Source organism: Zingiber officinale, unplaced genomic scaffold (genome assembly GCF_018446385.1).
Source record: "Zingiber officinale cultivar Zhangliang unplaced genomic scaffold, Zo_v1.1 ctg222, whole genome shotgun sequence".
Taxonomy (NCBI): domain Eukaryota; kingdom Viridiplantae; phylum Streptophyta; class Magnoliopsida; order Zingiberales; family Zingiberaceae; genus Zingiber; species Zingiber officinale.
The window spans coordinates 481,791-553,879 of NW_024589898.1; the positions used below are offsets into that span (position 1 = coordinate 481,791).

Here is a 72,089-nt window from a genome sequence, read left to right on the forward strand (position 1 = left end):
AAACAATAAATGCATTATGCATATGATGCCAATGACATGGTAACCCCTGACGCCAGTCAGCCATCTCACACACAATGGTGAGTCCGAGTGGGTAGGGCTGTGACAACTGTGCACTCTGACATCACTGCCCCTGATGAGTGACCGAGTGGATGGGATGCTGTCGGAGTATACACATACTCCTACCCCGAAATAATAAATGGGGGAGCGCAATGATCTCATCTCCCGGTACACGATGACGGGGAGGACTCTCTGCCGGCTACCACGCTGAGTCACACTACCCATGAGCGGACCAACGGAGCCAAACAAAGTCCAACTGCCTGCCGGCTACAACGCTGCTACACTAAACCAACGGAGCCAAACAGAGCGGAACTGTCTGCCGGCTACCACGCTGAGTCACCAGACCAACGGAGCCAAGCAGCAGAACTGCCACACACCTGTCTGATATACCACTAACCAATGAGTGGTGGTGTGTACAGATACATGTAACTGGCGATGTGCTCAACAATAATGGAGCAGACAATCGCACAGCATGCAATCATGCAAGATGATGCATGACACTTGATCCTGTCGGAATCGTTGAACCAAAGGACGCTGGGCACGTGGCACGCTCCTAGTCGATGAAGTGAATCTCCGGCTGGTCGAGCGAAGCTCCGGCGATCCTGCACAAGAGTCTAGCCGGGAAGGGGTTCCCGGCGACGACCCTCCGACGCTCAAGTCAGGTAAGTGGTGGAAAAAGGGGCTGCCAAGCTTGTATCATACGTACCTTTGGCGAAGCAATAGCCTCTTTATATAGGACGGAGAAGGAACTAATGCACGCCCACCGAGGTGCATATGTGTCAGCAACCCATACCCCGGTATGCACTTATCAGAGAGCTTACCTGACACCATACTGCTACAGTCCGAGCATGTTCTTCGATGGGATAGCAGGACCCCCCGTTGTCAAACTAGAAGTACGGCATAGCCATACGACTTGACGGCTGTCAGAAGATGTCCCCGTCTTTTACCCACCGTCTGACCGGGACGCCCGGCCTGCCGGGCGGGCGAAGAACGTCGTCCGGATGGCCTTAATTCTTTGCGACGGTCGAGCGGCACATCCTTCCGCTTGGTCATTATGCACTGCTTCATTTGAGCGTCGGAACCCTGGTCCCTACCAGGGTGCATTTTACTATCAGATTTCCCTTTCTTCCGAGTCCGGCTCGCCCTTTCCTACAACCATCGACCTTTGACCTCCCTCGCTGACTCCTTTTGGGTTCCGGATTTTACCGGATCACTTATCTTCCTCTCGAGTCTAGTCAAGGAGGCAAAGTCCGATCGATCGATCGCCGATCCGCCTAACAATGGTCATTGCATTAGCCGCCACCTGCATAAGGATGCTTATCCGCGCGCGATATCTCGTCCGCTCGCGATACTTTGTTCATGCCTTGTATTTTCTTGGAATCGACGTCCGCTGTTCTTCCACACTACCCGTCACGTGCTCTGCGCAAGGGGAGCTCATTAAATGTGGCTAGTGACCGGCGACACGTGGCGATCGTATTTGCTGTGAGTATGGCGGTTGCGCCACTCCGATGGATACACCGCTTGAAACGGACGATCGATGACAACCTCGATAGCGACGACCTGGATCGGACGGTGGACTCCCGGGCGGCGATATAAGGCCATTGACTCCGTTTCCGCCGCATTTCGTCTTCTTCGTTTCCAGACTCCTGTCGTTCCTCCTTTCGCCGGCGACCTTGTGCTCAGGCTTTCCGGCGATCACACGGCTTCTTCCGATCATCTCCCTCGCTTGTAAGACCCTTCTTCTCGCTCCAACCACATTCTTCTTTCTGTTAATCATCCTTTTCAGTCGGGTTTCCTCCATTGCTTGAACCCTCCTCTTCTATCCCGCATTCTGGCCTTTCGATCATGACCAGTACCTCGCAGTCAACCGGCGATACTCCGGGTCTTTGGTACTCGAACATGGAAAGTCGGTTCGACGAGGAAGACGCCTTGCGCCTCACTCGAGCATATGACCTACCGATCGACCACCAAATAGTGTTAGCCACACCTTCCGACCGGCCTCACGATCCTCCGCCCGGCACTGTTGTTTTCTTCCGGGACCAATTCCTGGCCGGACTACGTTTTCCACCTCACAAGTTTTTCTTAGAAGTTTGCAATTATTTCCGCATTCCGCTCGGCCAGGTAGTTCCCAACTCTATTAGGTTGCTGAGCGGAGTGGTAGTTTTGTTCAAACTGAACGGCATTCCCTTAACCCCAAAAATCTTCCACTACTTCTACTATCCCAAGCAAGCCGAGTGGGGTACCTTTGTTTTCCAGTCTAGGATAGGCTTCGTCCTTTTCGATAATATGCCGAGCTCCAACAAACATTGGAAGGAGCATTTTTTCTACATACGCTTTCCCGAGCGGCTCACTTTCCGCACCAAGTGGCAGACGGCTATGCCCGCGCAACCGGAGCTCGGCAAGTTTAGAGGCGACGCGGACTATCTCCATGCAGCCGAACAGCTAGTCGGTCAGCGCTATCATATTGACAAGATGCTCCTCCCGGGAGTAATGCATATATTCGGCTTGTCTTCTACTCCAGCCGATCTGCCTTGTAGCATGAGTAAGCTCCCTTATCTTCCCTTTATTTTGTTCTAACTGATTTATTTTCCGCTGCATCTAAGGTCATGTGGCGCGCCGAGCTACCGAGAAAGTCAAATTGAAGGCCGCCGGATTGAGGCGGTGACGAGCAAGGAGGCACCGAACGGGCCTTGCTTCACCGATCCCACGGCGAAGAAGGTGAGGGACGCCAACGGTCCCCGGCCTCTGACGCCCGCCTCATGATGAGGCCGCGGGCAATATAGAACCCACGACCAAGTGAAGTGGAGGGTCGCTCGCCGATGATGTGCCGCCACGCACTGGAAACGGAGGCGATCGAACCGCACCGCCTACACCGGATGAGCCACAACCGAGCAGTGGTGCGCCGGTCTCCCCCGCTTCCCGAGTACCCCACCCCTCGAGATTCTCCGAGGGCCAGCTTGCCGCCGTCCAGCCCTTCAAGGACTCGACGACGATCAGCGCGTAGGCGAGCTACCTCCTCTTCGCCGGTGGGCCGCTCGAGCGGGCCGAGCGCTGAATTTACTTAAACCGCTTTGCGCCTCCCTTCGAAGCATACATGGTCGCTGATCGGCCGGTGTTTCCTGAGCAGATGATCACCGACGGCCCTCTCGCACAAGCTGGATAGATGCTCGAGTCGGATAGCTGTTGACTCCGGCACTACGACAAAGAACCTTCAATCGACCACCGGGTATATACCTCCTCTTCTCTCTCCTATTTGAAGTTTTTTTTTTAACCTGCTCACGCTTGCTAGCGAATCGGGAGCAGATCGCCATCACGATCGGTTGGCCGAACGAGGAGGAATCACAACAAAAGCGGGGATACCAGCAACAACGCCGCCTAGAGAAAGCCAAAATCAAGCCGAACGGAAACGAGCTACCGATTTGGCGAGCAAGGTCGTTCGGCTTGAAACGATGATTAAACAACGAGACAAGGAGATCAAGACGGTGACCACTCGGAAGCAACAGCCATCAACGATATGGACCACATGAAGGTGGAGATCCGGGCGGAGCAACGCATCACCCTGCTGGCCACCGAGAAGGAGAGCCGCCGCTGATCTCCAAAGATTCGATGGAGACTTGAAAGATCTCAAGTCGCTAGCGACGCCGCCCATGCCGCTACCAAAGAATATCAAGAGGGGAGTCGGCCCTCGGACGGCGTGAGGAAGGCGCCTCCGCCTAAGACTTCGGGAGAAGTTTATCGACAAGATATCCTCACGTTCGAGGAGGCAATCAAGGCGGCGGCTATCCAAGACCAAAGGTCACCGCCGATCCGTCCATCCTCCGAGGATCTAGCGGTGTGATGGACACCATCCCGACGCTTTTTTGATTTTGACGTGAGGAGAGCTTTTATAAACTTCTTTGTATTCCCACTGCTCGCCCTACTTATCGCAGTAGTGACCTTTTTGGCTTGCATAATAGATAATTTTCTGTTCCTCTCATCTTTTATGTTGGCCAAGCATTTTTTTTTCATCGCGACTAAGTGTTCTTTAAAACTCTCCCGCTCGGTACCTTGCTATACCGCGAATTGTCTTCAATGTATTTCATAATGCAACTGAGTAGCCGTTCGGCGACGTTGCTCGTTCCGTTGCTCGCATTTTTAATTCGATTAACCATCTTTGCTTCGCGCCTCACCTCGGGTTTTTGCTGGATTTTCACAAGGCCTTCCGCTCAGCATTTAGACGCCCTTGCCTCTCGATATTTAACGCCGGAGCTCGACGGCGCGGATATTTATAGCCGGTGGCGCGCTCTCGATCTTTAACGACGGCTCGCCTCTCGATTATTTATAGGTCGGCGTCTCTCGATATTTAACGCCGGAGCTCGACGCGCGGATATTTATAGCCGGTCGGCGACTCGATCTTTAACGACGGGCTCGTCGATTCATCCGCCCGGATTATTTATAGACGCCGGCTCGTCTCGATATTTAACGCCGGAGCTCGACGCTCTTCGGATTTATAGCCGGTCGGCTCTCGATCTTTAACGACGGGCTCGTCGATTCATCCGCTCGGATTATTTATAGACGCCTGCCCGTCTCTCGATATTTAACGGAGCTCGACGGCACGGATATTTATAGCCGGCGGCTCTTGATCTTTAACGACGGGCCTCCGATTCGTCCGCCGGATTATTTATACGCCGCTCGCCTCTCAATATTTAACGTCGGAGTCACCGCGGATATTTATAGCCGGCCGCGTCTCGATCTTTAACGACGGGCTCGTCGATTCTCCGCGATTATTTATAGACGCCACTGCCTCTCGATATTTAACGCCGGAGCTCGACGGCCGGATATTTATAGCCGGACGGCGCGACTCTCGATCTTTAACGACGGGGCTCGTCGATTCGTCCGCTCGGATTATTTATAGACGCCTGCCCCTCGATATTTAACGCCGGAGGTCGACGGCGCGGATATTTATAGCCGGCGGCTCGATCTTTAACGACGGGCTCGTCGATTCGTCGCCTTATCGCTGATCTCGATATTTGAGTCGTTCGGCCGTCATAATATTTATCTGCTCGATCTTTAACGACGGCTCACGATTCGTCCCGCCGGATTATTTATAGACGCCTCGTCTCGATATTTAACGTCGGAGCTCGACGGCGCGGATATTTATAGCCGGTCGGCGCGGCTCTCGATCTTTAACGACGGGGCTCGTCGATTCATCCGCTCGGATTATTTATAGACGCCGGCTCGTCTCTCGATATTTAACATCGGAGCTCGACGGCACGGATATTTATAGCCGGTTGGCGCGGCTCTACGGTTTAACGTCTGGGCTAGACGGGCTTCCAGCCTAACTCCTTACCAGGTCGAGCGACCTTGGCCTTCACAACTTATCTCGTGCTTGAACAGGTTTTATGCCCGGCTGAACGACACGGTTCATTTTGCTTGCGCATCTAAATGCATGCCCCTCCCGGCTGATCGGTTCAAGGGGCCTTCGCTATTCGGGCGCACGACTCGGATAATCCATATGCCCCTCTCACCCAGCGTGGAGAACGTACTCCTGGCCGAACGGCTCAGGGTCTGCTTCGTCGAGCATTTTGGCTCGGATAATTTACCTCCGTCCGAACGGGACGGGGCCTTCGATTCTTGTTGACAATGCCTTATATCTGTTCTCTTGATTCTTCATTTCCGCATTTCCAGTATTCAGTCGAAAAAAAAGAAGTACACAGGGTGATTTACAGTGATACACCTTTCACCCCGCCCGGTAAGGCTGGAGATGGTTCGCGCTCCACGGTCTATCTAGCTGCCGACCGTCCTCGTCTTCCAAATAATACGCGCCCGAGCGGAGCTTTTCGATGATTTTGAAGGGACCTGCCCACGGAGCTTCAAGCTTGCCGACGTCGCCGACCGGCTTGACTTTCTTCCAGACAAGATCGCCGACCTGGAATGATCTGGGAATGACGCGCCGGTTGTAGTTTTGCTTCATCCGCTGACGGTATGCCATCAGCCGAACGGACGCCTTTGCCCTCTCCTCTTCTACCAAATCCAGCTCCATGTTCCTCCTTTCGGCGTTGTCATCATCGTAGCTCTGGATCCGGGCGGACTCGACGCCGACTTCAACCGGAATGACGGCCTCACCTCCGTATACCAAATGGAACGGTGTGACTCCTGTCCCTTCTTTTGGCGTCGTTCGGATGGCCCACAAGACGCTCGGTACTTCATCCGGCCAACTCCCTCCCAAATGGTCGAGCCGAGCGCGCAGAATACGAAGAATTTCCCGGTTGGCGACTTCAGCTTGACCGTTGCTCTGAGGATAGGCCACGGACGTGAAATGTTGCTCAATGCCGTAGCTTTTGCACCAATCCTCTAACATCTTCCCTGTGAACTGCCGCCCGTTGTCGGACACTAGTCGGCGAGGGATGCCGAACCGACAAATGATGTGTTGCCAGATGAATTTTTTAACCATTTGTTCAGTGATCTTTGCCAGCGGCTCGGCCTCCACCCACTTGGAGAAATAGTCTACCGCCACTAGTAAGAATTTCCTCTGCCCGGCCGCCATCGGAAATGGACCCACAATATCCATTCCCCATTGATCGAACGGACATGAGACGATTGATGCCTTCATCTCCTCTGGCCGATGGGAGAAGTTGTGATACTTCCGCACGGCGGTAGCAACGTCCTCATGCAGAGTTGGTAAAAGTATCCGGCCAAGAGGATCTTCTTGGCCAATGAGCGCCGCCGGATGACCCCCGCATGATCCTTGATGTACTTCGGAGGATGTGCTGAGTCCTCCGAGCTACACATTTCACAAAGCGCGAGAAAGTAGAGCTGATCTCCGATGAGTGTAAACCGACCGGCTCTTCTTTTGAGGAGCCGGGCTGCATATTCATCGGATGGTGTGGTGCCCGAACGGAGGAATTCTATAATAGGCGTCCTCTAGTCACTTGGAAACGCGAGGCCTTGCATCCGGTCGACATGCGCCACCAGCAGTATTTTTTCAATTGGTTGCTGAATGGCGACCGGCGTTATTGAGCTTGCGAGTTTGGCTAACTCATCGGCCGCCTGGTTCTCCGTTCGGGGAATCTTCTGGATAAGCACCTCTCGGAAAGTAGCTTTGAGTTTTTCAAAGGCCTCAGCGTAGAGTTTAAGCCGAACGCAGTTGATTTCAAAGGTGTCGGAAAGTTGCTGAGCGGCCAACTGTGAATCCGAATAAAGTGTCACCCGACCGGCTCCCACATGCCGTGCGCAATCCGGCTATAAGGGCCTCATACCGCTTCATTGTTAGTAGCTTTGTAATCTAGCCGGACGGATAGGTGCATCTTTTCTTCCTGAGGTGAGAGTAGTAAGATTCCGATCCCACTTCCAGCCGAGTGGAGGATCCATCCACATATATTCTCCACATAGCTTCCGCCTCCTTTGCACTTTGGTCACAAAATCAGCCAAGGATTGGGCTTTGATCGCCGAGCGGGCTGATATTGGATGTCAAATTCACTTAATTCGTCGTCCACTTGATAAGCCGTCCGGACGCTCCTCGATTCAACAATACTCTTCCGAGTGGACTGCTCGTCCGGACAATGATGGTGTGAGCCAAGAACAACGGCGGCGCCGTGAAAAGCGCTGCAAAGGCCAACTCGAGCCGGTGTAATGAGATTCAGCATCTTTAAAATGTGGCTTAGAAAATACACCGCTCTTCACCGCTTGCCCTCACAAGTGCCGAGCCTACAACATGCTCAATGGATGACAAATAAATATAAAGTGACTCACCCCGATCGGCTTAGCTAGCACCGCAGAGAATTAAGATATGTCTTCAATTCTCCGAACGCTCGGTCACATTCTTCGTCTCGAACTTAGTAGCCTTATGCAGGATCTTGAAGAATGGAAGGCTCCTGGTCGGTTTGAGATGAATCGACAAAGCAGTTATCCGACCGGTCAACCTCTGCACTTCTCTTGTATTTCTTGGGGGCGGCATGTCTTGCAGAGCTTTCACCTTGCTAGGATTTGCTTCGATTCCCCGTTCGGTCACTATGTACCCCAAGAAACGCCCTCCTTTTGCTCCGAACAGGCACTTCTGGGGATTTAGCTTGACTCCATATTTGCGCAGCGTTCGGAAGGTTTCTTCCATGTCCTTGAAAAGATCGGCCGCTCGGACGGATTTGATAAGAATGTCGTCCACATAGACTTCCAGATTACGCCCAATCTGCTCCTTGAACACTTTGTTCATCAAGCGTTGATAGGTGGCCCCGGCATTCTTCAATCCGAACGGCATCACATTATAGCAATATGTGCCGTCGGCCGTTACGAAGCTTACTTTTTCTTGATCTTCCCGGGCGAGCGGCACTTGATGATATCCTTGATAGGCGTCAAGCATGCAAATTAATTCGCAGCCGGCCGTAGAGTCCACCAACTGATCTATCCTGGGCAGGGGATAAAAATCTTTGGGGCATGCTTTGTTTAAGTCCCGAAAGTCGATGCAGACTCTCCACTTGCCGCCCGGCTTGGAGACTAATACTACGTTAGCCAGCCAGCTCGGGAACTGCACTTCGCGTATGTGGCCGGCCTCCAGAAGTTTTTCTACTTCCGCCCGGATGATGGCGTTCTGCTCGGCACTGAAATCCCTTTTCCTCTATTTGACAGGCCGAGCGTCCGATCGGATGTGAAGTTCGGGCTGAGCCACGCTCGAGGAGATGCCAAGCAGCTTATGTGTCGACCAGGCGAACACATCTTGATTCTATTTGAGGCAGGCGATCAGCTCTTCCTTCTTCTCCTCCTCTAGGTCAGCGGCAATGAAGGTCGTGGCTTCCGACCAGCTCGGGTGGATCTGGACCTCTTCCTTTTCTTCATATATCAGAGTGGGAGGCTTTTCAGTGATGGCATTCACCTCGATTCGTGGCGCCTTCCGAGCGGCTTCTGCCTTCGCCTTGAGCTGCTATCTCCTCGTACTTCTCCCACTTTTGTCCTCCACCGGGAACTTTATCTTCTGGCAGTAAGTGGATACTATCGCATGAAACGCGTTAAGGGTCGGTCGGCCCAAAATGACGTTGTAAGCCGATGGTGCGTCCACAACTATGAAGTTGGTGGTTCGAGTCCTCCTCAACAGCTCTTCTTCCAATAAGATGGCCAGTCTTGTTTGGCCGATCGACAAGACTTCATTGCCTGTGAATCCGTAGAGTGGGTCGCCATGGGCAGCAGTTCATTGCGATCGATCTGTAGTTGATCAAACGCCTTCTTAAAGATGATGTTCACCGAACTCCCTGTGTCGACGAAGGTTTAGTGAAAGGTGGAAATGGCGATCACAGCTCGGATGATCAAAGCATCATCGTGAGGGATTTCGATCCCTTCCAAATCGCTGGGGCCAAAACTAATTTGGGGTCCCTCGTCCTTCTTCCTACAACATCCGATGGCATGGATCTCTAACCACCGAACGTATGCCTTCCGGGCCCGATTGGAATCTCTGTCGGTCGGCCCTTCGGCAATCATGTCTATCTCTCCACGGGAAGCGTTGTTTCTATTTTCCTCTTCCAGGGTGGACAGTCTATTCCTCTCAGACAAGATCCTGGAGGGATCGGTTTCCTCCCTCCGCTGATGATGATGTCACTCGAGTTCTATTCTCTCTTCTCGTCACTCAGTCTAGCGGCGGCGATCCCTTCGATCAGGAGATGGAGAGCCACGGCGATATCCCCTGGGGGTCGGTCGGTTGGCGATCGATGTCAGTCCTCGATAGTCCCTCGTGTTGTGCATTGTCGACTGGTGAAACGAGCAAAATATAGGCGTCCATATCTTTCCCTTCGGCGCCTTGGGTCGGTCGGACGCCACATGCTGTACAACGTGCACCCTAGCTTCTTGGTTTAGTCGTGCCCCTTCAACTCTCAGCCCCTTGGGCGGCAGATGGCTGCTAGGTCGACGCTCGGTCGGCATAGGATGCTCGATCGGTGTATCCTTTCTTCTGGCCGCCTGGTCTTCTTCCACATTGATGTACTCGTTGACCTTTTTTAACATGTGGTCGAAGTTCCAGGGCGGCTTTTGTATAGGTGACACTTGTCTTCCGATAACGCCACCGACTGCTAGCGAAGTGGTGGAGGAAGGCCGCTCGAAGTCCTTAAAGCTAGCGATGGATCCGTCCGGCCCCGAAACCACCGCTGAGCCGATCCCAGAGAGTTGTAAGGAAAAGCGGCACTTTACTCCATCTGTATATTGATGGAGTGTAGCTAATCAAACTTACCCAGATGATCATCCGGGTCCGTTGTTCCGTTGTACTCGCCGATCGTCGGAGGCACGTAGTGCTTGGGTAGAGGGTCTCGTAGAATAGCCTCTGAGAATTGGCGATTGATCCGCTCGGGAGATGAGTCCGCCCGGGGAGCTTTCCCTTTTCTGTCATCCTACCTTGGCATTTCGTCTGAAGAAGAGCCTCTATCTCCGAAATGGCGCGGCTCTGGGTGCGAAATAAGGCCGGTGGAATGCGACGGTGGTCGGAGGTGCTTCCGCCCGACGCAGATGTTGCTTGTTGCTCCGGCCGTTCGGCCGCTGCTTTCTATTTTTGTTCCACAAGTTTGGCGGCCCTTATCTCGACTAGAGCTTCGAGTTCTTCCGTCGAAAGCGCCACCGTGTGTTGTCGTCCAGCCTCGTCCATCGTTCTTGTTCGGATGCAGGTGCGTTCCCACAGACGGCGCCAATTTGATCCTGTCCGAATCGTTGAACCAAAGGACGCTGGGCACGTGGCACGCTCCTAGTCGATGAAGTGAATCTCCGGCTGGTCGAGCGAAGCTCCGGCGATCCTGCACAAGAGTCTAGCCGGGAAGGGGTTCCCGGCGACGACCCTCCGACGCTCAAGTCAGGTAAGTGGTGGAAAAAGGGGCTGCCAAGCTTGTATCATACGTACCTTTGGCGAAGCAATAGCCTCTTTATATAGGACGGAGAAGGAACTAATGCACGCCCACCGAGGTGCATATGTGTCAGCAACCCATACCCCGGTATGCACTTATCAGAGAGCTTACCTGACACCATACTGCTACAGTCCGAGCATGTTCTTCGATGGGACAGCAGGACCCCCCGTTGTCAGACTAGAAGTACGGCATAGCCATACGACTTGACGGCTGTCAGAAGATGTCCCCGTCTTTTACCCACCGTCTGACCGGGACGCCCGGCCTGCCGGGCGGGCGAAGAACGTCGTCCGGACGGCCTTAATTCTTTGCGACGGCCGGGCGGCACATCCTTCCGCTCGGTCATTATGCACTGCTTCATTTGAGCATCGGAACCCTGGTCCCTACCAAGGTGCCTTTTACTATCAGATTTCCCTTTCTTCCGAGTCCGGTCGGCTCGTCCTTTTCCGGCGAACCACTGGACCCTTTGACCTCCCCTCAGCGTTGACTCCTTTTTATGGGGTTCCGGATTTTTACCGCCGGATCAACACTAAACATGGCAATATCACGAATAGCATAGCATGCTCCATACATAAATATGAAATGTGTACCATAAGATAATGAATCAAATGGAAGGTACACAAACAGATAGGGTATCAAATAAACCCTAGGTCCTGAACATAATGTATCATATGGTTGGGTCACTACCTAAAGCATGTATGATCAGGTAAATAATAATATGCAGTGCATAATAAGTAAACAAGCAAACATGTAACAGATCATGTAGTGACCAACCGAAACAAATGGATAACACAATCATTGCTATATGTTAAACACATTATTATGCATATCAAAAGATATAAGTCAAAGTACCCGCCTACAAATCGAAAAGATCAATCCGGTTCAACTCGGACGTCGAGATGCTCGTCTCGCGTCAAAATCCTTAGTCACCAATAAATAAATATTTTATTTAGCTACACTCCTATAAATAGCTAAATAAAAATCTCTTACCCTAAATTAGGGCAATACCCTAATCAACAATCACATAAACCTAACCCAGAATCCAACTCATAGCTAGGAATAAACTACACTGTTCGGATCAAGAACAGAATATCCAAAACCAACAATAACCAGATTCAAGAACAAAATCTACTCATCTTACCTCAACCTCTCAGTTGTTCTTGCTACTGAAATCAAAGAGAGTAGCTAGAAGGAGTGGCTGCCGGAACCAGGAACAGCCCACAACACCTAAATTTCTAACTCCACCGAGCATCACAACCCACTGGAATCAATCAAATCAAGGAAAGAATCAAATAAGAAGATGACTGGAAATCAAACAGATCTTCTACCTCCAAGATCACTGCTAGACGACTTCGTGCTCTCGCCGTCAGCCAGGGAAGATGATCGGATAATAATAGGAAAACCGGCAGAAGCAGAGGTGAGGCGGCACAGTGAAGCTAGCTAGGGCACAGCACAGAGGAACAACACGGTGACCGGCACTAGGGCTGAGGAGTGCAAAGCAGTGGCCGCCGGAGAGAGTGAGGACCGTGACCGTCGGCTTCAAGCTAGGGCACAGCGGCGACAAAGCTGTGGCGAAGACAGCGACTCTAGGGCTCGGATGCCGACGGATCGAGGGTCGACGCCGCGTCGGCCAGATGAGAGGAATCGGGGCTCTCGTCGCCGGCGGCAGAGGGGTGAGGGCGTGCGCGCGAGGTCGGGCGGCCTGGTTTCGGGCGGAGAGGAGTCGGGTGGAAATGTGAGGGCTCGGGAAGAAGAATTGGGTTTGGCATAGGGCAGAGGAGAAGAAGAAGAAGTGGATGGAAGGAAGAAAACTGCCGTGGCCGGCGGTTAGGGTTTTCGGAGGAGGGCGTCGAGTGCGCAAGAGCTTCGGCAGGGGAAGAGGGAAACGACGACAAAGAGAAACCGGAGGAAAAGAAAAGAAATAAAAGAAAAAGCAAACTTTTCCTCACTTAAATGGGTAGCCTAAACAGGCTTTTCCGGGCCCCATTTTTTTATCCCCGTCAACTCTTCCGTACGAGCTCCGAAAAATTCCCGAAAAATTTTCAAAAATTTTGAAAAATTTCCCTTGTTATTTCCTCTATTTTCCGATATTTTACAGATTGGGAAATCTCATGAAGTAACTCGGACGGGTCTTCATGGGAGGAACCGGAGACTTTAAACTGTCATAAAAGCATAGTCGATCGAGAAATCTCATGAAGTAACTCGGACGGGTCTTCATGGGGGGAACCAGAGACTTTAAACTATCATAAAAGCTTAGTTGATTGGGAAATATCATGAAGTAACTCGGACGGGTCTTCATGGGAGGAACCGGAGACTTTAAACTATCATAAAAGCTTAGTCGATCAGGAAATCTCATGAAGTAACTCGGACGGGTCTTCATGGGAGGAACCGGAGACTTTAAACTATTATAAAAGCATAGCCGATCGGGAAATCTCATGAAGTAATTTGGACGAGTCCTCATGGGAGGAACTAGAGACTTTAAACTATTATGAGTAAAATCATGCGAGATTGATACAGCACAATAATTTGTGGACCCGAACCACTCGGGATCACACGCTTGATCGAAATTCAAAGGCATCTGGATTTCTTTGTCACTCAGAATTACACTTCTGACCAGGATTCAAAATTTAGTGGGAATTCTTTCAAAATTATACTCCCGGTCAGAATTCATAGTCTTATGAGATTCTTATGATTTCCTTATATATTACTACTCGGGATCAGGCACTTGATCAGAAGTTACAATCATATGGAGTTCTTTATATATAATCATTCAAAATTATACTCCCGGTCAGAATTCATAGTCTTATGAGATTCTTATGATTTCCTTATATATTACTGCTCGGGATCATGCACTTGATCAGAAGTTACGATCATATGGAGTTCTTTATATATAATCATTCAAAATTATACTCCCGGTCAGAATTCATAGTCTTATGAGATTCTTATGATTTCCTTATATATTACTGCTCGGGATCAAGCACTTGATCAGAAGTTACGATCATATGGAGTTCTTTATATATAATCATTCAAAATTATACTCCCGGTCAGAATTCATAGTCTTATGAGATTCTTATGATTTACTTATATATTACTGCTCAGGATCACGTACCCGATCAGAAGTTACAATCATATGGAGTTCTTTATCTAAAATCGCTCGAGGTTATACTCCCCACCGGAGTGCATAAATCCTAGGGAATTTTTCACATAAAGTTGCTCGGGATTATACTCCCTTCTAGAATACGGATGGAATCTTATATATATATATATAGTCATGCCTGATTGAAGTACAAGGAGTTTATGGAAAGTCTTATTGTTCAAAATCATATGATCAATTAAGATACCACAAATGGAGGAGTTTATCAAAACAGTGCCTAACTTCGAGAAATAAGAAAGAATTCTTGAACAAGATAGTACTTATTCTCACAAACATCTCAAAGGAAGCAGTAGCAAGATAACAAAGGTCAGGAAAGAAGGTAAGTACAAATTTTTACAAAAATGCAAGTATTTAATTACAAGTCTTTTATGAATACATAATCATGCTTACTCAAAATTTCTTGCCAAGTTTTCGGACAATTCCTGATTAAGTCTGCGACGATTTATGAATAGAGAGGAGGGTTCTCAAGATAGATAACCACCTTCCCTTAATTGTTGAATAACCCCTATCACGGAATGATTTAAAGTCCCTATTATACGACGGACATATTCATCATTAAACTTCGAAGACCTCAGATAGGCTAAACGCTTGTCCTCCCATCGGTCTTCCTCATGCTCCTTATAACTCTAAAATTCGGCTTGTAGTTTAGTATTTTCATCTTTGAAAGTGTCTCTTTCCAATTTAAGTTGTTCTAGTTCTTTTTGGAGTGAGGATATTTCTGCATCCTGAGCCTTTCTTTGTTCTTGCTCTTGTAGAAGAGCAAATTCTTTTGATGATAAATCTTGAACCTGCTCGGAAAGAAAAATATTGTGAAGCCTCTCTACTTTCTCTAAGACAATGTTTTTATGAGAAACATCTGAAATAGATGTGTCCTTCAAAGTAGTTTACACCTGGAGGCTGGAGTTTAACCGATCCACTTGTAACTCCAAGGTTTTCCTCTCAAGCTCTTTGTTTTCTAATAATTGGTGTTGATGCTACAGTTCTTTCTTCAGAGCTTCCAATTGTTGATTCTGTAAGGCTATTTTTTTTTTTTAGCCCCCAGGGCGTAGCGCAGACGGTGGGCGCATGGTATCTCTGGCGTAATGGCCAGGGGTCGATTCTCAGGAACTGACGACCTGGGATTTACCCCGCCATGCGCCTATGGCCTGTGTACCTGCATGAACCTCCCTCCTTATCCGTGGGGCCGGCACTAGGGGGCCGCTAAGGTAGCGGATCTACCTTTTTGTAAGGCTATTTTTTTCTCGTAATTGAGGGAGATCATTGTGGGAAGGAGGAAGAATAGCTTTCAAAACTTCTATTTGGGCCCTTAATTTACTATTATCCCTTTCCAGAGCAATGAGAAGCTGGTCTAAATGAAGACTTGAGGTAAGGAACTAAACAAAATAATAATGCGGTTAGAGGAAGTGATAAGAAGTTAATAACATATAATTAAAAACACTTACAACAACAGCTTGACGACTGTGACTCCTCGTCGTGCGACAAATTGAATCATGTAAGGGTGGGTGACGCCTCGTCGTGCGCCTCCAACATTTTCTTACCGTCGAAAAACCAATCATAATCAAGGAAGTTTTAGAAAAAATGCGCAGTTTACCAAGTGTAATAAAGAAATATGGGAGAAGAATAAGAAAAAAAAACTCATGTCTAGTCAGTCGGTTGACACCTCCTTCGACTAGACTTGGAGGGAAGGCTAGTGATATGGGTTAGGTTTAGTAGGTCCCTGGTGAAAAGAATAAAGGAGATAATAGAATCTAGGGGAGTAAGCCAGTATCGATCGGGATAATACTTTAAGAAAGATAGACCAATATTGGTCGGGATAATACCTTAATAAAGATAGACCAATAATGATCGGGATAAAGATAGGTCAATATTGATCGGTATAAAGATAGGTCAATATTGGTCGGGATAAAGATAGGCCAATATTGGTCGGGATAATACCTTAAGCAAGGTAGACCAATATTGGTCGGGATAATACCTTAAGAAAGATAGGCCAATATTGGTCGGGATAAAGATAGGCCAATATTGGTCGGGATAATACCTTAATAAAGATAGGTCAATATTGGTCGGGATAAAGATAAGCCAATATTGGTCGGGATAATACCTTAAGCAAGGTAGGCCAATATTGGTTGGGATAATACCTTAAGAAAGATAGGCCAATATTGGTCAGGAAAATACCTTAATAAAGATAGGTCAATATTAGTCGGGATAAAGATATGCCAATATTGGTCGGGATAAAGATAGGCCAATATTGGTCAGGATAATACCTTAAGCAAGGTAGGTCAATATTGGTCGGGATAATACCTTAAGCAAGGTAGGTCAATATTGGTCGGGATAATACCTTAAGAAAGATAGGCCAATATCGGTCGGGTTTACACGTTTAAAATAGATAAACCAGGATTGTTTGGGTTAGCACATCTAGGCATAGACTAGTATTAGTTGAGTGTATATGATCGCCCGGGTATGAAAAGATGCAGGACTTTATAGAATTTATAGTATATTATCGTGCGATTAGGATCTATATTGAACAATAGCAATAACCAGCCCGGACATAACTTAGGTTCAATCCTATTCAATATAAATCATAACATAATATCGGGTTGTCTGTAACATAATAATAACAAAGTAGGCAAATATGGACGATAAATATATCTCTATATAGCTTATAAGACAGGGCGAGAAAAAATATCTTAAGAATATTCATAAATAGCTTAATGAAGATATCGGTAGTATGTGATTGTATAACAGGTTTGCTAATTTAGCGGGAAGAATGCTTCTAGACTTTTCTACAGGCACTAGACGATAAAAAATGTACATCTGGGGTACAAAGAAGATTCCTTAAAAGCTATTCTGTGCAAGTACATGGCTTACGTCATCTCATAACAAACTCTAACAAACCGGGGTCCACTTCATGACTACGGAGGTTATATGAAGTGGTATAAAAGGGGGAATCCTCTCCGTTGGCTAGGAAAGTTCACATCATTGCGCACATTCATAACCCTAATTTCTCAACTACTATTCATTTTTCTTCTTCCTTCTTCCACACCAAGAGATATCACTAACTTGAGCGTCGGAGGGCCTAGCCAGGGATTCCCACCCCGGTCTTAGGTCACTGACGGTAGTGTTGGTTGGTCTCTTGTGCGCAGGAGGTCTTGGAAGATCCGGATATGGTTTTCTCTTTGATTGGATCTCTCTCTCGTCATCGGGTCTTTGAGCAAGGAGGGCATTGGGTGATCCTATTCTTCCCGATCCGCTTTGGGTTTCTCGGATCGGCGTTCTCTAGGCTTTCTTCTCCATCAACAGTGGGTTTCTTCTTCCGGATCTCCGTCTTATCCAGCTTCTCAGACAGGATCAATCAATATACCCTTAACAGTAGAGTATTTTTTTCTTCCATGCATTATAGGCATCAAGATCATATTTATGCTATACCAGAGAACCATCTACAGGTTCTTCCATAAACTGATGAGCAATTTCTAGAACTTCTTATTCCTCAAGAATATATTATATCTCGAGGTACCAAATTTTATAGTTATCCCCATTAAGTTTCTCTCCCTTATTGAGTTCGGCTATGATATTTTTAGTTGTCATAATCTAATATAAATAATACATTATTTAGTAATTTAGTGTAATTTATATGCATACAATTGACGATTGACTCAATATTAATTTGAGTTGGTTTACAAAGTTAAGTGATAACTACGTTTCCACTCATCATTCGTATGATCCAATCAAATCAATATTGATCAATTCTGTTACACATATTCCAATAAATGAATTAATCATGAAATAAACTAATTATTAAATTAAATTTGTTTGCTCATAACATAAATTTTCATAAAATAACTCTATTCATATATAACGAAAGAAATTATTACATAACTTATAAATTAAATGGACTAATACTATTCTTACATAACGACAGTAACAATAATAGAACTCTAATAAACTAGATTGGTCAACACCATTCTCACTAGGATAAATACCAGTGTAGTGGTCAACTCAATTTCTTTTAACCTGGACTCATTTAGAGCAATATCAAATATACCAACTTCAAAATTTTCCATTTGGTCTAAAATTGAACCTTCTTCAGAATCCTTCTCGGATTCTTTAAGATCTTCATTTAGATCCTCCTCTGGTTCTTCAGGATCTTCCTCTAGTTCTTCATGATCCTCGTCTATATCCTCCTTAGATTTTTTAGGATCCTCCTTTGGATAGTCATGGTAGCTCCATACACAATTCTGCATATGAGATGCGCCCTTCAAAGCGCCCCCCTATAGTGTGTTACCACTTTAGGATACCCTGACATTGATTGAATCAAAGCTCAGATCCTATAATTATACAGAACTCTTCCTATTCAAGTTCCAGAATAACTGATTAAGCCATCCAATATGTCCTCTGACTCTAAAAATGGGGCATACTCGATCTCCTAAATCTCCTCCCGTAGCTCATTCCGTTGCACATCACGACGAGTCATTGTGCATATCATTCGTGGCATCTGGAATTGAAAAATAATAATGTTAGTACAAAACTGGCAAACTAGTAATAAAACTGATTTATTTCAATTCACACATATACATGGAAAAATATACAAAATCCATAAGCAAATAAGAAAAATTAATTTCCTTTATTTGAGGAGCTCCAATGGACTGACACACTGGATCAGTTGATTAGGAAATTAACCTTAAACTTAGTCCATTGTTCTGGATAGAACTAATCTAATTGGACAGGGATGTCTTATCTATGTTGTTCTTGTTTAAACCTAAGTCTATTTAATCAATTCTGATTTATTAGCCAATCTGACCCAATTTTGATTAAATCTAGCTTATTAGAATAAATCAGACCCATTTTGATTTAAGTTGATAATGCCATAAGAGATTATCATTATAAGTTCTAGTTCAATAAAAAAAAAAATCAACAAATGAGAGTCTTCTTATATTTTAGATTGAAACAAGTTAAAACTTATATGTGTTTCGTCACCCCTTTATTTATAACTATAAGTAAACTTAAAAAACTCTAGGTACATTATATATGAATTAAACTCATCTATAGTTCGAATTAGATCGACTAAATCGGAAGACTCACTCATGACCAAATCTATTTCAATTGCAAATTTGACCTTCATATTTTCAATTAACACATTAAATATTTCTTAACATCGTTTTAGCATTAAATATTTCCTAACATGATTTTAGTCTTAACTCTTATAATTAAACTTTTATTTATAATATGATAAAAGATGATTTATTCGTACCAACGTCTCCGTTAATCCATCTCTAAATTAATACAGAAAAGATATATCATGAATAACTACTAATCACTAAATATAAAAAATGCATACTCAAATACATCAAATTTTAACACTAAAACCTCACGTAAAAATATTTCATATCTTAATTATCATATCATCCCGAAAGGAGCCTTTTGCTATACACTGAATCGATAACATCTAGTGTCTTTTTTCTTACATAATCTCAACTTCATCCCATCATTAATTTATTGAACCATAACTTATTCTTTATTTTGACCAATCGTATAATAACACCAAAAGAAGGCACTTTCTCCTAATTTTTTACGCAAAATCGGCCATACTTTTGACCAGTTATAGTGATATAGATTTTGATCTGTCACATCATTTAAACTTAAACAAGTTTTAACAAATTGAATGGGAATCAACCAAACATATAGAATCGGATACTACATGGCAAACTATCATCCGGTGGGTCCCACAATTATATATAGAAAGATAAATATTTTATCCCCTGCATGAAAAACGTCAGGAACCAAAAGTAATTTTATCTAGATTTTTTTAAAAAAGGCATTTTTTTTACTTTTATTATTGTAAAAAAAAAAACAATCTTGCATTAAAAAAATATATCAAAAGTCACTTTATCTTATCTTTTAACTTTGAAAATATTTTGATATCCAATATTGTTAAAAAACATTAGAATTTAAGCTACTTTTAATAATAAAATATCAATTTTAATCTAATTTCCTTCTGTCGAATGCTCGCCAGTTCAGCAAGAAGTCCACCAGAGACAGAGATGGCGGACGAGCGGCAAGTTCATCTCCTGTTGGTCCCGTTCCCGGCGGCGGGTCATATGCTGCCTCTTCTAGACCTCGCCCGCCTCCTCTCAGAAAGCTTCCACCCCGCTGTCATCGTCACAGTCGCCGTCACACCCAAAAACGTCTCTCTCCTCGCCGCCCGCTGCCCCGCCGCCGCCCCCCTCGTCCTCCCCTTCCCCTCCGACCCAGCCATCCTTCCAGGCGTCGAGAACGCTCACGAAAATCTATCTACCGACATTCGCCTCCTTATGCGCGCCTTCGCCGGCCTCCATCTCCCCCTCCTCCGCTGGGGCCAGGACCATCACCCCACCGCACTCCTCTCCGACTACTTCTGCGGCTGGACCAACAGCCTCGCCGCCGAGCTCGGCGTTCCTCACCTCGTATTCTTCCCCTCCGGCGCGCTCTGCCTCTCTCTTGTCCACTCGCTCTGGCGCCGGATGCCAAAGAGGAACAACCCTAAGGATCCCGTCGAGCCCATACTCTTCCCCGATCTACCTGGTTCGCCGCTCTACCCGTGGCGCCACCTCACCACCATCTACCGCCGGTACGTCGAGGGCGACTCTCTGTCGGAGTTCGCTAAGGAAATGTTCCTCGCCAACGCCCGCAGCTGGGGCTGTGTCTTCAACACCTTCGCCGAGCTCGAGAGGACTTACCTCCAACACCTCCGGCGTGATCCAGGGCACGCCCGCGTCTGGGCTGTGGGACCCGTCGCCCTGCCTCCGGGGACCTCGGCCGGATTGGACGAGCGGCTGGCAGCTTGGCTTGGCAGATTCCCGGAGGGATCCGTCGTATACGTGGCCTTCGGGAGCGTGGTCAAGCTGTCGCCGGCGCAAGCGGAGGCGCTGGCTGCTGGGCTGGAGGGCAGCGGGGCTCGATTCGTGTGGGCGACCAGGGGGGCGGTGGCGATGCCGATGGGGTTCGAGGAGCGAGTGGCGGGGCGGGGCCTCGTGCTCACCGGGTGGGCGCCACAGGTGGCGATCCTGAACCACGCGGCGGTGGGGGCGTTCATCAGCCACTGCGGGTGGAACTCGGTACTGGAGGCTGTGGCGGCGGGGGTCTCGCTGCTGACGTGGCCGATGGCCGCCGACCAGTTCTTCAACGCGAGGCTGCTGGAGGAGGAGATAGGCACGGCGGTGAGGGCGTGCGAGGGCGGCGAGGAAGCCGTGCCAGAACCGGAGGAGCTGGCGCGCCTGGTGGCGGAGGCGGTGGGCGAAGCGGGGAGGGCGCGGAGGCAGAAGGCGCGGGAGTTAGGGAGAAAGGCGGCAGAAGCGGTGTCGGAAGGCGGCAGCTCGGCCAGAGATTTGGCCGACCTTGTGGACGAGCTGTCGAAGGTTGCAATAGATCAAACAGTTGGAGAGCAGAGAGTCTGAGAAGACAAATCTTCTGAAGAACCCTTTCCATTTAGCTCACAAGCTGTTTTACTCAGTCCTGTTGCATACTTTATCTACTTCTTCAACTGAACAATTGATGAAAGCACATCCCTCTTCGAGATTGAAAATTAACCTCTAAGGAAAAACTCATGCAATAGAATGACATGCACACCAGTCTGATGATCGAGTAAATCATACTGACAATAATTAATAAACAATTATTTAAAAGATGGATTTGTGTGTGTGTGTGTGTGTTTTGCTATGGGAGTGAACCACTCGCAACACATTACTTTCCTTCCATCTGAATCCCAATTCTACAGAGTGTCAACAGCATTATCTCTAACACAAGTTTCCTCCATAGTGCATAATGTTCAGGAGCAAAACATGAGCCTACTTTGTCCCACCCACATATAAAATATACAAGCCCAATTCCTCAGCCAGGGTAAGAAGCACTACATCGGCATCATCATCACAATTCCCACTAAGAAAAAGATATCAATTCTTTTCTAGTCTTTTCTTCACCAAAGGCACGTGCAATGGCGGACAACTTGCCAATGGAATCTAAATGTAGATGTTTGTGTTCATTTTTCAAATTTACCTCTCAAGTTACAGTTGCTTATCAATCATAGCCATTGGGTTTGAAGTACGTTAAAGCTGCAAGGAAAAACAAAATCCTTAAGAGCATCAAGCGGTTAGGGATATTCCTTCGATGATCTTCTATTCCTACATCATTCTTTAAATATTTTAGTGTTAAGTATTTTAAATCTCACAATAATTTACTGTTAAATATTTTAAATCTCACAATAAATATTCCATCAATCAAATATTTATGGATCTCACTCAGCAAATATTCATTCTAAAATATTTTTAATTTCATAATTAAATATTTCACCAACCAAATATTTATAGGTCCCACGACCATTTTATTATCTTACATTTAAGGAAGTTGAGGATTGAGAAAATTAGGACAAATTCGAGAACTTTTTTTATATTTGAAGAGTTAAATAAATCCCTAAAATAATGACCGAAAGTTTTATTCATTTCTTTCTAAATTTTCAGTATGCAATGAGTGCGGAATTAATAAAAATAGATGAAATGACAATGTACATATAGGGGGAAAACGAATGTTATTCAACGTTAAAAAAATGAACGTTAATTAACATTCAATTTTGATTTTTTTTTTCCGACGTTCAGTTTGATTTTTTTATCGCTAAAAAGGTCCAAAAATATTCATTATATTTTTAAAAATAAATAAAAGAAAAATATGGTAGCCCACCTTTTGATGGGCCCCACAAAAGAGAAATCACCAGGCATAATTTGTGTCTGATAATTTCTAATCACCCCAAAAATATCCCCTCCAACGGGAGATGTTTGAGGGGGGGCATATTTGGAAAAATATTCCCCATTGGAGACGCTCTTAAGATTGACTGATATAGAGGTAGGGACGGATCCACGTGATCAAACCCTTAATCCAGTTAACATAGGTGACATGATTTGAAACTGGATCAATATAGACTATATGATATGTTAATTATCGAACCCACTTGCCTCTCGACTTTATGAGAAATATGTGTTGGTGCAGCGAAGGCCGGTAAGAGGGGGATGAATTGCCTAAAAAATAAAAATTATACCCTCCTCGTGCTTTCAACTCAAAAATGCAATAGCAATAATAAAATAACTGAAATAAAGAAACAGAAATAAAACAGAGACTCAGCAGTTAACCTGATTACAACCAAGAAGGTTGTTAATCCAGAGCGAGGAAAAACGCACTAGCAAAAGTCTCCTTTACTGAAGGCGGAGAAGGTTTTTACATTCTAACAGCTCAGAACTATTGCTAGGAATGAATACAGAGTTGATTGAACAATTGATGAATATTTCCTACCTCCAGGGGCCTTTAAATAGCTCTTGGAAATCCTATCTCGAAGGTCCAAGGCGGCTCCGACAAGGTTCAAGGCGCCTCTAACCAAGTCAAGCAGATAAAACTCTATCCGTGCTCAAACGGTCATCTTTGACCAGTCGGAGGCGCCTCAAACAAGATTGAAGGTGCCTCTAATGTGGAGGTGCCTCCAATGTTTGATTGAAGCGCCTCCAAGGTGGAGGCGCCTCCAATACTGGCTTGAGGCGCCTCCAATGTTTGATTGAATCGCCTCCAAGGCGGAGGCACCTCCAATACTGGCTTGCTTTCTCCTTGCTTTTGACTTCCGAAGCTTCATGAGTTTGAGTGATTCCGGCCAACCGAAATAGGGCTCATCCAAACCCAATTCCCGGCCTTCTCCTCGAGCAGTTTTCCGTCTCGGCTTTACGCCCCTCAAACACCACGTACGTTCTTCTCGCCCACCGGTGAGAAGAATAACCTTAACTTTGAACCCTTTGTCATTATCAAAACTCGGGTTCGATTGTCTGATGCTTCCCGCACTAACATCTCCTTCCAACCTTGTCGAAGAAGAAGTTTTGATAGTATGCTTCCCTCGTCTTGAATTAACAACCTCTTCGGTTGCAAACCAAGTAAATTTATTAGCCTCGTTTATTCTTTTATGCAATTTATTTCTATTAATTAAGTGTTTGTCTAACTTAAGTTGAAAGAACGAAATGAGTATATTTATAATTTTAGGTCAATTCATCTCCCTCTTGTTGGTCACACCGGGACTAACAACCCCCTCATGTTTGGCTGCTTATTCCAACCAATAAGGCTTTGTATTCAACCTCATTATTAGAGGCTCGGAAGTTTAGCTGTATGAGCAACTACATGATGTCTTCTTGTGGGGAGATATGATAAGTGCTGGTGCAGGGTGCACCAAAATTAAACTTGAGTTTTGATGTTGTCAAAGGTTCAAGTTAAGTCTTATTGTGGTCTAACATGTTAACTGAGTGTGTAGGATATTTATTCGACTGGAAAATTCTTAGCAGATTGTGAAGCCAGGCAGAAGCCTAAGTAGGTCGAGAGGACTCGACACTTGGTAAGGAAGCTCGATAGGTTTAGAGGACTGAAGATCAAGAGGAAGTTCTGGTGAGCCGATCTGATGTTAAGCGGCAAAGTCCAAATAGGTCTGGAGGACTAATATTTGGCAGGTAGGTTGAGGTAAGCAACTGAAGAGGAGTAAAGTGAGGTCGTGTTCCAGAAAGAAACAAACCCTAGGTCCTTAATCCAATTGAAGAAATTGGGAAGGTTTCTAAGTTGAGATCAAGATAGTTCTACTGTTATTTACTATTCATGCATCTTATATTACTGCCCTAACTTTATTTTACAGAAATATTTTATTTAACACTATTTTACAGGAACCGACCAAATTAGTCGACTAAACAGGGATCAATAGATCGAATAAGGTTGATACAAAGCAGAGATCAACTCGAAAGTAAAGTTGGTAAGTTGACTGATCAATCAACCGAACTAGCAGATCGGTTGACTGAACCAAGTCAATGTTGCACAAATCAGATCAATCAGAATCAAAGTTGGAAGTTAGTCGGATCGATCGACTGAACCCAAGGATCGATCAACTAAACATTAAATACAATTAAAGGCTAATTGATGGAGAATCTTGGCGAACAGGAAAACTGCACTGATCGATCAACCGATCAAGGGGATCAGTCAACCGAATATTAATTGCTCATAAATGCGTGAAGATTAGATCTCTATGAAGAAGGAAGCAAGCATTTCAGTCGACCGATAGAGGGTTTGGTTGACCGAACGAATCAATCGTCCGAAGGGCTTTTTGGTCGACCGAACCTAGCTTATAAAAAGACCTCGAGATCTAAGCCTACGGATAACTACTAAGGTGAAAATTCTCCAATCTACTTTGCTCGTGCTTCTGTCATTTACCACCTCAACTTCATGTGCAAACTACTACATCGAGAAATGTCGACGAACTTCAACATCTATTTCTATTGTCAGTATATTTTAGTTATGCTTGCATTATTACTTTCTAAAAGATAGAAGTGTGTTACTATCTTTTCATCTGTATGAATTGCTTGTTTCTAAAAATTTCAAGAAGAAGAATTATAGTCAATTGCCTAACGGTGCGATCAAGGATTGCGAGTCTTGGAGTATGAGTCAACATAGGCTCCGAACCAAATAACCACTTGAGTCTTCTTTTATTTTTCGCTGCTTTACTTTGATATGTTTATTTCGATAAAAGAAAAAGTTTAATGAGTGATATTCACCCCTCCTCTATCACTTCTTTTCGATCCTTCTGTTGGTTAATACTAGGAAACCGTACCGGTTCCACTGTATAAAATTTTTTTGTACAAGTGTCGAACCTTTCCTTAAATAACCTATTGTGTTCTTTAGAAGTTAAATTAAGAATCGCAGACGGAACTTAACATCATTGATTCCAAATTTAACTTATCTGTTCTTAATGGTTTATATTTGAATCGCAAGCGGAACTTACCACTATTGATTCAAATCCACCTATGTTATTAATTTCATTAAATATTAATTTCCAAAATTGGCTTCCAGGACTGCATGGCGAGGCACATGACCTTCTTGGATATGAGAGCAACCACCACCGTTTAGTCAAAGCCTTTTAAGGAAAGCTAATATTTAATTTCTTTAAATAACTCTAGGTTAACCAAAAAGAACAATCGAATCACAAATTCGAAAAAGAAGAAACACAAACTCGAAAAACTTATTCAAAAAACTAGATCTAATTGCCTCTTGTATTTAAAATTCTTACAAAGAAAATAACTAGTATGACGCGGAAGAAAATTACTAGTTATACCTTCTCTTTGTAAGCTAATGACCTCGATATCTTCTGTCGTATTCCTCGCCTTGCCTTGGACGTCGTGTGGACGACGATCCTCCAAGATGAACACCACCCAAAAGCTTCTTCCTCTTCTTCTAAAATCCGGCCACCACCACCACCAAGGAGAAGAGAGCAAAAGGGAAAAGAGAAGGGAGAGGGGCCGGCCACCAAGACATCTCCAAGCAAAAGAATAAGAGTTGTGTCTCATGAAGCCCCCTCACCCCTTCTTTTATATTACTTGCCCAAGGCAAATAAGGAAAAACTTTTTACAAAAAATAAAATCATCCAAGAGTTTTTCCTTTTCCCTTTTATTTTTCCTTTTCTTTCCTCTTGATTGAATCAATCACCAATTTTAATTTTGTGATGATTTTAATTAATTTTAATATGGCCGGCCACTTGCTTGGGCACCAAGCAAGGTGGCCGGCCACCTCATCAAGGGAAAAAGAAAATATATTTTTTTAATAAAATTTTACAAGAAAATCTCTTATAAAAGTTTACAAGCTCTCTTTCCTAAAGTAGGAGTTAAAAAAGGAAAGTTCTAAAAATTAAAACCATGTTTTAAAATTTAAAACTTCTCTTACAAAATTTCCTTTTTTAACATGATGATAGAAAATTTTAATTTTAAAACTTATCTCCCTTTTTTTTCTTAAACCATGAGGATGGTTAAAAAAGGAAAGTTTTAAAACTTTTAAAACTCTCTATTAAAACATGTGGCCAAATTCAAATAAGGAAAGTTTTAAAAATTAAAATCTCTCTTTTAAAACTTATAGTTTTCTACAAAAAGAAGATTTTAAAAATTCAAAACACCCCTCTTATTTGAATTAATCTTGGCCGGCCCCTACATGCTTGGTCACCAAGCAATAGGGCCGACCCCTATAAAGAGGATGTGACCGACCCTTGCTTGGTCACCAAGCATTGGACCGGCCCACTTCTTGGACACCAAGAAGAGCCTTACATTTGGATGGACTTGAGGCAATAATGAGACTATGACTGGGACCTAGAGGAGAAATTGGTTTTGGCCTTCCGATGAGCTTGAGTATCCCATGTTTGCCCCGAACACACAACTCAAGTTCATCGATAATAACTCATTCCACTAGAGAGTTATTATCGCACTACCGCACCAATCCCAAATTACATTATGGGCTCCTTCTTATCATGAGTGTGTTAGTCTTCCTGTGTTTAAGATTATAAATGCCCACTAATTAAGTAAGTTACTGACAACTCACTTAATTAATATCTAGCTCCAAGAGTAGTACCACTCAACTTCATTGTCATGTCGGACTAAGTCCACCTGCAGGGTTTAACATGACAATTCTTATGAGCTCCTCTTGGGGACATTCTCTACCTAGATAACTAGGACACAGATTCCTTCTATAATCAACAACACACACTATAAGTAATATTATTTCCCAACTTATCGGGCATATTGATTTATCGAGCTAAACCTCACCCTTCGATAAGTCAAAGAAATAAATATTAAATATATGTGCTTGTTATTATATTAGGATTAAGAGCACACACTTTCATAATAACTAAGGTTTAGTTCTTTTACTAGGTCAGTACAAAAAGAATTTACCTAAATGGTCCTACTCAATACACTTAAAGTGTATCAGTGTAATTTATTAGTCAGTATAAACTAATACTTAATTACATTACGACTATTCTGATGGTTTGTTCCTTTCCATCTTAGTCGTGAGCAACTGTTTATAATTTATAGAGAACCAACAACATGATCTTCTGAGTGTGACACCACACTCCATGTTATCTACTATATAAATTAATTGAATAATTACATTTAACAAATAAATGCACATATTGACCAATGTGATTCTTTTATTTTAAAAATAAATGTTTACAAAAGCTAAGCTTTTAGTATACACTCCAACAATCTCCCAATTATACTAAAAGACTAAGCTGCCATATCTGTTGCCATACATCTGATTCTCATCCCCTCCACATGTCGATCAAAAGTTTTCGCCAAAAGGGCCTTAGTGAAAGGATCTGCCAGGTTATCTGCTGATGTAATCTTGGCGACGACAACTTCTCCTCGCTTGACGATGTCTCGTATCAGGTGGTACTTGCGCTCTATATGTTTAATTGCCTTATGGGCTCGTGGTTCCTTCGAGTTTGCAACTGCACCGCTATTATCACAATAAATTGTGATGATCTTGGGCAAACTAGGAATCACATCTAAGTCCATTAGAAAGTTTCTGAGCCACACAACTTCTTTGGCTGCCTCAGAAGCTGCCACATACTCAGCTTCCATGGTTGAGTCCGAGACGCATTTCTACTTAACACTCCTCCATGCAATGGCTCCACCTCCTAGAGTAAACACATAACCTGATGTAGACTTACTGTTGTCCCTATCTGATTGGAAGTCCAAATCTGTGTAACCCACAGGGAGCAAATCATCTGCCTGGTAAACTAGCATGTAGTCTCTAGTCATTCTCAGGTACTTTAATATATGCTTTACCGTAGTCCAATGTCCTTGTCTAGGGTTACTCTGATATCTGCTAACCATGCCCACAGCAAAACAGATATCAGGTCTCGTACATAGCATTGCATACATAAGGCTTCCTACAGCCGAAACATAAGGAACTGCCTTCATGTCCTCTATCTCCTATGATGTCTTCGGAGACATCTCTTTAGATAAGGCTACTCTATGCCTAAAAGGTAAGAAACCTTTCTTGGAGTTTTGCATGCTAAAACGAGCAAGGATCGTATCTATATATAAAGCTTGTGATAGGTACAACATTCTTTCACTACAACAAAAACCTTCTTAGACATCAGTGGAACAACAACGGTTTTAAGCAAAAACCGATGTCTTTGAGTATTTTACACTGGTTTTTCCAAAAACCGGTGTCTATGAGCGCAGATTTTCGCTCATAGACATCGATTTTTTAGGCGATGTCTATGAGCATCCGTTTTTTCGTTAATAGACACCGATTTTAACATCGGTTTTTAAAATCTGATGTCTATGATAATTTTCCCACCAATACTTAGCTAAAATTTCAACTCTTCCCTCTAACCTAACCCTATATGATGCCGTCCACGGGAGGCAGAGAGAGAGAGCTGTCTTCGGGCGACTCACCTTCTCCGCCTCTATCTTCTCCTCCCCTCCCATCGCCGACCCAATCTCGACCTCCTTTATTCTCCCAATTCGAAGCAGAGAGAAACAGAGATCGGAGATCTGTGCTTCTGATTCACCGCTCGATCCGCCAAGATGTAGATAGGTTCCGAGAAGGCGTCGTCCCTTGATCTCTTGTCGGTCGTCGTCGCCTCCCTCTCCAACGGATATGGGCTCGATTCCAGCACCGGGGATGCGTTCGTGGAGAACCGGCTGCTGATCGCCGTCCTGAGCATAGTCATCGTCGTGCTTGTCGGTTGCGTGGCAATCTTCTTCGTCCGGCGATCGAGCGGAAGGAAGCCCGCCGAGCCGCCGAAGCCGCTAGTGGTGAAGACCCAGATGGATACAGAGGAGGACCAAGGGAAGAAGAAGGTCACCGTCTTCTTCGGGACGCAGACCAGGACGGCTGAGGGGTTCGCGAAGGTTAGGGTTTTTATCCGAGTAGTTCATTTTTTGAATTTTTCTCCCATGATCTTAGATTTTCCCCCCTTCTAGGCGCTGGCTGAGGAGGCAAAAGCACGGTTCCCTAATGCCATATTTAAAGTCATGGATATCGTAAGATTATCTTCCTTTTGTTTAAGATCATTGGAAATACTACTGATTAATTGACTGATCTGTAGTTAGTTTCCTCAATTATAGGACGAATATGCTACTGAGGATGATGAGTACGAGGAGAACCTGAAAAAGGAGATCTTGGCTTTGTTCTTCTTGGCTACGTAAGTTGAAAGCCAGGAATTTTTTGTTTGTATAAACAATCAGCTTCCTCAAAGTTCGAGCTGATCCCTTTGTTTTCTTTAGGTATGGAGATGGTGAGCCTACTGATAATGCTGCCCGGTTCTACAAATGGTTTACAGAGGTTCTGGAAGCATGAACATTTAGTTAATCTATTCTACCAATAATCCTTTTGCCTTGATCGATTGCTGATTATTAGTTTTTTATAGGGGAAAGAGAGAGGAATCTGGTTGGAAAATCTTCAATTTGGTGTGTTTGGTTTGGGCAATCGGCAATATGAACATTTTAATAAGGTTTGGCATGATGAAATTGTCAGTATTCTTTTTGTGGGAATTGCTTGGCTGATATATTTGTGTATTGTGTCCTTGCAAAGGTTGCTGTGGTGGTCGATGAACTGCTTCATGAGCAAGGTATATACTCGATTTATTTAGTTTGTGATTTGACTAAGTCACATATGCTCCTTAAGCTGATTTTAAATCCTATCTTCAGTTGCAATCTCAAAGTTCATGCATTTCATTTTCCTAGAGAATTTAACTTGTTTTGTAGACTAATTGTTACTCTGAAAACTTGTAAAGTCAACATGGTCTGAGGAGTTACTAAGAAACAGTTGAGTAGTCATGTTATCTGTGAGTTTCATAAATACAACTGTAATGTAGTAATCATGTGCAAGTTTGTAGATGTGTTTAATGAATTTAAGCATCATTCTTACTTGCATATTCTTCTATCTTTTTTTCCTCTGCATAGGCGCCAAGCACATTGTCCAAGTGGGGTTGGGAGATGATGATCAGTGTACTGAGGATGACTTCTCTGCATGGTATGTAGTATCGGCAAACTTTTATGCATGCCATCCAAATTCCAATGTCGGCTACAGTTATTTTTCAGTTTTCTGTTCTTTTTTCTCTTTTGCCCATCACTATCTCATTACTCCTTTGTGGAATATGAAATATCAACTGTACTTTCAGGAGGGAGCTTCTTTGGCCGGAGTTGGATAAGTTGCTTCAGGATGAAAATGAGACAGGTGCATCTACTCCTTATACAGCTGCCATTCCTGAATACCGGGTTGTATTTGTCAAGCCTGAAGAAGTTCCATATCTGGACAAAAGTTTGAGTTTTGCAAATGGCCATGCTATTCATGACATACAACATCCATGCAGGTAGAGATGCTCTTTACAAAGACAATTTAAAAACAGTACTGGTTAGGATTTTCCAGTCCATGAAAAGCATATCTAACACAACTTTTGTATCTTCAAGGGCTAATGTGGCTGTGAGACGAGAGCTTCATACTTCAGCTTCGGACCGGTCCTGCATCCATTTGGAGTTTGACATAGATGGCACTGGCCTTACGTATGTGTATAAATTATATCATTCTGAAATCATGATTTCTTATTTATCTTTACAATGACAATCATTTTAAATTTCTTCTAGCAATGCTCCCCCATCAATGAATTTGGTTTTGAGTAAATAATAAAATATATTATGGAAGGAAATCTGTAATGCATGCAAAATGTGTTGAGGCCACTAATGTGCAAATGCTAGCTAATTCTAAAGTTCAATCACATAATTCTGAATCTGATACATGTCATTATTAAAGAACAGCTGTTAGCCTAATCAAAGGCCATATATCTGATACTATTGTAATTATAAATTTTAGAATGATGTTCTTGATTTTGCATACAACACTTCTACCAGACATCTAAACTCTGTTGGTCCCGGGGCTCGATAGTAGTGAAACTTATCCTTCCTGAACTTTACTTATTGCATGGAACTTTTTTTTTAAATTTGTGAACCGCTTGTTGAATTACCATGGGACAGCCTTCCACGAGTAATAATTTTGTGGACACATCTACCCTCTTGACACTCATTTAATCACAAATACTTATGTTTTCTTTAAGGAAATTTTGCATGGATAGTCTAGCAACCAGTCATGTTGAGTGAAATTCAGATTCTTTTTTTTTCATTGTTTATTACACATAATATTAAGCCCATTTTAGTGATTGTGTGGTTACGTCCTCTCATTTTATTTTCATCTTCACATTCATACTGCTTAAGATTAAGTTTTTCAATTTGTATGTTAATCATTATGGATCATTGTGATATTCTAAAAGTTGATATGTTCTGCATTCTTGCACTGGATTGCTTTTCCTTTTTTGCTCGCCTCTTGTTAACAAGTAGCCAAATTTTTGTGTCGTTTAGCATCTCATTAGTTTTTTTCCAAGTCTCAGGCAGCAGAGGAAGTTGATTTTTTTGGCAATGGGATTATAGATAAATTTACAAACAAAATTCTTTAATGGTATTAGATAAATTTACTGTGGTTGATATAGTAGGAATTCACACAAAGTAATTAGCATACAAGCATCCTAATTGTAGTTGCTAAATGCAAATACCCTACTATGTTTAGCTAGTTCATTTAACTGTATTTATCTTAGTTTGTTTAGGTCAGTTTAATGGGGTGTTCATGGGGTAGTGAATTTTTTTTAATATATTTGTGTTCTAGCAGTGATGAGATAATTATTTGCTTGCCATGAAATTTATCTTTGCTTGGCTGATTTATTTCAGTTTTAAATAACTATAGTTTTTACATGATTCTTGCTTTGTAAATATATATATATATATATATATATATATATATTCGTTTTTAGATTTCCTTTTTGGATGATGATGCAGTTCTCCAATTTGCTGTTATTTTTTGTTCATTTCAGTATTTACCTAGTTGCATCACTCTTAACCATGTTTCTTTATAGCCCAGTTGTGCATGCAGTAGTGATTAGCATATCATGTCACATGGGAGATATACCTCATGTTATGATATTTTCTGTTGTCAAACTTTTTGTGAATGATTGGTATAGTGCATGATGATTTAAACTAGTCTTTTTTGACTTCAGAAGAACATGCTGAATTTTCCATGTATGCTGGCCTTTAATATAGAGGGCTACAAGAGGATTATATCTTAGGTCAAGACACTCCAAATTCATCATAAACCAAAGGGAAAATAGTTTCTACTTACTAGAGGATTGAATGGACCCAAAAGGAAGCTCTAACTTGCTGTTTTGGGTGTTGAACTAAAGCACAGCATTCTCATTGCTTCTTCTGGTTGGTAGCAGAAATCACAGAAAATAGGGGGCTTAGTGCAGGATATTCAGGATACCAAGATGGCATCAGAGGTAGTACAATAAATAGTATATCTCTTCATCAGAGGTAGATTTGTTCTTCTATGCTTCCTTCACTGGATTTGTTGTGTAGTCATATTTCTTTGTTCAACCATTATCATGCCTAGTAAGTTGTTGTATGATGCTGTCGGTTCTTATCAATCTGTACACTTGAATTAGAAGGAGCAAATTATCTATGTTATATTCTAAGCAGCATATACTAAGTGTCATATATGAAAGTTTTAGATTCTATGTTATATTCGTTATCTTCCACAGCATCCTTTAAAAACTCAGTATTCTATTTTATTTGATACATGTACACATTTGTTTTAGTTATTTGACATATGGTGGATTTATGTGTTTTTACAGTTTACAAATCTCAAGTACTCCAGAGTTGAAATTGATGAAGTGCGGTTCGAGTGGGCTGAATGCATGCTAGATTACATTTGAAGTGCAGTTCTACCTTGATGTGTTAAAAGAATGTTCTACCTTGATTTTGATATCTATTAGCTAGCTTTTGATGTAAAAAGAATGTTTGAGTATTTTATGGATATTGTTGTAAGAAGATTATTTATATAATTTGTGAATATTTGTGTATTTTATGGATATTATTGAATGAAGAATATTTGTACAATTTGTGAATATTTGTGTATTTTTTTTTGTTATTGTCGGTTTTAAAATCAAATCTGCGCTGTTAAAAAATATACATATTACATCGGTTTTCCACCGATGTAAAACCGGTGTTATAAAGTAATATTACATCGGTCATTTACCACTGCCAAAACTGGTGTTATTAACATACAATATTACATCGATTTTACACCGTTGATTCAACGGTGTCGTTAAGTGATACTACACCGGTTAATAACCGATTTGAAGACCGGTGTCGTTAAGTGATACTACACCAGTTTTAACCCGATGTCTAAAGTGGCAGACTTTTAACATCGGCTTCATAGACATCGGTCGAAAATCAAATAGACACCGGTGGAAAACCGATGTCTATGAAGGTTTTTGTTGTAGTGTTTTCTTGCGATCCCTTATAACTTTGATCCCAAGAATGTGTGCACATTCTCCTAAATCCTTCATATCAAATTATTTGGATAACCATACCCTTACGTCTGATAATACCTTGACATTGTTGCTAATTAACAAAATATCATCTACGTATAGTACAAGAAATATCACCACGTTTTCGTTACACTTCTTGTATACATAAGACTCATCTGGACACTGAATAAATCCATAAGACTGGATTACTTCGTTAAACCAGATGTTCCAAGATCTTGAAGCTTGCTTCAGTCCATAAATGGACCGATTGAGCTTGCACACTAGATGCTCTTTGCCCTTTCCAATAAACCCTTCTGGTTGCTTCATATGGATGTTTTCTTCAAGACTTCCGTTAAGGAAAGCTGTCTTGACATCCATTTGCCAAATCTCATAATCCATATGAGCGGCAATGGATAAGAGTATCCGGATAGACTTAAGCATAGCTACCGGCGAAAAAGTCTCCTCATAATCGATTCCCTCTTTCTGAGTGTACCCTTTCGCAACAAGCCTTGCTTTGAAGGTTTCTACCTTCCCATCTGTCCCTCTTTTCCTTTTGTAGATCCACTTGCATCCAACGGCTTTTACACCATCAGGTGGTTCTACAAGCTCCCAGACCTTATTAGAATACATAGATTCTATTTCGGAATTCATTGCCTTTTGCCAAGATACTACATCTATATCTTGGAGTGCTTCATCATATGTCCGGGGATCAGGTTCATGTTTATCCAGGATCAAGTCCGAAGACTCATCAAAAACATGAATCTCTCAGGCTGCCTTACAACCCTCCCACTACGACGAGGCACCGTCTGTGGTTATGTATCATGTGTGACACATGTTGCAGTCTCTTGTGGTACTTCATCTTGTACTATTGGTACTGAAGTAGACGTGTCTTCTCTAAGTTCTTCTAGAATAATTTTGCTACTGGGCTTGTGATCTATTATATAGTCTTCTTCTAAAAACTGGGCATTGGTGCTAACAATGACCTTCTGGTCTTTAGGACTATAAAATAAACCACCTTTTATTCCTCTGGGATAACCCATAAACACATGAACTTCTGTATGAGATTCTAACTTATCAGCATCTGGTTTCAGCACATATACTGGACTACCCCAAATCCGAATGTGTTTTAGACTGGGCTTCCGCCCATTCCATAATTCTATGGGAGTAGAAGATACTGATTTAGAAGGTACTAAGTTCAGAATGTGCGATGTTGTTTCCAGAGCATATCCTCAAAACGAATTTGGTAATTCTGAATAACTCATCATCGATCTAACCATCTCCATAAGAGTTCTATTCCTTCGTTCTGCCACACCATTCTGTTGGGGTGTACCAGGTGCGGACAATTGGGATTGAATCCCGGCCTCTGATAAGTAATTCCTAAACTCTCCTAAGAGGTATTCGCTACCACGATCAGACCGTAGTGTCTTGATACTTTTACCTAGATGTTTCTCCACATCAACCTTGTACTCTTTGAACTTATCAAAGCACTCAGACTTGCGGCGCATCAGGTAAATGTATTCATATCTTGAATAATCGTCTATAAAAGAGACAAAATATTCAAAACCACCTCTAGCCTGGATAGACATAGGACCACACAAATCAGAATGAACCGGTTCTAACGCTTCTTTGGCTCTATACCCCTTGGCCTTAAAAGGTCTCTTGGTCATTTTACCTTCCAAGCAGGATTCACATGTTGGAAAGTTTTCCAACTCTAATGGACCCAAGAGTCCATCGGCTATAAGTCTTTGAATCCTACTTAAGTTAATATGACCAAGCCTTAGATGCCAAAGATGCGTTTGGTTCATTTCCGAAGGTTCTTTTATCTTATTAGAGTTAGAAAATGTGTTATTAATTTCCATATTTTTCTTTGTGGGAGAAATTAGGTTTAAAGTATATAAATTGTCAATCAATGCACCAGAACAGATAATCACTTTATTTCTCTTTATAACCACATTGTTACTAAAGGAAACTGAATATCCATCCAAATATAGTTTAGAAATTGAAATTAAATTCTTTCTAAAACTGGGTACATAAAGATAATTTCTTAAAACCAATTTCCTATTCCAATCAAATGATAAGTAGACGTCTCCCACTGCAACAGCCGCTATCTTAGTAGCATTGCCCATGTAGACAGTTATCTCTCCATCAAATAGTCGTCGGGTTTCTTGGAACCCCTGCAAAGAATTGCAGACATGATCAGTGGCTCCCGTATCTACACACCAGGTGCTGGTAGATAACACCGCTAAATATGTTTCAACTACTAGAGCATGAGATATACCTTTATTGTTCTGATTCCTACGAGGATAGTCTGCCTTCCAATGCCCTGTCTGCTTGTAGATGAAGCACTTGCCCTTTGGCTTCTTCATTCCAGCTTTTTTTCCCTAAGGTTTATTCACTCTCTTTGCTGAAAGGACCTATTTCTTCTTCTTCTTGCCTTTCGGCTTAGAAGTAGAACCATTTTCAGCATAGTGAATCTGAGAACTTTGACGAAATATACCTTCTGCTGTCTGTAGTTCTGTCAGAAGTTCCGCCAACGTATACTCTATTTTGTTCATGTTATAGTTCAGGCGGAACTGCTCAAAACTTCTTGGTAGCGTTTGGAGAATTATATCGACCTGGGTTTCTAATACATGCATCATCCAAAGTTTTCAAAAATCAAATACCTTTCCTACTCAAATGTAATCTAGCATGCATTCAGCCCACTCGAACCGCACTTCATCAATTTCAACTCTGAAGTACTTGAGATTTGTAAATCGTAAAAACACATAAAAACATATATTGCAGTACTTTCATTTTGTGAATTTTTAAAAAAATAAAAGAGACATCATTGAGGAAAATAAAAAAGTAAAAGGTGTTGATTACAAAGAAACTTACTGAGACTTGTAAAATATCTTCACAAGCTAATGCAACATCCAATAGAAGAAGGCATACACGGAGAGTTATTTGCTGCATAGGAAAAATAGCAAGGCAGAATAAAAAGAATCATCTTATCAATAACTCATAAGATGATTAAATTAAGGCATACCTCTCTTCAATTGTCTCGATATTCTAGAATAGCTTTTTGAGAACAGATAATGACTATGCATACTCATGGATATGGTAGAGAATGATTGCCTGTGAAGAACCAAATTAACAAAAATACTAAGAAGAGAGCAATTTATTAACTCATTCACTAATTATGGAAAGAAAACTTTTGACAAAATGCGTTGAACTACATACAATATTCAGCATTGTTACTGAAACATCAAACTCTTGGGCATGGACAACTCTACTGCTATTTATAGCAGCACTTTGATGCATTGAAGCACTATTAGCTTTAGACCCTGAAACCATATAGCCTAGGCAGCTATTCTCATAGTCAATCTGGTCCACAAAAGTATGCGCAAGCTCTTCACTCTGCTCCTATAATCAATATAGTTATAAATCAAAGAGTGCACGTAAAATATCTTTTCAGTTGTAAGAACAATGCTAGTTTAAGAAATCATGGAATATTGACTGAATGGATAAACATGGATTAAATTATTTCCAACTTTGAAAAAAGGATAGAGAAAATGGTGAAATTACATGAAATAGATAATAAAATATTAGCAATATTCAAAATACCATGATTTGGAGAAGACATGATTCCCAAGGAACATCAAACTTTTCTGCTATAGAAGAATGGATGATTCTAAAGATCATGTTTAACCTTATCATACAAGTTAAGTATAATCATGTCATATAATATCATATGTTTAATATGATTATAGCTTTATTGTTTAATAATTTGGTTCCTCAAGAATGTCAGTATGAAGATGAGAAATTATCTTCATAAATTAATTCAAAAAACCAATTACCTGTGATTCAGTCAACTTACTTTAACCTTGTTTAATGCATCAAGGAGATTCCTAGGATCAGTGCAACCATCTCAAAAGTATTCTACAACAGCAATGTTATGAAGAACCTGAAATAAATAGAAAATGATTAAGGTTCACACAAACAAGAACTACACATAGTAAATAAACTTCTCTTCTTTTGTATGCAAGTCAACAATAAATCATCATGTACTTTAAAAATGAGTAAGATATTAGTTAAAGTAGAAATAATTAGAGGAAAAAATAGACATGTTTCATATAGCAGCCAATTAATACATTTTGACATGGAGAAACTGTTGGTGCGGTTAGCACTAACGATTTAACCCAGGTTTTGATGAATGACAAATCAGGTTAAGTTAGTCTGTTGTTGTCTGACACTTTGATAAAGTGTGCAGGAGAAGTCCAGACAGGTCGACGGGCCGACCAGATGTCTGGCACGAAGTCCAGCTAGGTCGACGGGCTGACCGGATAGCTGGCGAGAAGTCCAAGCGGGTCGACGGGCTGACCGGACGCTTAGTGAGAAGTCCAGCTAGGTCGACGGGCTGACCGGATAGCTGGCGAGAAGCCCAGGCGGGTCGACGGGCTGACCGGACGCTTGGCAAGAAGTCCAGACGGGTCGACGGGCTGACCGGACGTCTGGCAGGTAAGTGAGGTAAGTCACTGGAGGGGAGTGACTGCGAGGACGCGTTCCCGGGAAGGGAACATTAGGCGTCGATCCGGCTTAGATCCATTTCGGATATCTAAGTCGAGATCGTGACTAGATTCCGGTCTCGGAAAGACGGAATCTAAGTCATACTCTTGTTGTTAATTTTTATTACTTAGCGTATCTATAAAAATGTGCTTACAATCTGTGCTGCAGGGTTTTTATTTGCCTCGGACTAACACTGTTTTGCAGGTAGGAAACAGTGAGGGTCCGGGCGCCCGGGATGGTTCTGGGCGCCCGGAAGTCCGGGCGCCTGGAAGGTATCCAGGCGCCCGGAGGCAAGTTTTATCCCCAGGACGACGTTGACACTTGGAGCATGCTGGTTGGGAGTGTTACGTCACATTCCAGGCGCCCGGAAGGGATCCAGGCGCCCGGAGCAGCATATAAAAGAAGCCCCAGGCAGGAGCTTCAAGATATCTGTGTTCTGAGAACTCTGAGTTCAATCACTCTGCTACTCTGCGCTCCAACGACGTTCACAAAGCTCCGACGACTCACTCCGGTTTTCTTTTAATTCATTATTTGTCGGTATAGCTTTGTTTTTCTTTCATTAGCAATATTTGTACGTAAATTGTAATTATCCGAATTGCTAGTGAATTGCCCAACGAAAGTACTCAAGGAGTACGGGCCTTCGAGTAGACTTCGAACGAAGTAAAAATCAACCGTGTTCATCTCTTTACTTCCTTACTTTTCCGCTGCGTTTTAACTCGAGATTTTCGAATCGATATTCACCCCCCCTCTATCGAATCTAACGGTCTTACAAGTGGTATCAGAGCGAGGTTCCGCTCTGATTTGGTGCAACCACCAAACAGATAGGGGGTGAATTTTTTTTTAAAAACTGATATTATTATCTTTTTGGAAGATTTTTTTTGCATTTAAAATCTAAATTGGTGCAACACCAACTTAGAGTTTCTGTTTCTCCCGCACTGCTAATCCAAGACGAAGTCTTGGGATATTTTTCCAGTTAATTTCGTGTGTGTAGGTTATAATGTCTCAACAAGAAGGCTTCAGCACAGTACGTCCTCCTCTATTCAACGGGGATGACTTTTCGTACTGGAAGAGGAGAATGGAGGTCTACATGAAGACAGACTACGACCAATGGATGAGCGTCACAAGGGCTTACAAAATTCCAGTAGACAACTCCGGGAACATACTAGACCCTGAAGACTGGACAAATGATGTGAAGAAAAAGGCATCAATTGAAAACAAAGCCATCAATACTCTACACTGCGGACTAACACGAGAAGAACTGAACCGGGTCGGACCGCATCAAAACGCTAAGGAGCTTTGGGATAAACTGATCGAGCTGCACGAAGGAACAAGCGATGCGAAGGTAACAAAGAGAGATTTGCTGTTAAATAGAATTTTTAATATAAAAATGCAGGAAGGAGAAACGGCAAGTCACCTCCACGCGAGGGTCAAAGATATCCTCAACGGTCTCCACACGATAGGCCACCAAATGGAGAACCGAGACTTAATCAGGTACGCGTTAAATGCTTTTCCGCGAAACAATTTGTGGGCATCAATCGTAGATGCCTACAAAATTTCAAAAAATTTATCTAAATTAAAATTGGACGAACTCTTTTGTGAATTAGAACTTCATGAGCAAACTAACGCCGGGGTCGAGAAAGGTGTAGCTTTATTTGCAGGTTCCTCTAAAGAAAAGAAGAACAAGCCCGAATCCGAAGAAGATTCCGATCAAGACTCTGAAGACGAAGAACACCTGGTGAACCTGGTAAGGAAAATGTTCACCAGGAAAAAGAGAAGCTTCAGCAAACAGGATCTTCAGAAGATCAGTTCGCCAGCCGACTCAAGAAATGTCACATGTTTCGGATGTAACAAAAAGGGGCACTATAAGAACGAATGCCCAAGATTGAAACTTGACAAACCAAAGTCAACAAAGAAGAAAGCCCTCAAAGCAACATGGGACGATTCCTCCTCAAACGAATCGGAAGGAGAAAAGCACCAAAGTCACCTCGCGCTGATGGCTCGCGAAGCTGAAACGGAAGACGAATCAGAGGAATCGGAAGACGGGTCCGAACCCGAATCGAGCCACGAGTCCGTACTCGTTTCCGAAGGTTCCAAAGAGGTATACCTAAACTTAAATCGTAAATTCTTTAGAATTATCTCGTGTTTAAATAAAAAATTAGTTAAATTGGAAAATAAAAATAAATCGCTTCTTGAGGAAAATCAAAACCTCAAGGAACAATTAAAAAATTCGAATCCAACTCAAGATCGAACACTTGAGGAGGAGAATTTATCATTAAAAAATGAACTTAATAAGTTAAAGGAAATGTTGGAAAAATTCACAACAAGATCTAAAAATTTAGATTTAATTCTAAATAACCAAAAGGCATGCTATAATAAAACCGGACTTGGATATAAGTCAAACTCAAACAAAACCTTTAAATCATTATTAACCCAACACAAAGCAACTAAACAAGCTTGGGTCCCGAAAGCGTGCTTAACCACGCAAGTAGGACTTAATCAATTCTATATACCTAAAGATAAAATACATTATATAAACTTGAAAAAATCAGATCAAAAACTAAAATATAAATCTAAATTAAAATCAAAATTCAAAACTCAACAAAATTTAGATTATCACCAAGTTGATTATAACTATAAAAAGAATCGATACAAGCCTAAAATTAAAACTTAAATTAATGGCCAATAATTCAGGGGGAGGCTCCAGAATAGCTGGCACCTCCAAAACTAACTTACCCGACAGGGTAACCCAAAACTAACAAACCCGGCAGGGCAATTAGAATTAGAGACCAAGTTTAACTTAAATCATGGTATTGGTGAAATTTTTGGATGATAGTACGTTAGGGAAACTTGGGCATCGCATGTCTAGAAAGATATGGTTTCGATCTGGTGCATTTGGCCAAGTGGAACTGACCGAAGCTACCCTTAAACGAATCCTAACCAGTTAGACCAAGATTTAGTACTAAGTTTCGTGGATAGGACTATTCGGAAAACCTCGAAAGGTTGGTTACTTCTAATGATGTCATTGTGACTCACCAAGCTTAGAAGTTTATCCGAAGAATGCCTATTTGTGGAAACCAAAGCTAAGTCTGAATCTAACACAAGTTAAAATAAAAGTCTGTAATCAAACCAATTTCATCTCACAAAATCATAGGATTCCCTGATTGATAATATAGTTCGGGTGAGATGAATAAGGCTTTAAAAATTAATTTCAAAATTTTAATTTTAACTTAAAAATTAATTTTAATTTTAACTTAAAAATTAATTTCAAAATTTTAATTTTAATTTAAAAATTAATTTCAAAATTTTAATTTTAACAAAAAAATTAATTTCAAAATTTTAATTTTAATTTAAAAATTAATTTCAAAATTTTAATTTTAACTTAAAAATTAATTTCAAAATTTTAATTTTAATTTAAAAATTTAATTTCAAAATTTTAATTTTAAAAATTAATTTCAAAATTTTAATTTTAACATAAAAATTAAATTTCAAAATTTTAATTTTAACTTAAAAATTAATTTTAAAATTTTAATTTTAACTTAAAAATTAATTTCAAAATTTTAATTTTAATTTAAAAATTAATTTCAAAATTTTAATTTTAATTTAAAAATTAATTTCAAAATTTTAACTTAAAAATTAATTTCAAAATTTTAATTTTAACTTAAAAATTAATTTCAAAATTTTAATTTTAATTTAAAAATTAATTTCAAAATTTTAATTTTAACTTAAAAATTAATTTCAAAATTTTAACTTAAAAATTAATTTCAAAATTTTAATTTTAACTTAAAATTAAAATTAAAATTTTAATTGTAACTTAAAAATTAATTTCAAAATTTTAATTTTAACTTAAAAATTAATTTCAAAATTTTAATTTTAACTTAAAAATTAACTTCAAAATTTTAATTTTAACTTAAAAATTAATTTCAAAATTTTAATTTTAACTTAAAAATTAATTTCAAAATTTTAATTTTAACTTAAAAATTAATTTCAAAATTTGTAATTTTAATTTAAAATTAATTTCAAAATTTTTAGTTTTAACTTTAAAAATTAATTTCAAAATTTTTAACTTTAAAAATTAATTTCAAAATTTTAATTTTAACTTAAAAATTAATTTCAAAATTTATAATTTTAATTTAAAAATTAATTTCAAAATTTTAATTTTAAACTTAATTTCAAAATTTTATTCAAACTTAAAACTTAAAACTTAAACTTCAAACCTAATTAAAAAAAAAAAAAACTAACTAAAGCGTTTTTTTAAATTTCTTTTGAAAATTCTACTCCAATTACTTTGAAAATCTTATATTAAAAATTCTTAGCAAATATTTTCAAAAGCTTTATCTTAGATATCAGGTTCAGGGGGAGAAATTAATTAAAAGTTTGGAAGTTTAAAAATCCCACCTAATTTTTAAAATTGATTTTCAATTAAAAATTATTACATTTAAATTTAGTCAGTTTTGTAACATATGCTTGAAAATTAAACTTTCCAAACTTAGCAAATTTATTTTGACTAAAATTTTACTTGCTTTTGAAAAATTAAAAATGTTGCTTTGTTTTGAAAATATCAAAATTGAAAACTAAATTCAACTTAGTGTTTGAAAATTAGAATTTACCTTTTGAAAAGTAAATGTTACTTAAAATCTAATTTGAAAAACCTGATTTGAAAATTTTTACACTTTTGAAATGTTAAACTTGATTAACTTTAAACTTATACTTTTCAAAATTCAACTTGACTCCCCCAAGGCAACTTGCCTATCTTTTAATTTGGGCTTAAAGATTACACTTTTATCAGTATCTTTGAATTTTGAATCAAACGTAGAGATTTTCCAAAATAAGATGTTTCTTAAATTAATAACTTTCTACAGTAACTCCACACTATGCTTGTTTACTCTTGCTTATTTTTTTTTGATGAATGCCAAAGGGGGAGAGTTAGGTGGTTAAGTTAGCTAAACCAGAATTGAAAATACAAACTAACTTAAAAACCCTTTAAATGCTTGTTTTTTCTTGCATATGTTTTCACTAACTTAACCAGGTTGTCATTCCATCAAAAAAGGGGAGATTGTTGGTGCGGTTAGCACTAACGATTTAACCCAGGTTTTGATGAATGACAAATCAGGTTAAGTTAGTTTGTTGTTGTCTGACACTTTGATAAAGTGTGCAGGAGAAGTCCAGACAGGTCGACGGGCCGACCAGATGTCTGGCACGAAGTCCAGCTAGGTCGACGGGCTGACCGGATAGCTGGCGAGAAGTCCAAGCGGGTCGACGGGCTGACCGGACGCTTGGCGAGAAGTCCAGCTAGGTCGACGGGCTGACCGGATAGCTGGCGAGAAGCCCAGGCGGGTCGACGGGCTGACCGGACGCTTGGCAAGAAGTCCAAACGGGTCGACGGGCTGACCGGACGCTTGGCAAGAAGTCCAAACGGGTCGACGGGCTGACCGGACGTCTGGCAGGTAAGTGAGGTAAGTCACTGGAGGGGAGTGACTGCGAGGACGCGTTCCCGGGAAGGGAACATTAGGCGTCGATCCGGCTTAGATCCATTTCGGATATCTAAGTCGAGATCGTGACTAGATTCCGGTCTCGGAAAGACGGAATCTAAGTCATACTCTTGTTATTGAATTTATAAAAATGTGCTTACACTTTGTTTGCAGGTTTTTATTTGCCTCGGACTAACCTTGTCTTGTAGGAGAAGGAGTCTCCGGAGAAAGGTGATTCAGGCGCCCGGAAGGTATCCGTGCACCCGGAGGCAATTTTATCCTGATGACGTCGTGACACTTGGAGCTCGCTGGTTGGAGTGTTACGTCTCACCAGTGCGCCCGGAAGGGATCCAGGCCCCGAGCAAGATATAAAGAAGCCCCAGGCAGGAGCTTCAAGATATCTGTGTTCTGAGAACTCTGAGTTCAATCACTCTGCTACTCTGCGCTCCAACGACGTTCACAAAGCTCCGACGACTCACTCCGTTTTTCTTTTAATTCATTATTTGTCGGTATAGCTTTGTTTTTTTTTCATTAGCAATATTTGTACGTAAATTGTAATTATCCGAATTGCTAGTGAATTGCCCAACGAAAGTACTCAAGGAGTACGGGCCTTCGAGTAGGAGTCGTCACAGGCTCCGAACGAAGTAAAAATCAACCGTGTTCATCTCTTTACTTCCTTACTTTTCCGCTGCGTTTTAACTCGAGATTTTCGAATCGATATTCACCCCCCCCCCCCCCCTCTATCGAATCTAACGGTCTTACAGAAACAACATCAAACCCTGAGTTACAACTATTAGGGAGACCTAAAGACAAACAGTGTAAAAGCCTTCTCACAAAAAGTAGTAGTGTGGATAGTAAATATGCAATTTCTTCTTTCATATCAAACCCGACAAAGAATCATTGGATCACTGTCATCTTTGGGAAGCAATGAGATTTCAATTAAAATAGAACAAATTTAAGGAATTTTATATTCTTGATTTGTATAATAACAGGTCAATTGATTTTCATATGGAGAAGAACCAAGTAAAATATAGTCAATGTAAAATCCTTAAGAGTTGAAGTCGAATTATATTTCAACTAAAATACAAATTAAATCAATGAAAAATGATAATCAAAGTGAAGAAATAAACAAGTAGACAACATGTTCTATTATCACAACAGTTCACAGAACCTAAACATTCTAAAAACACTAAATCTAAGAATTTATTTGTGGTAAAGAATCTAAGCTTGCTACGCATGAAATCTAATGAATCTGGAATGCAAATGCTAAACACACTAGGAGTTGAAGTCTTATGAAAGGTTAGGTGCAAGAAAAGGTGAGGAGGGCCCCTTGAGGTTTAATCTTAACAACTTAGCATCTAATATTTGGACGCTAAAGTTAATGCATACTAATGACTTTGACTCTGAAATCTACAATATCCACAGTTCATACATGATTACAGTACACTCTTCTTCATAGCAAACAACACAGAGTAGGAATCTACAAGTTCTGTTATGTAAGGTTGACCATAGAGAAAGTTAATGCAGGCAGCGGCTGCGTTCGGGGATGATCGACTTCTAGACTCCATGTAAAAATATTTATAGGAAATAATCTGACAAATATTTTTTCAGAACAGATCTGTTTCGAAAAATAAGAATCCAAAAATAGAATAATTAATCCACGTAAATCAGAATCCATGGAGAAATAATTTGACAAATCTGTTTTAAAATTTTACTAATACAAATCTCTAATTTTTCATAATGTTTTTTTAGTATTTTACCATTTAATTAGCTATTTTCTTTTTATTTTTTTAATTAAATTTAAAAATTACAGGAAATAACAACTCCTTAATCTAGTAAACAAAAATGATAAAATTAACTCAGGGTAGTGTTTAAGGAAATTTATCAAACACATTGCATGCATCAATCAATTAATACTTGCAATCAAGAGATCAAGAAGATGTAATTGTCGAGAGATCAAGAGATCTAGAAGAATTCAAATCTCAAATTAAAAGAATGATCTCTAAAATAAAGAGGGGAACATGATCAGATCCACCTGCAACGTGGTATCATTGACAATAGCCATTGTAGCAGATTGTTCTTCCTTGGACCACCTAATCCGGCCAAAAATAAAAAGTTAAAAGGATTCCAGAATAGAAAAAGGAATGAGAGGGATTGGAAGAATCGTGACTGCGAGACGGAGGGAGAGATGGATCCGATCGGAGGGTGAGCCGCGAAGGCCTCGAGCCATCCGACAACGTCGATCTGAAGAATTAGAAGGTGAGGAAAGGGGTCGACGAGGGTGATCGAGAGTAGAGATGAGAGGTAAAGGTGCGACCTTGTTGAACCAGATCCCGTAGGCGGACTGGATTGCATGGTGGAGGTCGGAAAACGGCGAGGCGGAGGCGAGCTCCTTGGCGAAAAGCTTGCTGCCGCAGCACAGTAGCACATCCTCCTTCATCCACGAAAAAGACGCCATCTTTTATAGATCTAGGAAGGGGAAGAGGGAGATGAGGCGAGGAGGAAAGTGGTGGCATCGCGATGGTATACGGTGGACGACGCGATATAGGTTTAGGTTTGGAGGGAAGTATGAAGTGTTGTAAATTTTGGCTAAGTGTTGGTGGAAAAATTAAATTATTTTATTTTGGTTCATTAACACCACTTTTAACAACGGTTTTTTACTATCCGATTTCGTAGATAGAACAAGGAAGCTATCATAGACACCGGGTTTTAAAAACCGTTGTTAAAATCGGTGTCTATTAACGAAAAAAAGCGCTCATAGACATCGGCTAAAAAAACCGATATCTATGAACGAAAATCTACGCTCATAGACACCGATTTTTAGAAAAACTGGTGTAAAATACTCAAAGACATCGGAATTTACTTAAAACCGTTGTTGTTCCACCGATGTCTATGAGAGTTTTTCTTGTAGTGTCCCCATCGATTTCTCCAAGGACTTGTATTTCATTTAGATAAGCCATCATTTTGAGGATATGATCCCTTACGGGTGTCCCCTCAGACATGGTGGTTGTCATTAGCTTTCTCATTGCCTCTTGCCTTGTAGTCCGACTCTGGTGCCCAAAGAGTTCTTTGAGATTGTTCATTATATCATAAGCTGTTGGTAAATCTTGATACTGATGTTGCAATACATTTGACATTGATGCCAAAATGTAACATCGTGCCATCTCATCAGCTTTTACCCATTTCTTATGATACTCAATCTCTTCTGGGGTAGAGTCACCGTCAGGTGCATCAGGGCAAGCCTCAGTCAGTACAAACTTATAGCTTTCAGCAGTAAGGACAATGTCCAGGTTTCTTTTCCAATCTATGTAGTTGGGTCCAGTAAGTCTGTTCTCTTTCAGTATAATGGCCAGTGGGTTGAAAGTCATCCTAAGAATCACAAAAATAACTTTGGTCAGGACTCTAAATTTAGAATAATATTGATTCCTCAAACAGTACTATTTTAAATTAACCAACACCTCAAAACACCGTGAATTTTGTATGTCATGATAGTGTGGACGTATACAAATTCAACATTTGTAAAAGGAGGGTGTAACCCATTAATTTTATTATCTTGTCAACCTAACTTTTTGACAAATAAAATTAATAGTTGGTTTCCTTTGGTCACACAAATAATAGCAGTGACTCCGATGGGAAGGATACTATTAGACGTGCCTAAGTGAATACCATTACTTGACACTAAGTCCATTAATAAGATTGTGTCCCTTCCGATAGGGAAGATCACACGCTCTTAATTAATTTCCTATAGTCATCCGAAATGGAAGTTTGATCTAGTGATCCGCAAACAAACTCATCCGATATGGAGGAAGACACTCAGAGCCAACGCGTAAGTTTGTTTGCATCACTTACAAATCAGTAATGGAGACCGTGGAATTTACTAAAATAAATCCCTCTCTCACTTAGTTATTTAAAGTGAGGAATTTTAAACTATCCCAGCATTCATCAAATGCATACACACACATCACAGTAAATAAAAACAATAAATATGAAAATTATTTTCCATCTATTATGGCCTTTTTCTATTACTGTCTTCCATGTGTACCAACCCTAGCTGCTGCCATCTTTAGCCACCGCCATCGGGTCGAGTCGTTGCATCCATCTTGCCTCTTATTCCGCTGCACCTCTGGTGCTCCATAAGTACCACGCCTCGCAAGAATCCGATCTGCGACAAAAATAGAATTTTACATATATCGATCCTATATTCCACGAGGGAATGTACATGTAATCTAGATCGAAAATAAAATTCTAAAATCCTAGGGCTAATACAACTCCTGCTGTATTAGTTACATACAATCATGCACACACAAAATATTACCCTTGACATGTCCAAGGGTCCAATCACACACAACATCAATAAGCCATAATAGTTGGAGCTTACAACCAAAGAGTTAACACATCCTACTATTATCCTGCCTAAATTATGTATGACATATGCATAACCTATTTGAATTCTAAACACACAGAGGCAAACCCTAGCTCTGATACCAATTGTTGGTTAATCCTAGGAAAACATACCGGTTCCACTGTACAAAATTTTTTTATACAAGTGTCAAACCTTTCCTTAAATAACCTATTGTGTTCTTTAGAAGTTAAATTAAGAATCGCAGACAGAACTTAACATCATTGATTCCAAATTTAACTTATCTGTTCTTAATGGTTTAGATTAGAATCGCAAGAGGAACTTAACACTATTGATTCAAATCCACCTATGTTATTAATTCCATTAAATATTAATTTCCAAAATTGGCTTCCAAGACTGCATGGCGAGGCACATGGCCTTCTTGGATACGGGAGCAACCACCACCGCCTAGTCAAAGCCTTTTAAGGAAAGCTAATATTTAATTTCCTTAAATAACTCTAGGTTAACCAAAAGGAACAATTGAATCACAAATTCGAAAAAGAAGAAACACAAACTTGAAAAACTTATTCGAAAAACTAGATCTAATTGCCTCTTGTATTTAGAATTCTTACAAAGAAAATAACTAGTATGACGCGGAAGAAAATTATTAGTTTTACCTTCTCTTTGTAAGCTAATGACCTCGAGATCTTCTGCCGTATTCCTCGCCTCGCCTTGGATGTCGTGTGGGCGACGATCCTCCAAGATGAACACCACCCAAAAGCTTCTTCCTCTTCTTTTGAAATCCGATCACCACCACCACCAAGGAGAAGAGAGCAAAAGGGAAAAGAGAAGGGAGAGGAGCCGGCCACCAAAAGAATAAAAGTTGTGTCTCATGAAGCCCCCTCACCCCTTCTTTTATATTACTTGCCCAAGGTAAATAAGGAAAAACATTTTACAAAAAATAAAATCATCCAAGAGTTTTTCCTTTCCCTTTTATTTTTCCTTTTCTTTCCTCTTGATTGAATCAATCACCAATTTTAATTTTGTGATGATTTTAATTAATTTTAATATGGCCGGCCACTTGCTTGGGCACCAAGCAAGGTGGCCGGCCACCTCATCAAGGGAAAAAGAAAATATATTTTTTTTATAAAATTTTACAAGAAAATATCTTATAAAATTTTATAAGCTCTCTTTCCTAAAGTAGGAGTTAAAAAAGGAAAGTTCTAAAAATTAAAAACATGTTTTAAAATTTAAAACTTCTCTTACAAAATTTCCTTTTTTAACATGATGATAGAAAATTTTAATTTTAAAACTTATCTCCCTTTTTTTTCTTAAACCATGAGGATGGTTAAACAAGGAAAGTTTTAAGCCTTTTAAAACTCTCTATTAAAACATGTGGCCAAATTCAAATAAGGAAAGTTTTAAAAATTAAAATATCTCTTTTAAAACTTATAGTTTTCTACAAAGAGAAGATTTTAAAAATTCAAAACACCCCTCTTATTTGAATTAATCTTGGCCGGCCCCTACATGCTTGGTCACCAAGCAATAGGGCCGACCCCTATAAAGAGGATTTGGCCGGCTCTTGCTTGGTCACCAAGCATTGGACCGGCCCACTTCTTGGACACCAAGAAGAGCCTTACATTTGGATGGACTTGAGGTAATAATGAGGCTACGACAGGGACCTAGAGGAGAAATTGGTTTTGGCCTTCCGATGAGCTTGAGTATCCTGTGTTCGCCCCAAACACACAACTCAAGTTCATCGATAATAACTCATTCCACTAGAGAGTTATTATCGCACTACCGCACCAATCCCAAATTACATTATGGGCTCCTTCTTATCATGAGTGTGTTAGTCTCCCTGTGTTTAAGATTACGAATGTCCACTAATTAAGTAAGTTACTGACAACTCACTTAATTAATATCTAGCTCCAAGAGTAGTACCACTCAACTTCATTGTCATATCGGACTAAGTCCACCTGCAGGGTTTAACATGACAATCCTTATGAGCTCCTCTTGGGGACATTCTCAACCTAGATAACTAGGACACAGATTCCTTCTATAATCAACAACACACACTATAAGTAATATTATTTCCCAACTTATCGGGCATATTGATTTATCGAGCTAAACCTCACCCTTCGATAAGTCAAAGAAATAAATATTAAATATATGTGCTTGTTATTATATTATGATTAAGAGCACACACTTTCATAATAACTAAGGTTTAGTTCTTTTACTAGGTCAGTACAAAAAGAACTTACCTAAATGGTCCTACTCAATATACTTAAAGTGTATCAGTGTAATTTATTAGTAAAGATAAACTAATACTTAATTACATTATGACTATTCTGATGGTTTGTTCCTTTCCATCTTAGTCGTGAGTAACTGTATATAATTTATAGAGAACCAACAACATGATCTTCTGAGTGTGACACCACACTCCATGTTATCTACTATATAAATTAATTGAACAATTACATTTAACAAATAAATACACATATTGACCAATGTGATTCTTTTATTTCAAAAATAAATGTTTACAAAAGCTAGGCTTTTAGTATACACTCCAACACCTTCAAGAAGAACACCTACACAACTTCCTTCTCCAGTGGTAAACCCATCTACATAAATTTTTGATGGTCCCTCAAACTCAGGTTGATGGACCACTATTAAGAAATTTGTAAAGGCCTAGGCCTTGATTGCCGTCCAAGGCTGATAGTATATATCTTACTCGCTCAACTCAATAGTCCACTTAATGAGTTGGTCGACTGCTTCAAGGTTGGTGAGGACTCTTCCTAGCGAGCTATTGGTGAGTACTGTTACTGAGTGTGCAAGGAATTAAGTTTGCAAGTGGCGAATGACAAGGACTAACCTATAAGCCAACTTCTAGAACATGGTATAGTGGGACTCGGATCCTTTCAATAGATGACTGAAAAAATAGACTGGTCATTGTATATTATCATGCTCTTTGACTAAAGCTGCCCCAAGGCCTCTTGGGTGGCTGATAACTCCCATGATAGGCGTAAAGAGGGAAGGCAGGGCTTCCAAGTGCCACTTCAATTCTTCAAAGACCTTGTTACACTCTTCATTCCACTAGAACTTTGCTACTCAACGGAGTACTTTAAAGAACAAGAGAGCTTGGTCAGTTGATCGAGATATGAAGCTTGAGAGTACCGTGATCCAATCTACTAGCTTTTGGGCCTCCTTGAGACTTCGCGGAGCTTGCTATCCCAAAGTACTTGTACCCTCTCTAGGTATACTTCAATACCCCTCTTGGTGTCCAGATATCCTAGAAAATGTCCCCCTTTTGCTCCAAATATACACTTCAAGGGGTTTAGCTTCAACCTGTACTGTCGTAAGGTGCTGTAAGTCTCTTCCACATCCGCAATATGAACTACTGCATGAGCAGACTTGATGAGAATGCCATCTACGTAGACCTTGACATTCCTCCTGATTTATTTCCAAAAGAACTTATCCATCATCCGTTGATATGTTGCTCCTGTATTTCTTAGTCCAAATGACATAACTATATAACAGAAAGTACCATATATAGTGATGAAACTAACCTTCTCTTGATCCTCTGAGGCGAGAGAAATTTGATGGTATCCCTGATAAACATCTAGCATCTAGATTAGACCACACCCTGAAGTTGAAACAATCATATGGTTGATCTGTGGGAGCGGATAACAATCTTTGAGACTCACCTTGTTGAGATCATGAAAGTTAATGCAGACTTGCCACTTGTTATTAGGTTTGGCTACCAGGATGACGTTGGTCAGTCAGGAAGGAAACTATATCTCTCGGGTGTGTCCTGCTTCAAGAAGCTAGTCCACCTTTGCTCGAATAATTTTATTCTGATCAATTGAGAAGTCTCTCTTCTTTTGCTTGACAGGCCGAGAGTTAGGCATAAGGTGGAGCTTGTGTTGTAATATCGCCGGGGCTACTCTTGATAATTCTTTAGGAGACTAGGCGAAAACATCCCAGTTTCGTGTTAGACAATCCACCAGGTTTTTCTTAGTCTTTGGTGGCAGGTCAGCTGTGGTCTTTGTAATACTCTCGAGTTGATTAGGGTACAACTGCACTTCCTTCTATTGAATTGGCTCCTCGGCTAGGGGTAGAGGCTCCTCCTGGATGGCGTGCACCCCTCCATCTTGGATTTTTTGAGCCTTACACGCTTCAATTTTTACTATATCTACATAACACCTCCACATGGTCAGTTGCTCTCCCCTTACTTCGCCAACTTGGTTTTCCACTGAGAAGTTTATATTTTGGTGGAAAGTAGAAATGGGCACCTATAATTCAAGCAGGGCGGGTCTTCCCAAGATAACGTTGTAAGAGAATGGAGAATCCTCCACAATGAAGGTGCTCCTCTGAATCCTTATTAGGGGTTCAGTTCCCAGGGAGACGACCAATTTGATAGGCACTATCAGTTGCACTTCATTCCCGGTGAACCCATACAGAGTGGTTGACACCGGTTGGAGCTCACTGTATCAAGCTTCATATTATCGAACACATCTTTGAACAACACATTGATAGAGCTTTCAGTGTCAACAAAAACTCTGGCCACCCGACTATTGGCAATGACTGCCTTGATGATGAGCGCATCATCATGGGGGAGCTCAACCCCTTCTAGATCTTGAGGCCCGAAGATGATTCGGCGCCCGACACTCATGTCTAGCTACAACCAACTACATGGATCTCCAATTGACGTTTGTGAGCTTTTCTAGCTCTAGTAGAATCCCCATCAGTGGTGCCTCCAACAATCATGCCTATGTCTCATATGACGGCATTTCCCTGGTTTTCTTCTTATCGGATTTCCATTGGTTCCTTTCCTTTGCCAGATAATTGACTATCTTGATTTTCTCTTCATTGAGGTAGGTTGGTTGGGCAGCCAGAAGTTGGTCGGGCAGCCAGGGGCACTGGATTTATTTGCCTGCTACCTCAGGAGTTGAGGCACGATTTGGGGTAGAGGCAAACCTAGTTCGGTTGCTCGACAGGCATCCCGAGCAAACTAGAAACAATTTCCTATATCGTATGGAACTAGTGGTAAGTGTAGTACTGGGGTTCCGACAAGGAAAGCTTGTTGGAAGAGGCCCAAACTACCTTGACTTGCTATGCTATTCTTGCTTCCCGAACCAATGGAGGATTAGGCCAGGGGTCTCTAGGGTGGATTGAGGGTGGTGGTGGTTTATGATTGGCTTGACCGGTTAGAGCGGGGGTCGTTGCTTCTTTCTTCTGGGTGGCCTAAGTTTCCTCCGCATTAATATATTTGGCCACTTTCCCCAATAGGCTATTAGAGTCCTTGGCCAATTTCCTGATGAGGTCTCTTAAGAAATCACCATACAACATGCCTTGAGAGAAAGCACTCATTAATATATCTGAGGTGGTGGATGGGACGCCCAACGCCACTTGGTTGAAACAATTAATATACGCTTTCAAGAACTCCTTGGCTCCTTGTTTGAGCACGAATAAACTATGATTAGTATTCTTCTACTGGTAAATTAGAACAGGAAAGCGTTTCTGAATTTTTGGAAATAAGTGATAGATTCGACCGGCAATCTATTGAACCATCTTTGTGTCGAGCTAGAAAGAGGGGTCAGAAACACTTGACATTTTATTACTTCACTATACTGGTGTAGCAAAGTGGCATTCTAGAATTTTTGGAGATAATTCTCCGGATCATTGTTGCCTCCGTATTCTACAATAGACTGGGGCTTAAAACTGTTGGTACGGTTTGCACTAACTGTCTAACTCGGATTTTGTTAAATGACAAATAAGTAAGTTAGGTTCTGTTGTGATCTAACCACATGATTAAGTGTGTAGTACGAAGTTTAGATAGGTCAATGGGCCGACCAGATATCTGGCAGGAACCCCAGCTAGGTCGACAGGCCGACCGGATAGCTGGTACAAAGTCCAGATAGGTCGACGGGCTAATCAGATATCTGGCAAGAAATTTAGCTAATAGGTCGACCGGATAGCTGATGTGAAGACCAGATAGGTTGACGGGCTGATCGGATTGTTGGTGCGGTTAGCACTAAAGGTCTAACCCAGGTTTTGATGAATGACAAAATAGGTTAAGTTAGTTTTGTTGTTGATCTAACACTCTCATCGAGTGTGCAGGAGAAGCTCAGACAGGTCGACGGGCTGACCTGATGTTTGGCACGAAGCCCAGCTAGGTCGACGGGCCGACCGGATAGCTGGCACAAAGTCCAAACGGGTCGACGGGCTGACCGGACATTTGGCACGAAGTCCAGCTAGGTCGATGGGCTGACCGGATAGCTGGCACGAAGTCCAGACGGGTCGAAGGGTTGACCTGACGTCTGGCAGGTAAGTAAAGGTAAGTCACTGGAGGGGAGTGACTGTGAGGACGCGTTCCGGAGAAGGGAACTTAGGCGTCGATCCGACTTAGAACCATTTCGGAACTCTAAGTCGAGATCCTGACTAGATTCCGGTCTCAAAGAGACGGAATCTAATTAACACTATTTCTGTTCATTATAACTGTGCTAATAATCTGTTTTGTAGGAGATATAAGTGCGCGTCGGACTAACATTTTCTTGCAGGAAGGATGTTGCTAGAAATCAATGTCCGAGCGCTCGGAAGGTACTCGGGCTCCCGGGAGGTACCTAGGCGCCCGAAGGCGAAAACTTATGTCCAACGTCGCTGTGCCATGTGGAGTTCACTGGTTGGCTCGGATACGTCATGGTCGATGCGCCCTGAAGGTTCCAGGCGCCCCGAACCTCCTATATAAGGAGGGTCAAGGCTGAAGCTCCAAAAACAACTCAGAATCCGCTCTCCTGTGCTCCTGCAACGCTGCGAAGCTCCGACAACGTGCTGCTCTTTTAGTTTTCTTCCTTTGTCGGTATTATTTTAATTTTTCATTGGCATTCCTGTACTTAGTTTGTAATAACTTCCGAATTGCTAGAGAATTGCCCAACGAAAGCACCCTTGTGTGCGGGCCTTGGAGTAGGAGTCGACAAAGGCTCCGAACCAAGTAAATCGACTTTGTTAGCCGTGCTCTCTCTTTTTATTTTCCGCTGCGTACTCGTACTTGAAAATTTTTATCGATATTCACCCCCCTCTATCGAAATTCACGATCCAACAAGTAGTATCAGAGCTTGGTACCGCTCTGATTTGGTGCAATCACCAATTAGACAGGGGGTGAAGCAATTTTTTTCTTCTTTTCTTTCCTTGTCGGCTTTCAATTTTTCATATTATTCCAAACTGGTATTATTACCTTTTTGGGAATTTTTTCCGTTGCATTTTATCTGAATTGGTAACTCTGCAGATACAGGAAAGGAAAAGTTTTAGCAAAGGAAGGCGACAAGGTGGCGCGGATGGTGTGTGATGCCAGGACTATGGGAGAGACTTGGGCATTTTTAAGTTTCCGCATTTTAGTGATTAATAAATATTTAAGATTGTATCTTACATCTCTTCTCATTGGAGATTATTCTGTTTTAGATTGTATGCTGAGAGGAGTTTGACACTTATTTAATTGTGTGAGTGTTGATATATATTCCAGCCGCCTGTGGCTGATGTATACTATATATGTACCTCAGTTTATGGTCACCGGTACAGGGGAGATGCTGCCGAAATTTTTCGGTAGAGACTCCTCGTGGTTTCGATCATATCGGTTAGGTAGAGTTAGTAGTTAAGTAACGGTCACCTTAGAGAGTAGTGAGAAGGGTGGTCGTTACAGTTGGTATCAGAGCAGTTCCTATTCTCCAGCATCACACATCAGCACCAGCCTTGCCGTCTTCAAGTAAGAAAGTATTTAAATTTTATTTAAATTTTTAGTATGCTTTCTTTATTCTTTACAGTAAAGAGAAATCCTTAGAAGTATTAGATTATATGTACAGAATAGGGGAATGTTTAGAAGTGCATATAAAGTTAAGAATTCTGCTTAGTTTCTTTCTACATAACTAGATGTCAAGAAGAGAACGTCCCCGTACATTCGTACTGAGGACCGAGCACAGAAGAACAAGCAAGACCCAAGCAGGAAAACGTTCGGGTAGTCTGTGAGTATCCAGAAGTATTTCCAAAAGAGTTACCTGAACTACCTCCCAACAGAGAAGTGGAGTTTGAAATTGAATTGGTTCCTGACACCAGCCCAATTTCAAAAGCTCCGTACCGAATTTCTCTAGCAGAGCTAAAAGAGTTGTTCGTTAAAGAGAAAGACGGATCTATGCGGATGTGCATAGATTTTAGAGCGCTGAACAAAGTAACAGTTAAGGACAAGTACCCTCTTTCCAGAATAGATGATCTATTTGATCAGCTAAAGAGGGCAATAGTGTTCTCTAAAACAGACTTGCGCTTTGCGTACCATCAGTTGGAAGTGAAAGGAAGTGATACACCCAGAACAGTTTCCAGGACCAGATATGAACACTACGAATTTGTAGTCATGCCATTTGGTGTGACTAATGCACCTATGGTCTCTAGAGACTTTATAACAAGCCTTCCAAGGACCACTAATGGGTACGATGCGATATGAATAATAGAGGACCGAGAAGTTAAGAGACTAAGGAACAAAGAGTACCATTAGTGAAAGTCATTTAGAACCAGAAGCACGAGGAAGTTACTTAGGAGCGTGAGGACAATATGAGACAGAGATATCCAAAATTATTCTAAGTTCGAGGACGAACTTTTTATAAGATAGGGAGAATTGTAACGCCCCAAATTTCCTCAATTAGAGTTCTAAAAGTAATTTAAAAATATTTAAAAATGCTATAGAAATATTCTAGGGATTTTTAGAAATTTTTAGAGTATTTTTATGTAATTTTTGGAGGTCGTTTGGTATTTTTACTAAACGAAAGAAGTTTCGATAAAAAAATGTGTAAGCCGAGATTCGAACCGGAGACCTCCGGCCGAACCAACTCTTAAGCGAATCCGGCTAACCAAGTGTTACAACGAGCATTGCTAATTAAAGAAGGAGAAAAATTTATTTAAGCAGTGGTTAGTAAATAGGAATTAAATAGGAGAAAAAGGGTTCGGCTGAGGAATCGAACAGGCGACCTCTGACCTGGTCAAAGCGCGGCTGACCAAGAATCTAATCGGCCAAATCTGTTTAGAATAGATAACAAAATTATTTAAAACAGAAATACCAGCTTACAAAAGGGATAAGTTAGGAGAGAGTTTTAATTCCGTGACCTAAGGTTTCTCTTCGTCTCTCTCGCGCGACGTCGGGCTCTTCTCGGGCGAAACCGCAGCAGGAAGCTAGGGTGTCTCCGGCGGCCGGCGAGCACCTTCCTCCGTGAGGTCTTTACACCATCGTGATCCTCTCGTCGAGGGGAACTTGTTGGCGTAGAGAAGGGGCCGAGATTTCAAGTTTCTCCGAAGCCCTAGCTACCCCTCTTCGGCTGTGAGTCCAAGGAACCGTGGTAAGTTGCTACTCACCTGTAGTAGGATAGCTCCGAGGTTTATTCCTTGTTCCTCTTCTTGTTTTCGAAGCATGTTATTAAGGAGGTTTTCTTTTCTTAAGTTGCTGCCGTGAGGAATTTTTGAATTGGCTAAGGATTTAGGTTTCCTTTATGGCTTTTAAAACATGCTGTTAAGAAGTGTGGTTGCTAGGGATAGAGTTTCTTTTGGTTTTCAGATTTCGCCGTAAAGAATTTTTGGATGTGCTAGGGATCTAATTTCTTCTGGTTTTTGAATTATGCTGTAAAAGTTATGGTTTAGGGCTTGCTGCCGTGAGTTTCAAAGGAAGTACATGAAAAGGATAAGTGTGTAGAGTATTTTGTTCCTTTGGTTTCTGCCGTGGCACTGAACAGGGGATGTTGAGGTTTCGGTTTCGGGTTGTTGCTAACAATGAGCATGAGGTGAGTGGATTTGGAGCATGTGTGTCATTTTCGGTGGGTTTATGAAGTTTGCTGCCATATTCAGAATTTATCAGATTTGGGTATGAACAGGTTTTAGTTTGAGAATTATGTGTAGCACTTTGGTTTGAATAGCTTTGTGTAGCATGAAGTATGGTTATACTTTGGGACTTTTTCCTTACCGTAGCATTGAGCATGAAGAATAGATGCCTTGGTTTTGGTTTCCAGTAGCATGCTGTGGTTTGTCTTTTGGCTTCCGGATTTTGTGGTAAAGGATTGTGATTGTTAGGGATTTTTAGAATAGCCCCAAGATTTTGTTGTTTCCTTTGCAATTCTATTAAAGCATGGTTAAAAGATTACGGTTATCTTATAAAAGCTTAGCTGTGAATAAGTTTTATATAGGTATTGTTTTAGTTTTCCAGCAAGCTTTAATTGGTTGTAGCCTTGCAAATCTTGGTTTGTGGATTGAGATAGCATGGATATCTGGAAGTGTTCGGATTGTAGTTTTGAGCCATTGTTTGTATAGTGAAGTTTCAATTTCAGAATTTGCTTATGTTAAATCTGAGCTTGAGGTTTAGATATGCTACTTTCATTGAAGTATACAGATTTGAGGTTCTTTATTCTAGCATGAGGTTTAGATATGTTTTCTAGTTATACTCATTCTAGGATACATATTTGAGTTTCTTTATTCTAGCGTGTGGTTTAGATATGCTTCTTTGCTACCATTCATTTAAGCATACAGATTTGAGTTTCCTTGTTACCTCAATATGCAGAACTCCAATCTTAGAGCAGATTTTATTAAGCATTTCATATGCAAATTTTTAGTTAACATTCAAGTGTAGTTTTGTTAAGCTTATAGTGCAATTTTGTTAGCACAGTATGCAGAGTATGCAGATTTCTGTTAGCTAAATATGCAGAATTTTGATTAGCATAATATGCAGTTTTATTGAGCATTTCAGTACAGTTTTATTAAGTATTTTCATGCAATTCTGTTAAGCATTTTAGTACAGCTTTATTAAGTATTTCCATACAATTCTGTTAAGCATTTCAGTGCAATGTTAATAAGCATTTTAGTGCAGTTTTGTATGAGACATCCTCCTATTAGAGGTATTAACAAGTATAAGAAAGATAAAGAAAAGAAATAAAATGGCCAAGGCCTTAAGTAGATCCCAAAGTCAAGACTTTAGGGATTTTGGCACACAAGGTGCTAAAGAAAATGCCGAGGCATTATATATTAGAAGTAATAAAAGATAACAAATATTTTACTTTATTTAAGAGGCTAGTACCCGACTTCCGAGGTTGTCGTTAAACAAATCCAGGTGTCCAATTCCAAGGTCTTGGCCCTGGTAGACCGAGATATGCTCTTTTAGGATTGGTGGCTCGCTACCCCAACCTATTAGGGAACGCGCATAAGATGGTACTATGCCTGGGCCCAAGAAGAAAGTTTATTATTATTTTGAAGTATTAAAGTATAAGTTTTAAATAAGTGAAATAAAAAGAATAAGTTTTTAAGCAAGTGAAATAAGATTCAGAAGGTGTTTAAAATTCAGCAAGCTTTAGTTTTCCTTATGCTAGCATGTTATTCTGATTAGCTTTACATGTTTAGCATTCCAGTATGCATTGTTCTTTTGCTATTAAATGAGCATGTGTAGTATTTTCTTTAGAGCTTTCAGTTCTTGGATTTCAGTATATTTACATGCATATTCGAGTTTTTGTGAGTTAGACAGCGCTTACTAAGCATTCGCTTATAGTTTGCATTTCCTCTTACTGCAGATACAGGAAAGGAAAAGTTTTAGCAAAGGAAGACGATAAGGTGGCGCGGATGGTGTGTGATGCCAGGACTATGGGAGAGACTTGGGCATTTTTAAGTTTCCGCATTTTAGTGATTAATAAATATTTAAGATTGTATCTTACATCTCTTGTCATTGGAGATTATTCTGTTTTAGATTGTATGCTGAGAGGAGTTTGACACTTATTTAATTACGTGAGTGTTGATATATGTTCCAACCGCCTGTGACTGATGTATACTATATATGTACCTCAGTTTATGGTCACCGGTACAGGGGAGATGCTGCCGAAATTTTTCGGTAAAGACTCCTCGTGGTTTCGATCATACCGGTTAGGTAGAGTTAGTAGTTAAGTAACAGTCACCTTAGAGAGTAGTGAGAAGGGTGGTCGTTACACTTACTAAGGCTCTTTCCGAGCTTTACCACGAGAGTGATCCAATTTAAAATTTTATTCTGCGGTTATAGTATGCTGGTGCGATTCAACCGAGGTCGTCATCTCTAAAAATTCTTGTCACGATGCCTCGGTAAAACCTTTACTCCTAAGTTTTTAAATATTTCATTGATTCGTGCCTATTATAGTTTCCTTTTACTTATTATTGTAGAAAACGTTCTAGATCTTGTGCTGGGCCCTCGACTGCTAGTATAGACCTTAGGTTCCCCACTGACGAACTTAAGATTAAGTTTGAGTCAACCATTTATATAGCTATTAGGACTAAGTGTCTAGATAGAGAGTTCTTACGTTCTTGTGTTCCAGTTATAGAGGTTATTAGCCACTATAACTTACGGAACCTTGTTTACTGTACCAATTCAGTAAACATACACTACAACAAAAGTGACTTTCTGCAGCGCATCATTAATGGCGTGCAATTAATTAAAGCACACCGTTAATAATAGTTTTTATGATGCGCCTAATTATATGTGCTACGGATAGTATAATATTTATACAAATGACAACATGCAGAAAAAGTATGCTGTTAATTAACTTTTCTACGGCGTGCAAAGTGCATTATTAAAACTTAATATTAACAGCGCGCTCCACGCGCTGTTAATAATTATTATATATATAAATAATAGCGTAAAAAAATGTATGTTGTGAATAAATATTATAAATGACAGCGTTCAGAAAAAGTACGCTGTTAATAAACTTTTCTATGGCGTGCAAAGTGCGCTGTTAAAATTTAATATTAACAGCGTGCGAAGCACGTTGTTAATAATTATTATATATATAAATAACGGCGTACAAAAATGTATGCTATGAATAAATATTATAAAATATTAGCAGCATGCAATATGCATCGTTATTAATCTTCAAAATTTTCTAAATAGTTAGCCAAAAATTTTCACGCCGAAACAAACCTCCCGCGAATATTTTTCCGCGCATCCTCTTCTGCCCGCGAAACATATCCTCACGCCCGAAACATCTCCTCACGCCCAAACTGCCCACAAAACCTAAATTCGCCACCACCTCCTCACGCGTAACTCCTGTCTCCGGAACCTCCCTGTCGCAACACCTCTTCGCCAACATCTTCGCCCATCCTCTCTCCATTGAAGCCCTCTCCGGCTAAATCCTCTCCGGCGAAGCCCTCTCAGCCGAAGCCCTCCTCACGCGAACTCTCTCCACCGAAGCCCTCTCTACCGAAGTCCTCCTCACGCGAACTCCCTCCGCCAAAACCTCTCTACCGTAAACTCCTCTCTGCCGAACATCTCCGCCCATCCTCTCTTAGACGAAGAGGTCTCCGGTGAAGCCCTCTCATCCGAAGCCCTTTCGTTTGAAGCTCTCCACTGAATTGAACATCTTCGTCGATCCTTCCGTTTCTCAGGTTGAATTTTCTTTTTGTTTTTCTTGTATTATGTTGAACATCTTCAACTCTTTCTTGTATTTACTTTCCTTCCTCTTCCTGGCATTCTCCATCTTAGTAATCGGACCCTAATTGATTTAGTTGCATTGGCTTTCATTGGCTTTAGTTGTAGAAGATAAATAATTGTCTTCTTGTACTCTTTTGTTGAAGAAGCATGAACATGAAGTTTAAAGGTCTATTTTAGAATAGAATGAAGATGGATGTTTGTTGAAGTACTATTATTTAAGCTAGTCTATGCTATCATTAGGCTGAAATTACTGTTTGTTTTCTCCAAATAGTTGATAGTTGAATAGAATGAAATCTCTAGTTTCATGGAAGTTGTCGTTTAAGTGTTTCACAATGTTGTATAGATTTAAATCTCTTACTTGCCAAAATTCTTGTTCATTCATTTTAAATATCCTCTCACTTCTTTATTGTTGTTGAAACTACATGTCATGTATCCAACTGTAGTTCTTATACCATAGTCTAACACCAAGAATGACAATATCCCAATAACTTCTATTGCATTAATAAACAATAAGATAATTCTTTTCTCCCCAAAGATCCCCCACAATAGTTGTTTATAAATTTTAGTATATTTTTAAATAAATAAAAATCCTATGCAAATCCTTTCTATATTTTCCATTATCAAATAAATAACAATTGTAGTTGATCTGTATTGCAAACTAACAAAGTTTTACCTTGGTGAATGATCCACTTAGTTGGTATATGTCTTACATGTTGGTTGCTACTCGAAATATCGTCCTAATTTCCCTGTACAAAAATTTGTACAAGCATAGAACTATCCTAGCTACCCATGTGTTCTGCTAAAGTTAAATTTGGATTGTAAACAATGTTTAGCATTATTAATCCAAATTTTCCCTTTAGAAGTTAAACTTGAATTGGGAACGAAATTTAACATTCTTACTTCAAGTTCAACCGATGTGATTTTCCTAAGTTAAACCATATTACAGAAGTTGATCAAATATCTATTTCAAGGATCGGCTTCCAGGTCAAACGTGGTGAGGCACTAGGCCTTCTTGGGTATGAGATCATCCACCACTGCCTAGATAAAGTCTTTCAAAGAAATCGGATATTTAAACTTCTCACAGTAAACAAGGTTTAACAATAGAGACCTCAATAGAAACACATTATCGAAACATGAAATCAAAACGAAAATCGATAACCTCTTGTGTTTGGTTTTTCAAGATCTATACAAAAGATGAACTAGTTATGATGCAGAAACTAATAACTAGTTATACCTCTTGTAACTTATAGATCTCTTGATCTTCTATTGTATTCCTCTTCTTATCTCGGACGTCGTGTGGGCGACGATCTACCAAGACGAGAATCCACCCAAGCCTTCTTCTTCCTTTCAAGTTTCGGCCTCCAACCACTACAAGAAAAAAGACATACAACAACGGTTTTTCACCGTTGTCGTAGGCCATTTTTAACTGTTGTTAAAGGCTGTGTTGTTAAAAGGGGTGGCAAACGACAACAGTTTTTAACCGTTGTCTGTGAAGGCAAAGACAACATTTTAACAACGGTGAAAAACTGTTGTCTTTTCCTACAAAGACAACAGTTTTTCACCGTTGTCTTTGAGCATATGCCTAGGCTCTTCAACAACAGTTTTGAACTGTCTACGACAGCAGCTAAAAAGCGTTGTCTTTTTAGCCAATGACATCGGTTTGACAACGGTTAAAAATCGTTGTCTTTTTAGGCAACGATGTTAAATAACATCAGTTTGTCACTATTGTCTTTTAACGCCATTGACAACAGTTTGACATATTTAAACTGATGTCTTTGGGTACAATATACAACATTTTGACAATAAATAAAAAACTTATTAATCTTTTCCTACTCAATGGTTTATAAAAAACATCCAGTGCAAATTTCATTGATAAAAAACCTACATAATCAATATTTACAATGCAAATTTCATTAAAGTACCAAACATCATCATCCAAACATCATTAAAGTACCAAACATCAACATTCAAACATCACAAAAGTTTACACAGCCAAAAGTTTATATATATCACACATATAGTCCAAAATATCATGTTTTGTTGGAGCACGTCTTCTTTACCTTTGCATCTTCTAAACAGCCTGTGCATCTTCTAAACTGCAGCCTTTTCTGGTTTCTCCTCCCTCCTAGCTTCTCTTTTCTTCTTCTTTCATAGAAACGGGTCATTATCTTTTCCCTGAGGTAAATAGCATATGATTGCAAGTTAATTCATTTCCCAGGAGTAAATGGCATAAAAAATGGATCTCTTGGAAATTTCACACCTGACCTTATTACAGTTTTACAAAAACTCAGAGTAGTATGTCTTAAAAGACCAGCTATATGGCTTTACAAGTAACTCTTAAGTATGGTAAACTAAACCTATCAACTTTACATATATCAAAAAAAATTCTATCCAATTTGAAGTCTAGCGAAACTCCATCTACTATGGGGTCAACTGCTTTGTTAGCGAGATAATCCGCCAGCAACTAAAAATTGAAATTTTTGGAGACATCTACATTATAAAATTGGGTTCAACTACTATGGGTTCAACTGCTTATACTTGCTGCAGTAACAAGATTATTACCCTTCTAAACAAAGACATCTACATTATAAAATTGAGAACCCCAGAAAGTTTGTTATGTAAACCAAAATACAGTATAAATATTTGACAAAAGATTAAGGTTAATCATTTTTTATATTTGACAAAGGATTAAGTTATTGGTTTGTATTTGATGTTGGTGCATCAAGTGTGCAGTTTAGTCATGCCGATTGGATTTGGTAAATGGACTTAGAGACAGATATCTCCAAATCAAGTGCAATCAAGTATAAGCAGCATGTATTCAATTTAACTGAATATTATTATTGTCAAATGCAATAAGATGAACTCATGTATATACCTATTCATAGATATGATCTTGTATGCATTCGGCTATCTCAGAGCGCACTTCATCAATTTCTTCTTGAGAGTACTCCGCTTTTGTGAACTGTGAACACACATAAATTATATGATCTTAAAGAACAAAATATAATTAATTGGAAAAAAATAATAACTAAATAACAATTCATGAAGTGATACCAAAGATCATTTTGAGAAATTCGTCCTAGTTGATCTACTAAGATTACCCCAAAGAAGTCATCTGATATGATTCCCATGCTGTGAGCATAAGGTATTTTAGAATTGGTATCGACTTTTCCACCCGTGGATGGATTGCCAATCAAGTAACCCATGCCCATCAATTCAAGCAATTTACCTGGAGGTTAAGTAATGGTTCTTTCCCTTCATCAATACCTGAATTACAGTAAATGAAAATGGCATGTAAATTAACACCCTCATCAATAGTTTACATTAAAAGTAGAGTTACCATCCAATATTCTTTTGGCCACCATAGGTACAATTTTTCCAGCATATGAATCCCCAGCAATGTAGAGGGGATTGGAGATGAACTGTGGGTGCTCAACAAGCCACTGCAAAAGTGAAATATTACATCTTTAAGGCACTTACAGTAATTACATCAGGAATATATATGATCTTTCCCACCTGTAAAAGAAACTTAGAAGCCTATTCTGACCAAATAGTATCGTTGGCATCATACCCTTCATATTTTCTTGAGTATGAGAATCCAGAACCCAACGGGGAATCTACAAAGATAATGTTGGCTACCTGCACAAATGTTTTCACGCAGACAGAACAAAAGCATGTATCATATTGCTTCCTCAATTACTGATCAAGAAGAAGAAATTACCTTGGTCCAGGAATAAGGATGGTAGACCAAGCTTGGCAAGCTCCCGTTGTACTCGGCTGTCACAAATTTCAGGGGCCTGCGAATGGATTTCTACTATGAAACGAGAGTAGCTAATCATAGCAAACATGGAAATTTCACCCACCGATTTCGAAGACTAATCCACTGAAGGCAGAGCACCTGGGCCCGCCGGTCACAATGGCGGAGCCAGGAATTTAATTCAACCCGGGCTAGAAAATTTTAATCAAAAATAACAATAAGAGTTGAAGCCTTTAACATTTGAGACACCTAGCAGAATGACCTCTAATAATTCTCTAATACTCTTGACATAAACAAACTTGGAGTTTCTGTTAATATATAGAGAAACCTATACACGAGAAGCATAGAGAAACCTATAGTTAAATTCTCAAAAGCACTTTTAAAACGTTGCAGTAGAAATCATATTTCATTTTCCTCACCTCCATAAAAGGCAATTGACTCAGCATTTTCACGAACTCTCATGAGTCCATATTGGAAATCTGCTTCTTTCTTCTCTTGTATGAAATTCAAAGTGACTATGCCCTAAGTAGAAATGGCAGTGTGTGTTAGGAGAACATAGTGTATACAATAAAAGTGCAAAGTGTCAAAGCAAACATAGGAAGCAACCGAGAAAATTTAATTACCTTACCAAGAACACTTAAAAGTTGTACTGCCAAGAGAGTAAACAATAAGTACACCAAATAATGGTGGATAAATTCCATATAGAATGTTGTTGAATGATATGAGGTCAATGGTTGCATTGAACGGAGTCAAAGAAAATGAAAGAGCAGTCCCAGTAAAAGAACTTAGATCAGCTACAATCTGTTGGTTTGAATTATAAATAATTGATTGAGATTGGATCTTGTAGAATGTTTGGTTATTAAAATAGTGTTGCATGTAATAACTTGTCATCCAAGATCTCCATCTCAAAGAAAGGATTTCTCTCGCATACTCTCTTACAACAAAAAAACTACAACATACCAAAGAAATGCATAAAAAATACTCATAATCAAGAGTATGGAACATGATTTTACATTAGCAACATAGAAAAATTATACAAATTTACTTGAATGCATAGTAAGATAGTTTGAGAAGTCTTACTCATGCAAAGAGAACATCTTAAATAACTAAAGTTGATAATGAGTGAGTGAATTATCTTGAAACCAGAAACTTACACAAGCATCATCAAATATTTATGATGATCTTACTACAAAATTCATACTAGGCATTAGGGAAAAAATTAATAAATTCATCTTAATTTAAAAATTACATTAATCATGATATCATGGCAAAATCTTATTTGCAGCTAAGAGTCACAAATTATGCATTTCCTGGATAGTGAAGTCCTCAATATAATACTTCTCAATGAGAATACAAATCTTATCAATGTCGAACCTTTTAAAATTATCTTTTAGATCCAAAGTAGAACTAAGTATAAAAAGTTCTACTATCTTATTACTGAATCTAGAGTTTAACTCTATCAACTGAAAATCTATTACAACATTAAATCTAAATTTCTGCTACACATTAATTGCATATGTGTTGCTGCTTTCTCCAAACCAATGCATTTAATTTAATAAGTTTGACAATATTCTTATTAAGTGGTATCATGAAGACTTGCAAATCCTCCTGAATTACAAGTGATATGTTTCCCTCTTAATTGTTTGCTTTTATCTTGTTGTGGCTCAAAAGTTAAATTGATTTATTGTGACATTTAGGCATTCAGCATGTAGGCCATTAAGTTGATCAAAAACTTACGGACTAAAATTTCTTCAATTCAATTTATTGTATAGAAAAGGCTAATGAGAACCTAAACAATATCTAGACGATATAACTTGCAGATATATGTAGAAAGCCAAGCTATTTATTTTGTTGATAAAATAGACAGTAGGGCACCCGATGTAAATATAATAAACAGATCAAAGAACAAAAAGAGCTACCTTGAAAATGTCAAACCAAAATGTGTGCTTAACTGGATACAATATCCTAAGTCCAGAAAGGAGGGCACTCTGTAGAACAACAACCCTTAACTTCTGAAGATCGGAAGCCAAATCAAGAGTTGGACCGTAAGCCGTTGCCCTAGCTCGGAGAATTAATCTGGTGAAGTCGATCCGCAGGAGGACTGGAGGAGGACGAGGAAAAAGAGATCTTCCGAAGGCTGCGACTAGAGGTGGGTAGCTCCAAAACTTGATGTTCGGCGTTCAAGCCCTGTCAGGGATGATAGATATGGGAGATTTAGGGATAGCTCTTTCAGTCCCCGGGCTAAGTATTAAAAAATAATGGACCCTGGGCTACGATTTAAAAGAGCTAATAAAGTTTTGACCAAATGGACCCCGGGCTACAGCCCTGATAAGGTTGAATGTGGCTCCGCCCTCCCCCGGTCAGCCAGAGGAGCAGGGGGTCCTCTGCCGGATTGTTCTCCGACTCGATGAAGTAGTAGAAAAACTCACCGTCGTGGTCCTGGTCTACCTCCACGTACCTGCACCAACGAGAGCAGAGGTTCATGGGGGTCAGAGCAAAGTTAAGGTTGGGGGAAACAACATCCGGACCCTGTCTCTAAGTAGAAGGGAAGGGGGCCTTGGAATCCAGGTAAATAGGTGACCACAGAAGATGAGAGAGCAGAGGAAAAGAAGCAGAGAAAGATCAGTGAGACAATCAGGAGAGGGATTTCCATCTTCCTCCTCCTCCTTCCTTCTTCTTCCTTCTTGTGTTGGAACTGGCTGAAAGTCGAGGCGACGAGGAGGCGGTGAAGATGGCTGAAAGTAGAGGCCGTGAGGAGGAGGTGGCGAGGCCGAAAGTTGAGGCGACGAAGAGGGCGGTGAGGAAGGAGGCGGCGAAGAGGGCGGTGAGGAGGGAGGCGGCGAAGAGGGCGGTGAGGAGGGAGGCGGCGAGGGAGGCGGCGAAGAGGGTGGTGAGGAGGGAGGCGACGAAGAGGGTGTTGAGGAGGAGGCGGCGAAGAGTAGGGTTTTGGGAAAAAGACAGAAAAAAACAAAGCGTAAAACAGACAAATGACGAAGGAGAAAAAGTGGCGAAAGAAAAACAATCGCATTCAACAACACTTAATAGACAACGGTTTTTAAAAACTGTTATCGTAATCCCAAAAAAGCGCACATAGACAACAGTTTTAAAAAACTGTTGTCGTTCACTTTAAAAACCGTTGTCGTATCCTCAAAAAAACATAAATTGACAACGGTTTTTAAAAACCGTTGTCATAGGCCAAAAAAATTACTAAAAGACAACAGTTTTTGTTAAAACTGTTGTTAAAAGGCAAAAAGACAACGGTTTGGTATAAAACCGTTGTCGTTTGAGTGTTGTTGAATGACGTTTTTCTTGTAGTGAACTTTCTCCAAGAGATGATGAAATTCGGCCACCAACTTTCCTCCAAGGGATGCTAGACAAGAGAACCTCCTTCTCTTCTTCTTCTCCTTCAAGCAACCGGCCATCAATGGATCTCCACACCAATATGCTGCCGGACACCAAGAGGGAAAACAAAGGAGAAGAGAGAAAGAGTAAGGGACGACCACCACTAAGGAAGAGAGGAGAGGAATAGAAGATGTATTGTTGTGAGGTGAGACACCTCTACCCTCTCTTTTATATTCCTTGGTCTTGGTAAATAAGAAAAGTTTTAAACATAATTAAAACTTCCTTATATTCATTGCCAATGACAAAAAATTAAAACTTCCTTTTCTTCTCGTCATGTCCGGCTACATGCTTGTTCTCCAAGCAAGGAAAGATTTTAAACAAAAATTAAGATATCTCTTTTAAAAATCCCTTTTGTGAATAGTTCTAAAAGGAATATTTTATAAATTAAAATCTCTCTCTTTTAGATATCTATAAAAGATAAGTTTTAAAATAAAACATGGTTTCAAGAAAGGAAAGTTTTATCAAAAAATTAAAATCTTTCTTTCACATTATAGATAACTATAAATAAGGAAAGATTTCAAATCTCTCTTTTATTCCTTTGTAGAAAGCTATAAAAGGAAAGATTTTAAAATTTTAAAACTCTCTTTTAAAACTAACATAAAAGGAAAGTTTTCAACAAAATAAAAACTTCCTTTTATTTCCTTTTATGACCAATCTAAAAAAAGAAAGTTTTATATTAAAATTATTCTTTTAAATTCTTTTAATGGATTTCTATAAAAGGAAAGATTTTACAAAATAAAACTTCCTTTTGAATTCAATGTGGTTGACCACCCTTGCTTGGGCTCCAAGCTAGGGCCGGCCACAACTTGAACCCATCTAACCTTGGTTTGGCCAGCCCTAGCTTGGGCTTCAAGCTTGGCTTGGCCGGCCACCTTAAGGTGGGTAAGAAGTTGGGTTTGGGTGGATATAAGACTTTATAAATAAGAGGCTACAATAGAGACCGAGAGGAGGAATTGGTTTTGGTCTCCCGATGAGTTTGAGCTTCCCGTGTTCGCCCCGAACACCCAACTCAAGTTCATCAATAATATCTCATTCCACTAAAGAGTTATTATTGAACTACCGCACCAATCCCATATTACTATATGAGCTCCTTCTTATCATGAGTGTGTTAGTCTCCTTGTGCTTAAGATATTAAATGTCCACTAATTAAATGAGTTACTGATAACTTAGTTAATTAATATCTAGCTCCAAGAGTAGTACCACTCAACCTTATCATCATGTCGGACTAAGTCCACCTGCAGGGTTTACATGAAAATCCTTATGAGCTCCTCAAGGGGACATCATCAACCTAGATTACTAGGACACAGTTTCATTCTATAATCAACAACACACCATATAAATAATATCATTTCCCAACTTGTCGGGCCTATTGATTTAACGAGCTAAATCACACCCTTTGATAAATCAAAGAAATAAATACTAAGTATATGTGCTTATTATTTAAGAGTACACACTTCCATAATAACAGAGGTATTATTCTTTTATATAGTCAGTATAAAAAGATACTACCTCAATTGGTCATGCTCAATACACTCACAGTGTACTAGTGTAATTTATTAGTGAAGATAAACTAATACCTAATTACACTACAACCACTCCAATGGTTTGTCCCATTCCATCTTGGTTGTGAGAAACTGTTTATAATTTATAATGATATGATAGCATGATCTTCTGTGTGTCTCCTCACACCATGTTATCTACAATATAAATTAAATGGACAACTACACTTAGCATAAATGTAGGCATTTGATCAATGTGATTCTTATATATTTATACAAAAAACTAGACTTTTAGTATACACTCTAACATTACCTTGGCGAATGCCCCACTTAATATGCCATATTTCACCTTCAATATTGCAATTTGCACTCTCCCCATTTTGTTTTCTTTCGACTTTCATTTTCTTTTATGTATATTAAATAAATATATAAATCTTATTTTGTATTAAACATAAAATATCTGTATGTTAGGGTTTGGGTCATTAACAAAATGGATAAGGAATGGATACATTTACCTTCAAGGCTTGTACCTGAGTATGAAGAAGGTGTACAAAAATTTATTGCACAAGCTAAGAACTATGTCAAAACACGTGAAGTAATCTTATGCCCTTGCAAGCATTGTAAAAACAAAAAGTATATGAAATTTGACCAAGTGTACGATCACTTAATTATTAAGGGGTTTGATCCTTCTTACACTATTTGGGTCTTCCATGGAGAAACTTATAACCCACAATATCAAGGTGAAGGTAGTTCAGGAGAATTTCAAAAAGATGATGAAAGTAGAGAGGCATATCACTTATATAAGGATGTCTTTGTGCCAGAAGAAGAGGTTGGATACGCTATGTCTGAGGCAAAAGATAACGACTTTGCTAGTTTATTAGAAGATGCAGAAACTCCTCTCTTCCCTAGTTGCACAGCTTATACAAAGTTATTAGCAGTTGCCACATTATACAATTACAAGTCTACTAATGGTTACACAGACAATAGTTTCAATGAGCTCCTTAAGATCTTAATTAGGTGACATGCTTCAAAAAAAAAAACACACTTCCAGAAACTATTTACTCGATGAGAAAATTATTAAAACCATTTGATTTAGGATATGAGAAGATTCATGCTTGCTCAAATGATTGTTGTCTATTTTTAAAGGAGCTTAAAAATCTAGATATGTGTCCAAAGTGTGGTTCATCAAGATGGAAGGTGGACAAAGTCACCACCAAAGTTTTTAAAGGGGTTCCTGAAAAGGTGCTACGGTATTTTTCGGCGAAACTAAGATTTAAAAGGATGTTTAAATCAAAAGAAAAAGCTGAAGAGTTGATTTGGCAGTCCAACCACAAAAGTCAAGAT

General features: G+C 40.4%; 2 protein-coding genes and 1 long non-coding RNA gene across 3 annotated transcripts; 2 read left to right on the top strand and 1 right to left on the bottom strand.

Annotated features, from left to right (window-relative positions):
* Positions 1 to 20,041: 20,041 nt before the first annotated feature.
* On the top strand, positions 20,042 to 21,585 carry LOC122036891 (UDP-glycosyltransferase 89B2-like). Its single transcript, XM_042596323.1, has one exon. The coding sequence runs from the start codon at positions 20,052 to 20,054 to the stop codon at positions 21,480 to 21,482; it is 1,431 nt and encodes a 476-aa protein (XP_042452257.1). The 5' UTR covers positions 20,042 to 20,051; the 3' UTR covers positions 21,483 to 21,585.
* A 433-nt stretch (positions 21,586 to 22,018) lies between these two features.
* On the top strand, positions 22,019 to 31,545 carry LOC122036835 (NADPH--cytochrome P450 reductase 3-like). The gene is made up of 11 exons (XM_042596254.1): positions 22,019 to 22,049; positions 29,455 to 29,771; positions 29,844 to 29,903; positions 29,988 to 30,064; positions 30,147 to 30,204; positions 30,290 to 30,373; positions 30,454 to 30,490; positions 30,825 to 30,894; positions 31,043 to 31,234; positions 31,332 to 31,424; positions 31,506 to 31,545. Exons 1-11 carry the CDS (start codon positions 22,019 to 22,021, stop codon positions 31,543 to 31,545), a joined length of 1,059 nt encoding a protein of 352 aa, XP_042452188.1.
* A 33,774-nt stretch (positions 31,546 to 65,319) lies between these two features.
* Positions 65,320 to 65,690, bottom strand: LOC122036828. The gene is made up of 3 exons (XR_006127447.1): positions 65,604 to 65,690; positions 65,428 to 65,530; positions 65,320 to 65,354 (listed from the first exon to the last, which is right to left on the bottom strand). It is a non-coding gene; the product is annotated as an uncharacterized LOC122036828 (long non-coding RNA).
* Positions 65,691 to 72,089: the final 6,399 nt, after the last annotated feature.

Coding starts and splice junctions, on each gene's coding strand:
- LOC122036891 (XM_042596323.1), top strand. CDS start 20,052: ATGCTCGCCAGTTCAGCAAGAAGTCCACCAGAGACAGAGATGGCGGAC.
- LOC122036835 (XM_042596254.1), top strand. CDS start 22,019: ATGGCGGACAACTTGCCAATGGAATCTAAAT. Junction 22,050..29,454: donor CTTGCCAATGGAATCTAAAT/GTAGATGTTTGT, acceptor AGATGTAGATAG/GTTCCGAGAAGGCGTCGTCC. Junction 30,065..30,146: donor GCTTTGTTCTTCTTGGCTAC/GTAAGTTGAAAG, acceptor TGTTTTCTTTAG/GTATGGAGATGGTGAGCCTA.